We start from the raw sequence: 72,089 nt of genomic DNA, 5'->3' as shown, positions 1-72,089 counted from the left end.
TCTAGTTACTTTTAGGGATGTTTTTATTTGTTTTTATGTTAAATTCACATTTCTGGACTTTACTATGAGTTTGTGTGTTTTTCTGTGATTTCAGGTATTTTCTGGCTGAAATTGAGGGACTTGAGCAAAAATCAGATTAAGAGGTTGAAGAAGGACTGCTGATTCTGTTGGATTCTGACCTCCCTGCACTCAAAGTAGATTTTCTGGAGCTACAGAACTCCAAATGGCGCGGTCTCAACGGCGTTGAAAAGTAGACATCCAGGGCTTTCCCTAAATATATAATAGTGCATACTTTGCCCAAGTTTAGATGACGCAAAAGGGCATTGAACGCCAGTTCAACGCTGCAGTCTAGAGTTAAACGCTAGAAACACGTCACGAGCCAGAGTTGAACGCCAAAAATACGTTACAACTTGGCGTTCAACTCCAAAAGAAGCCTCTGCACGTGTAAACTTCAAGCTCAGCCCAAGCACACCCCAAGTGGGCCCCGGAAGTGGATTTATGCATCAATTACTTACTTCTATAAACCCTAGTAGCTAGTTTAGTATAAATAGGACTTTTTACTATTGTATTTACATTTATGATTTTTAGATCTTTGAATCATCTTTGAATCATCTTTGGATCATCTTTTGATCTATTGATCACGTTTGGGGGCTGGCCATTCGGCCATGCCTGGACCTTCATTACTTATGTATTTTCAACGGTAGAGTTTCTGCACTCCATAGATTAAGGTGTGGAGCTCTGCTGTTCCTCATGATTTAATGCAAAGTATTACTATTTTTCTATTCAATTCAACTTATTCCGCTTCTAAGATATCCATTCGCACCCAAGAACATGATGAATGTGATGATTATGTGACGCTCATCATTATTCTCACTTATGAACGCGTGCCTGACAAACACTTCCGTTCTACATGCAAATAAGCTAGAATGAATATCTCTTGGATATCTAATACAGGGGACCAAGTCCGAGTTATTAGTGTCTTCGTGGTATAAGTTAGAACCCGTGGATGGCCATTCCTGAGATCCGAAAAGTCTAAACCTTGTCTGTGGTATTCCGAGTAGGATCGGGGAAGGGATGGCTGTGATGAACTTCAAACTCGCGAGTGCTGGGCGTAGTGACAGACGCAAAAGGAGGGTGAACCCTGTTCTAGTATGATCGAGAACCTCCAGATGATTAGCCGTGCCGTGACAGAGCATTTGGACCTTTTTCACAGAGAGGATGGGATGTAGCCATTGACAACTGTGATGCCGTACATAAAGCTTGCCATGGAAAGGAGTAGGAAGGATTGGATGAAGACAGCAGGAAAGCAGAGGTTTAGAGGAACGAAAGCATCTCTAAACACTTATCTAAAATTCTCACCAATGAATTACATAAGTATTTCTATCTTTATTTTCTGTTTATTTATTATTATTATTATTTGAAATCTCCATAACCATTTGATATCCGCCTGACTGAGATTTACAAGATGACCATAGCTTGCTTCATACCAACAATCTCCGTGGGATCGACCCTTACTCACGTAAGGTTTTATTACTTAGACGACCTAGTGCACTTGCTGGTTAGTTGTATCGAAGTTGTGACAAATTATGAATTAAGATTAGAGCACCAAGTTTTTGGAGCCATTACCAGGGATCACAATTTCGTGCACCACACATGTTTGCCCATTCCTTGTGAGACGACCCGAGGTTTGAATACTTCGGTAATTTCTAATTGGGGTTGAACTTGTGACAACCAAATTCCTTTCTAAATTTGATCCTCAAGGATTGTTGTTGGTAGAGCTATACTTGCAACGCGACTTTATTGAGAAATTCTTTACCAATGGTACCTTGAGCCACCGACCAATGCGTAACCTAGAGACAATGTCTAGGTTAGCTATCAGATGTGTCAGGTTCTGGCAGTTTAAGCGACACGTGAGCTCACGGCCAGTAAGATAGGCATGCATCATTCTGTATTTGTTTGTTTTGTCTGGGTGTGCTTAAGTATTTTGGTTTGCCTATCTGATGATTTTTGTCTAATTGTTATTTGTTGTACTTGCTGTAATTGCTCTCTGATTGTGTTTGCCTTGCATTGTTTGTGCCAGTGATTGATTCTATTTTGGGATTGAGTTTTGATGGTGATTTGTTTTGATTTGGGCTAGAGGTTGAGTTGATTTAATTTGGGCCGGAGGCCGAGTTGATTTTATTTGGGCCAGAGGCCGTGATTGGTTGGATCAGTGGTAAGTTCTGGTTGAAATGGTTTCTTAGTAAGCGGTGAAATGTATGGAATGTTAATTTGCGCAAATTTTTTATAAGAAAAATATGAGTTTTAAATTTGGGTAATGAACTGACGATCCCTGCGTATGAAACTAGTTTTATTTAAAATATCTTCATATAACAATTCTTAAAAACCCTCTACTGAGAACCAGCGAGGAGGATGTTCTCACCCCTACAGACTTATCTTTTTTGAACGGATGAGGAAGCTTGTGGAATTTTTGTTAAGGTTTTAGGTATGATATTTCTGTTTGTATACATATGTTATAGATTTTCCTCGCCTTTATTATTATATTGATGTAAGAGGGATAGTAGTCGTGATTGTAATGATATGTATGTATATAATATTTGTACATTGCTTGGGTAAGAAGTTTTGTATATATGTATATGCTTGTTTATTTTCAAGAAAAAGTATTTTTGGTTTTTTTAAAGAAAACAATGATATGGTTTCGAGTCAAAGGCTCCTATTTTATTATTAAATATATGAAGTCATCGTAATACTTTTTGCTATCAGAGTGGCACAACCGAAAGTGTGACATTCTGATAGTAAGGGTATTACATTATGGTATCAGAGCAGTCTTTCCTAGAGAGCCTGAGGAATGGACTGATTATGCTTCAATTGCATACTCTGAACGTCTGTCATGTAGTCGATCTTATCCAGATGATGAGAGTTAGAGTTTTACGCACATGACTGCCTATTGATTAATGCCGTTAGTCTACCATTGTATATATCACGGTATTAAGTTTGGCTAGCTTAACATTGATAGTTTATGTATATGAGAGCACTAACGGGTTATCGTAGGTGAAATAGAACTAATAGGAAACGTATATCGTAGAGGTTTGGGAAGTTGAAGTTTGGGAAATTCAAGCTCTGAAGTTGGTACGAGATCAGTTGTGATGTTAAAGCATGTTGTTTTAACCCCAAATTTGCCATCTTGTTTTACCATCGCATGTTTGAACCATGTCATCTTTTGCGTCAAGCCTGCCTTGTAATTTCTGCTTTGCAATTGCACTTCTGCCCTTATATCTTTATGCTATTGAAAATCCAAGTATTTGAAATTGTATATGTATATATATAAGCCGAGACTTTTTGCTTTTTCCATAAGGTGTTTTAAAAGTGAAGTGTTGAAACTATGTAAATTTTGTGTATTATGTTAATTTTCGAGGATGAAAATTTCTATAAGTGGGGTAGGATGTAAGACCCAAAATTTTTGAAAATTAAATGATAAATTATTTAAGATTTATTCTATTTATTTGAGAATATATTTTTAGAGATTTTTATATTAATTAAGTACTTTCTTATTATTGATTTAAAGCTTTAGTGATTAAAAAAAATAAGGATTATATGTGCTTTAAATTTGAATAATTAGATTTTGATCTTTATTTTATAATTTTAAAGGAAATTAATTTGATTATCTCTAGTTATTGAAATAGAGTATTTATTTGAAAAATAAATTGTGAGTTAATAATTAAATAGTATTTTTGTAGATATTATTATTGGATTAAATTTGGTTTCAAATTATTACTCTATCCCTTAATTTTATTGAAATTAACAAATTACCCCAAACCCAACTACACAAAACCCTAACCTTAACATTCTTCCTAAACTTAGTCGCCACCTTTCCCTTTCTTTCTTATACACACACACGCCATGGAGAAACAAAAAAAGAGGGAAAAAGAGAGAACGGGGAGAGTAGGGGGAAGGAGGAAGAAGAGAGAAGAGTGGACCGCGCTGGCGCTGCTGGGACTGCCGCCGTCGTGTCGCATCACTGCCAATCCGTCCACGATCTGCCGTCAAGAAGACAGAACCGCGAAGGGAGAGAACCGCGCGAGGAGAGGGAGGCATCGCCATTCCGTGGAGCCCGTGTCGTCGTCGCCATCAAAATATTCATCGTCGCCGTCTTTGGAGGTTCGCGAACAGAGGGAAGACGCATGAGAGGGAACCATTGCAGAGCTGCTGTCATTGCTGCCGAGGCTCCGCCGTTGCTGCTACCGGAGAAGAAGCTACCCGTCGCCGCCAGATCCGACACTGCCGTCGAAAAGTATACTATGATTAACAAAGACTTTCGTTATCCCTTGAAGTCGAAACTTCAAGATTTCTTGAGAGGTAATGTAGATTTTTTTGCATGGGAACCTTCTGATATTCTTGGGATAGATCCGACATTCATGTCCCCCCAACTTACCATTGACCTCGCGTTTAAGCCGGTTGCACAGCTTCGTCGTAAGATGTCATCTGACCGAGCTGCTAATGTCAAGAAGCAGGTTCAAGGGTTATTACATGCCAGGTTCATTAGGGAGCTGAGTTACTCTACATGGTTGTCTAATGTCGTGATGGCCCAAAATCCAATGGAAAGTAGTGAATGTGTGTCGATTATACCAAATTGAATAAAGTCTGCCCAAAAGCTTCTTTTCCATTACCTAACATTGATAACATGATTGATTTAGCATCGGGATATCAGATACTGAGCTTTTTAAATGCTTATAGTGGGTGGTGCACGAATTGTGAATCACACTTTTCACAACGCGTACCACTAACCAGCAAGTGCACTGGGTCGTCCAAGTAATACCTCACGTGAGTAAGGGTCGAATCCCACGGAGATTGTTGGTTTGAAGAAATCTATGATTATCTTGTAAATCTTAGTCAGGAAGTCAATTATGTTTATCAGTTGAATTGTGAATAACCAAGAGAGCATAAATTAAAGGTTACTTGTTGTGCAGTAATGGGGAATATGTTGGAGTTTTGAAGATGCTTAGTCTTCTGAATCTCTGCTTTCCTCTGTCTTCTGATTCACGCACGCACGTCCTCCTATGGCAAGCTGTGTGTTGGTGGATCACCGTTGTCAATGGCTACCTTCCCTCCTTCCAGTGAAAACTACGCTCACGCACTCTGTCACAGCACGGCTAATCACCGGTTGGTTCTCGATCCGGTTGGAATAGGATTTACTATCCTTTTGCGCCTGTCACTAACGCCCAGCCTTCAGGAGTTTGAAGCTCGTCACAGTCATTCAATCCTTGAATCCTACTCGGAATACCACAGACAAGGTTTAGACTTTCTGGATTCTCATGAATGCCGCCATCAGTTCTAGCTTATACCACGGAGATTCTGATTAAAGAATCTAAGAGATACTCATTCAATCGGATATAGAACGGAGGTGGTTGTCAGGCACACGTTCATGGTTTGAGGAAGGTGATGAATGTCACTGATCATCACCTTCATCACAGTTAAGCGCGAATGAACATCTTAGATAGGAACAAGCGTGTTTGAATAGAAAACAGAAATACTTGCATTAATTCATCAAGACACAGCAGAGCTCCTCACCCCCAACAATGGGGTTTAGAGACTCATGCCGTCAGAAAATACAAAGTTTAGATCTGAAATGTCATGAGAGATACAAAATAAGTCTCTAAAAGTTGTTTAAATACTAAACTAGTAGCCTAGGTTTACAAAAATTGGATAAACTATGATGGATGATGCAGAGATCCACTTCTGGGGCCCACTTGGTGTGTGCTGGGGCCCACTTGGTGTGTGCTGGGGCTGAGACTTAAGCAATTCACGTGCAAAGGCCATTTGTGGAGTTGAACGCCAGTTTTTATGCCAGTTTGGGCGTTCAACTCCAGCTTTTGATCCTTTTCTGGCGCTGGACGCCAGAATTGGGCAGAGGACTGGCGTTGAACGCCAGTTTACGTCGTCTATCCTTGTGAAAAGTATGGACTATTATATATTTCTGGAAAGCCCTGGATGTCTACTTTCCAACGCAATTGGAAGCACGCCATTTTGAGTTCTGTAACTCCAGAAAATCCACTTTGAGTGCAGGGAGGTCAGAATCCAACGGCATCAGCAGTCCTTTTTTCAGCCTGAATCAGATTTTTGCTCAGCTCCTTCAATTTCAGCCAGAAAAATACCTGAAATTACAGAAAAATACACAACTCATAGTAAAGTCCAGAAATATGAATTTTTCCTAAAAACTAATAGAAATAGACTAAAAACTAACTAAAACATACTCAAAACTATATGAAATTATCCCCAAAAAGCGTATAAAATATCCGCTCATCACAACACCAAACTTAAACTGTTGCTTGTCCTCAAGCAACTAGACAAATAAAATAGAAGACTAATAGGTTGAGAAGTAATAATATCTCAGAGTTTTTGATTGAAGCTCAGATCCTAATTAGATGAGCGGGACTAGTAGCTTTTTGCTTCTGAACAGTTTTGGCATCTCACTTTATCCATTGAAGCTCAGAGTGATTGGCATCTATAGGAACTCAGAATTCAGATAGTGTTATTGATTCTCTTAGTTCAGTGTGATGATTCTTGAACACAGCTTCTTTATGAGTCTTGGCCGTGGCCCTAAGCACTTTGTTTTCCAGTATTACTGCCGGATACATAAATGCCACAGACACATAACTGGGTGAACCTTTTCAGATTGTGACTCAGCTTTGCTAAAGTCCCCAATTAGAGGTGTCCAGAGTTCTTAAGCACACTCTTCTTTTTGCTTTGGACCTTGATTTTAACCGCTCAATCTCAAGTTTTCACTTGACACCTGCACGCCACAAGCACATGGTTAGGGACAGCTTGGTTTAGCCGCTTAGACCAGGATTTTAGTCCTTTAGGCCCTCCTATCCACTGATGCTCAAAGCCTTGGGATCCTTTTTATTTGCCCTTGCCTTTTGGTTTTAAGAGCTTTTGGCTTTTTCTGCTTGCTCTTTTTTTTTTTTTTTGCAAGCTTTGTTCTTTGCTGCTTGTTCTTGCTTCAAGAATCATTTTTATGATTTTCAGATTATCAATAACATGTCTCATGTTCATCATTCTTTCAAGAGCCAACATATTTAACAGTCTTAAACAACAAATTCAAAAGACATATACACTGTTCAAGCATTCATTCAGAAGACAGAAAGCATTGCCACCACATGTTACTAATTAGAATTTTTCTTATTAAAAACTCGAAATTTTATTACCTCTTATTCAAAAGATCTACTATTTTATTCATGTTTGCTGATGATGAGAAAAATAGACTATAACTTAATTGGGGATAAAATCAAACTAGACGCTAATTACTACTAATGATCATGTAATGAAGACACAAACATAGATAAGCACTTAACATAGAGAAAACGAAAAACAGAGGAAGTAAGAACAAGGAACGAGTCCACCTTAGTGATGATGGCATTTCCTTCTTGAGGCACCAATGATGTTCTTGAGCTCTTTTATGTCTCTTCCTTGCCTTTGTGGCTTGATTCCTAGTGATTTTTGGTATTTCTATCCTCAGTTGCTTCCAATAATTATGTGGAGGGGAGTGCATCTCCTGAGGTATCTCTTGATTTGCAGCCACATGTTCTACCACTGAGCTATAGATCCTTCACATAATTGTGATGTCCACACCAAACTTAGAATGTTGCTCGCCCTCGAGCAAAAGAAGAGGGAATAGATGAAGAAGAAGATGTGGAAATAAAAAACTAGGATTATGAGGAGGGAGGGTGGGGATCCTGTGGGGTCCACAGATCTTGAAATGATCCTGTGAGGTCCACGGATCTTGAGGTGTCAAGGCATTTACATCTCTGCACCAATTTGGGCATGCAAAATGCCCTTGCACACAACTCTGGGCGTTTAGCGCCAGGTTGGTGCCCATTTTGGGCGTTCAACGCCCCTTTGCTGCCATTTCTGGTGTTGAACGCCAGAACTATGCTTGTTCTGGTCGTTCAGCGCCAGGATGCTCCCATTCTGGGCGTTCAGCGCCAGAACTATGCTCTGTTCTGGCGTTTGAACGCCAGACAGATGCTCCTCCAGGGTGTGATTTTTCTTCTGCTGTTTTTGATTCCGTTTTTGATTTTTTTTTTATTTTGTGACTCCACATGATCATGAACCTAAGAAAACATGAAAAACAATAAAAATAAGAATTAGATAAACATTGAGTTGCCTCCCAACAAGCGCTTCTTTAATGTTCTTAGCTGGACCTTGCTGAGCTTTTAATCTAGCTTCAGCCTTGAGCATTCTTGCTCAATGTTGCCTTCTAGATAATGCTTGATTCTCTGTCCATTGACAATGAACTTCTTATCAGAATCAATATCTTGAAGCTCCACGTAACCATATGGTGATACACTTTTAATCACGTATGGTCCCCTCCACCGGGATTTCAGTTTCCCGGGGAATAGCCTGAGTCTAGAGTTAAACAACAGAACCTTCTGTCCTGGTTCAAAGATTCTAGATGACAGCTTTCTGTCATGCCACTTTTTTGATTTTTCTTTATATAGCTTGGCATTTTCGAAAGCTGTGAATCTGAACTCCTCTAGCTCATTTAGCTGGAGCAATCTTTTTTCTCCTGCTAATTTGGCATCAAAGTTTAGGAATCTGGTTGCCCAGTAGGCCTTATGTTCCAGTTCCACGGGCAGGTGACATGCCTTACCATACACCAGTTGGTATGGAGAGGTCCCTATAGGGGTCTTGAATGCTGTTCTGTAAGCCCACAGAGCATCATCCAAGCTCCTTGCCCAATCCTTTCTGCGGGTATTTACTGTCCGTTCCAGGATTCTCTTTAATTCTCTGTTAGAGACTTCAGCCTGCCCATTGGTTTGTGGATGATATGGAGTGGCCACCTTGTGGCGAATTCCATACCGAACCATGGCAGAGTAAAGCTGTTTATTGCAGAAGTGAGTGCCCCCATCACTGATTAGTACTCTAGGGACACCAAACCTGCTAAAAATATGTTTCTGGAGGAACTTCAGCACTGTTTTAGTATCATTGGTGGGTGTGGCAATAGCCTCAACCCATTTTGATACATAGTCAACTGCCACCAGAATATAAGTGTTTGAGTATGATGATGGGAAAGGTCCCATGAAGTCAATTCCCCATACGACAAACAACTCAATTTCCAAGATTCCTTGTTGAGGCATGGCGTAACCATGAGGCAGATTACCAGCTCTTTGGCAACTGTCACAATTACGTACAAACTCTCGGGAATCTTTATAGAGTGTGGGCCAATAGAAGCCACATTGGAGGACCTTGGTGGCTGTTCGCTCACCTCCGAAATGGCCTCCATATTGAGATCCGTGGCAATGCCACAGGATCCTCTGTGCTTCTTCTCTAGGCACACACCTACGGATAATTCCGTCTGCACATCTCTTAAAGAGATAAGGTTCATCCCACAAGTAGTACTTTGCATCAGTAATTAATTTCTTCTTTTGTATCCTGTTGTACTCCTTGGGTATGAACCTTGCAGCTTTATAGTTTGCAATATCGGCAAACCATGGTGCTTCCTGAATGGCGAATAAATGCTCATCAGGAAACGTCTCAGAGATCTCTAGAGAAGGGGGGACGTCCCTTCCACTGGCTCTATCCGGGACAGATGATCAGCCACTTGGTTCTCTGTCCCTTTTCTATCTCTTATTTCTATATCAAACTCTTGCAGAAGCAATACCCATCTGATGAGCCTGGGTTTTGAATTCTGCTTTGTGAGTAGATATTTAAGAGCAGCATGGTCAGTATACACAATCACTTTTGATCCTACTAAGTATGATCTGAACTTGTCAATGGCGTAAACCACTGCAAGTAGTTCTTTTTCTGTGGTTGTGTAATTTTTCTGGGCATCATTTAGAACGCGACTGGCATAATAAATGACATGCAGAAGCTTGTCATGCCTCTGTCCCAATACTGCACCAATGGCATGATCACTGGCATCACACATTAACTCAAATGGCAATGTCCAGTCTGGTGCAGAAATGACTGGTGCTGTGACCAGCTTAGCTTTCAGCGTTTCAAACGCCTGCAGGCATGCTGTGTCAAACACAAATGGCGTGTCAGCAGCTAGCAGATTGCTTAGAGGTTTTGCGATTTTTGAAAAATCCTTTATAAACCTCCTATAGAATCCTGCATGCCCCAGAAAGCTTCTGATTGCCTTAACATTGGCAGGTGGTGGTAATTTTTCAATTACCTCTATTTTTGCTTGATCCACCTCTATTCCCTTGTTTGAGATTTTATGCCCAAGAACAATTCCTTCAGTCACCATGAAGTGACACTTTTCCCAGTTTAAAACTAGGTTGGTTTCTTGGCATCTTTTCAGAACAAGTTTCAGGTGATCAAGACAGGAGCTAAATGAGTCTCCATATACTGAGAAGTCATCCATGAAGAATTCCAGAAATTTTTCCACCATGTCAGAGAAAATAGAGAGCATGCATCTCTGGAAGGTTGCAGGCGCATTACATAGCCCAAATGGCATCCTTCTATAAGCAAACACTCCAGATGGGCATGTGAATGCTGTTTTCTCTTGATCCTGGGGATCCACTGCAATCTGGTTATAGCCTGAATAGCCATCCAAAAAGCAGTAATAATCATGACCTGCTAGTCTCTCTAGCATCTGGTCTATGAATGGTAAAGGAAAATGATCCTTTCTGGTGGCTGTATTGAGCCTTCTGTAGTCAATACACATGCGCCACCCTGTAACTGTTCTTGTGGGAACCAGTTCATTTTTTTCATTATGAATCACTGTCATGCCTCCCTTTTTTGGGACGACTTGAACAGGGCTCACCCAGGGGCTATCAGAAATAGGATAAATAATCCCAGCCTCTAGTAATTTGGTAACCTCTTTCTGCACCACTTCCTTCATGGCTGGATTTAGCCGCCTCTGTGGTTGAACCACTGGTTTGGCATTATCCTCCAATAGGATTTTGTGCATGCATCTAGCTGGGCTTATGCCCTTAAGGTCACCTATGGACCACCCAAGAGCTATCTTGTGTGTCCTTAGCACTTGAATAAGTGCTTCCTCTTCCTGTGAATTTAAAGCAGAGCTTATGATCACTGGAAAAGTGTCACCTTCTCCCAGAAATGCATATTTCAAGGATGGTGGTAGTGGCTTGAGCTCGGGTTTAGGGGGTTTTTCCTCTTTCAGAAGAAAGTTCAGAGGCTCTTTCATGTCCCCTGAATCCTCCAAATCAGGCTGAACATCTTTAAAGATGTCTTCCAACTCTGATTCGAGACTCTCAGCCATGTTGATCTCTTCTACCAAAGAGTCAATGAGATCAACTTTCATGCAGTCTGTTGATGTGTCTGGATGCTGCATGGCTTTGACAGCGTTCAACTTAAACTCATCATCATTGACTCTCAGGGTTATTTCCCACTGTTGGACGTCAATGAGGGATCGTCCAGTTACTAGGAAGGGTCTTCCTAGAATGAGAGTAGCACTCTTGTGCTCCTCAATTTCCAGCACAACAAAGTCAGTGGGAAAGGCGAATGGCCCAACTCTGACAATCATGTCTTCAATCACGCCTGATGGGTATTTAGTGGAACCATCAGCAAGTTGGAGACATATCCGGGTTGGTTTAACTTCTTCAGTTAAGCCAAGTTTCCTGATAGTAGATGCAGGTATCAGGTTGATGCTTGCCCCAAGATCGCACAAAGCTGTCTTGGTGCAATCACCTTCTAATATGCATGGTATCAGAAAACTCCCAGGGTCTTTAAGCTTTTCAGGAAAGCTTTTCAGAATGACTGCACTGCATTCTTCAGTGAGGGGAACTCTTTCTGTTTCTCTCCACTCCTTTTTATGACTCAAGATTTCTTTCATGAACTTGGCATAAAAAGGTATTTGCTCAAGTGCCTCTGCAAATGGAATCGTTATTTCAAGAGTCCTTAGATAATCTGCAAAGCGAGCAAATTGCTTATCCTGCTCCTCTTTCCGGAGTTTTTGAGGATAAGGTATCTTGGCTTTATATTCCTCAACCTTAGTGGTTAAAGAAGCCTTTTTAGAGGGGTTGTTGTCAGCACTTGTGTGTATCTGATCCCTCACTGGCAATTGAGTGCCAGAGTCAGAAGCTGGAGTGACGTTAGACGCCAGCTCACTGTCTGTTCCTGGCGCCTGAACGCCAGAAATGTGCCCCTTTTGGGCGTTCAACGCTGGATTCTGCCCCAATTGGGCGTTCAACGCCAGATTCTTGCCCATTTCTGGCGTTGAACGCCAATCCTGCCTTGTTTCTGGCGCTGAACGCCAGTTTTGGGCATGGTCTGGGTGTTCAGCGCCAGCCTTCCACCCATTTTCTGGCGTTTTAGTGCCAGAATTATTTTTCCCTGGGCTCTTACTGTCCTCAGGTGAATCTTTGGTGGGTCGCTCATTTCTTGAATTTTTGATGCCTTGAGGTGGGGTATTTAATTTTTTCCCACTTCTTAATTGAACTGCTTGGCATTCTTCTGCTATTTGCCTTGATAGCTGCTGCTTTGTTTGCTTAAACTGTTCGTCCATATGTATATTAGCTATCCTTGTCTCCTGCAGCCTGTCTTTGAATTCAGCTAGCTGCTTTGTTAGAAAATCCAATTGCTGATTGAATTCAGCAGCTTGTTTTACAGTAATGAATTCAGCAGTTACTGTTTTAACCTCTTCATTCATGGAAGGGTTGCTGCTTAGATACAGATGCTGATTCCTGGCAACTGTATCAATGAGCTCTTGAGCCTCTTCAATTGTCTTTCTCATATGGATAGATCTACCAGCTGAGTAATCTAGAGACATCTGAGCTCCTTCCGCAAGCCCGTAGTAGAAGATGTCTAACTGAACCCACTCTGAAAACATTTCAGAGGGGCATTTTCGTAGCATCTCTCTGTATCTCTCCCAGGCATCATAAAGAGATTCATTATCTCCTTGCTTGAAGCCTTGGATGTCCAGCCTTAGCTGTGTCATCCTTTTTGGAGGAAAATATTGATTCAGGAATTTTTCTGTCAGCTGTTTCCACGTCCTTATGCTAGCCTTAGGTTGGTTATTCAACCACCTCTTAGCTTGATCTTTTACAGCAAATGGAAACAGTAATAGTCTGTAGACATCCTGATCTATTTCTTTATCATGTACTGTGTCAGCAATTTGTAAAAACTGTGCCAGAAACTCTGTAGGTTCTTCCTGTGGAAGACCGGAATACTGGCAACTTTGCTGCACCATGATAATGAGCTGAGGATTCAACTCAAAGCTACTAACTCCAATGGAGGGTATGCATATGCTACTCCCATATGAAGCAGTAGAGGGGTTAGAATATGACCCCAGAGTCCTCCTGGACTGTTCATTTCCATTTATGTCCATGATGGATATATGGATATAACTTGGACTGATTTATCTTTTTATTTATTTTATTTTATAAGAAGTAAATACTTAAATAAAATAAAATAACTAAAAAGAATTTGAATTTTAAATTTTTTTTTATAAAAAAAAATAAAAATTAATTAGTTAATAAAAAAGAAATTTTTGAAAAAGAGGGAAGATAATTTCGAAAATTAGAGAGAGAGAGAGTTAGTTAGGTAGTTTTGAAAAAGTTAAGAAACAAACAAAAAGTTAGTTAGTTAGTTGAAACAAATTTTGAAAAGATAAGAAGTTAGGAAGTTAGAAGAGATATTTTGAAAAGATATTTTTGAATTTAGTGAGGAGAGAGAAAAACAATAAGATAGTACAAGATTTAAAATTTTTTAGATCTAATGCTCCTTGTTTTTGAAAATTTTGGAGGGAAAACACCAAGGAACACCAAACTTAAAAATTTTAAGATCAAGACACAAGGAAAACTCAAGAACACTTTGAAGACTCACAAGAACACAAGAACATGAAGAAAGAACACCAAACTTAAAATTTTTAGAAAACCACCAAAATTTTCGAAAACCAAAGGGAATTCAACAAGAAAACACCAAACTTAAAGTTTGGCACACAATTTAATAGAGAAAATATTATTTATGAAAAAGAAGGTTTTGAAAAGAGTATAAAAGATTCTAACCCAATTACCAAGAACACAGATTAACGCTCTAGCCAAATGAGTTATGGAATTTTCGAAAATTTTAAGAAAGATTATTTTTAAAAACACCAAACTTAAAGTTTGGCACAGGATTTAACAGAAAAATTATTTTTGAAAAAGGTTTTTAAAAAATTATGATAGCCAATTACCATGAACATAAACACCACGTTCTAACTAACTGAGTTATAAATTTAAAGTGTTTTAACAAGGGATAAATAATAAAAGACTCTAAACCAAAAAGAAAGATTTTTTTCCTAATCTAAGCAACAAAATAATCCGTCAGTTGTTCAAACACGAACAATCCCCGGCAACGGCGCCAAAAACTTGGTGCATGAATTGTGAATCACACTTTTCACAACGCGTACCACTAACCAGCAAGTGCACTGGGTCGTCCAAGTAATACCTCACATGAGTAAGGGTCGAATCCCACGGAGATTGTTAGTTTGAAGCAATCTATGATTATCTTGTAAATCTTAGTCAGGAAGTCAATTATGTTTATCAGTTGAATTGTGAATAACCAAGAGAGCATAAATTAAAGGTTACTTGTTGTGCAGTAATGGGGAATATGTTGGAGTTTTGGAGATGCTTAGTCTTCTGAATCTCTGCTTTCCTCTGTCTTCTGATTCACGCACGCACGTCCTCCTATGGCAAGCTGTGTGTTGGTGGATCACCGTTGTCAATGGCTACCTTCCCTCCTTCCAGTGAAAACTATGCTCACGCACTCTGTCACAGCACGGCTAATCACCGGTTGGCTCTCGATCCGGTTGGAATAGGATTTACTATCCTTTTGCGCCTGTCACTAACGCCCAGCCTTCAGGAGTTTGAAGCTCGTCACAGTCATTCAATCCTTGAATCCTACTCGGAATACCACAGACAAGGTTTAGACTTTCTGGATTCTCATGAATGCCGCCATCAGTTCTAGCTTATACCACGGAGATTCTGGTTAAAGAATCTAAGAGATACTCATTCAATCGGATATAGAACGGAGGTGGTTGTCAGGCACACGTTCATGGTTTGAGGAAGGTGATGAATGTCACTGATCATCACCTTCATCACAGTTAAGCGCGAATGAACATCTTAGATAGGAACAAGCGTGTTTGAATAGAAAACAGAAATACTTGCATTAATTCATCAAGACACAGCAGAGCTCCTCACCCCCAACAATGGGGTTTAGAGACTCATGCCGTCAGAAAATACAAAGTTTAGATCTGAAATGTCATGAGAGATACAAAATAAGTCTCTAAAAGTTGTTTAAATACTAAACTAGTAGCCTAGGTTTACAAAAATTGGATAAACTATGATGGATGATGCAGAGATCCACTTCTGGGGCCCACTTGGTGTGTGCTGGGGCCCACTTGGTGTGTGCTGGGGCCCACTTGGTGTGTGCTGGGGCTGAGACTTAAGCAATTCACGTGCAGAGGCCATTTGTGGAGTTGAACGCCAGTTTTTATTCCAGTTTGGGCGTTCAACTCCAGCTTTTGATCCTTTTCTGGCGCTGGACGCCAGAATTGGGCAGAGGACTGGCGTTGAACGCCAGTTTATGTCATCTATCCTTGTGCAAAATATGGACTATTATATATTGCTGGAAAGTCCTGGATGTCTACTTTCCAACGCAATTGGAAGCACGCCATTTCGAGTTCTGTAGCTCCAGAAAATCCACTTTGAGTGCAGGGAGGTCAGAATCCAACAGCATCAGCAGTCCTTTTTTCATCCTGAATCAGATTTTTGCTCAGCTCCTTCAATTTCAGCCAGAAAAATACCTGAAATTACAGAAAAACACACAACTCATAGTAAAGTCCAGAAATATGAATTTTTCCTAAAAACTAATAGAAATAGACTAAAAACTAACTAAAACATACTCAAAACTATATGAAATTATCCCCAAAAAGCGTATAAAATATCCGCTCATCAGTGGGTATAATAAAATACCCATGCATAAACCTGATGAAGATAAAATTGCTTTTATTACCCCAGAAGGGATCTATTGCTATATTGTAATGCCCTTTGGGTTGAAAAATGCAGGGGCCACTTATCAGGGATTAATGGTCAAGGTGTTCAAGTAACAAATTGAAAAAAAACATGGAAGTCTGTCTTGACGATACGTTAATAAAGACTAAAGAAGGCTCCAACTTGATTACTGATTTGAAAGAGATCTTTTCTTGCCTCCGACTTCACAAGATGAGGCTGAACCTAGCAAAATGTGCCTTAGGAATTTGGGGAGGTAATTTTTTAGGCTTTATGGTAACCCAAAGGGGAATTGAGGCTATTCCTAAAAAATGTCAGGCTATACTCGGCATGTTAAGTCCTCAGAATCTCAAAAAGGTTCAGGTTGGTTAGCCGCGTTATCCAGGTTTTTAAGAGTTTCTGCTAAAAAAGCGAAGCCATTCTTTAATATAATGGAAAAAGGTATGGATTTTGTCTGGACATAGGAGTGTGAAATGACTTTTCAGCATTTTAAAACTTTGCTATCTTCTTCTCCTGTTTTAGCAAAACCAGAACCTGAGAAGCCCTTTTATCTGTATTTGTCTGTAACCGAGGAAATTGTAGCCTCAACCTTAGTCCTAAGGATGAAAGTAAGCACCAACGATCTGTCTATTTCATTAGTAAGATTCTTCAAGGACCTGTATTAAGATATTCAAAATTAGAAAAAAATAGCTTTTCTTTGCTTATGTCGGTATGTCGGTTACGTCAGTATTTTCAAAGTTACTTAAATATAGTACAAATCAATCAGCCGATTAAAAAGGTTTTGCAAAAGCCAAATTTGGCAGGTCAGATGGTAAGTTGGTCCATTTTATCTCAATTTGATATACGATATGAACCACGCTCGTTGGTGGAAGAAACAGCTTTCCATTTCCTCTTTCTAGAGGATTCTTTGACTTTGGGTGCCATAAGTGTGAATGGGAAGCAAAAAGCAAGAATGGGTGGGAATTGGGTAGGAAAGTTTTGAATTTAAAGTGGGTGGGGTTGGTGGGATTTATGATGGTTTTTTGAGACGAGGTATGGATGTGATTGGTTGAGGGTTTGTGGGGAAGATTGTGTGGGGAAGAGTGAAAGTAAGAGAGAAAAGAAGTGGGGTAGGTGAAGAATCTGTGGGACCCATTGGTCCTGAGAGGCTAGGGAATCAAATTTCCTGCCCCCTTATAGGTGTTGAACGCCCAGCCTCTGAATGCCAGTTTCATGCTCCTCATAGGGCGTTGGACGCCCAAAGGGGACCTCCTTCCTGGCACTCAACGCCAGGTCTCTGCCTCCTTTGGGACGTTGAACGCCCAGCCTCTGCCCCCTGGCTGGCGTTTAACACTAGCAATGCTGCTCTTCTTGGGCGTTGAACGTCCATTAGGGGTACCCTATGTGGTATTCAACGCCAGCTTTCTTATCTCATTGGGGCGTTGAATGCCCTTCTTTCCTACTTGTCTTGCGTTCAACGCCAGTAAGGGACCTACTCCAGGGTGTTCTGTTTCCAGTTCTGACTGTCTCTGTTTCTGTTCTAACTACTGCACATGATCACAAACTTAAAGAAAAACAGAAATAACTAATTATGGTTGGATTGCTTTCCAACAAGCGCTTCTTTAACATTACTAGCTTGATGTTTAGCTCCTTACAGAGATGGATATGGGCTTAGAATTTCGCCACTTACGGTAAATTTCTTGTCTGTGCTCTCATGGATGAGTTCCACATGCTCTAGAGACAGGATCTTATTCATAATATGTAGAATGACTAGGTTGTCAGTGAAGACAACTCTCATGCTAGGTGAGAGGCCTTCAGTGGGGATCTTTTTGTCCCTCCAGCCTTTAGGTACCTTCTTCTTAGTACCAGTGTTCTCAGTGCTTGATGATGGCCACCCAACACCAAACTTAGAATTGGTGTCTGGGGGCTCTGTATAATTCTGCACTGAGAGAGAGGGTTGAAACACTAGGTGTTGCACAGTTATCTCTCTCTTGTTAGGAGGAGATTTGGGGTTAGGCATCTTGAACAAGATGTGATCCTCCCCTAGCTGTAGAATTAGCTCTCCCTTTGATACATCAACGATGGCATTGGCAATGGCTAGTAAGGGTCTTCCAAGGATGATGGATTCATCCTCTTCTTCCCCAGTATCCAGGATTATAAAGTCCGCAGAGATGTTAAGGTTTTCAACCTTTATTAGGACATTTTTCACTAGTCCATTGGTGCACAAAATTGTGATCTCCAGGCTCGAACAAATCCTGGTAATGGCTCCAAAGCTTGGTGCTCTGATCTTAATTCATAATTGTCACAACTTCGATACAACTAACCAGCAAGTGCACTGGGTCGTCCAAGTAATACCTTACGTGAGTAAGGGTCGAATCCCACGGAGATTGTTAGTATGAAGCAAGCTATGATCACCTTGTAAATCTCAGTCAGGCAGATATAAAATAGTGATATGGTTTTCGAATAATGAATAATAAAATAGGGATAGAGATACTTATGTAAATCATAGGAAGGAATTTCAGATAAGCGAATGGAGATGCTTTTCGTTCCTCTGAACCTCTGCTTTCCTGCTATCTTTATCCAATCAGTCTTACTCCTTTCCATGGCTGGCTTTATGTGATACATCACCACTGTCAATGGCTACTTTCGGTCATCTCTCGGGAAAATGATCCAATGCCCTGTCACGGCACGGCTAATCGTCTGGAGGCATCACCCTTGTCAATGGCTTCATCTTATCCTCTCAGTGAATAATATGCTCACACACTCTGTCACGGCACGGCTATTCATCTGTCGGTTCTCGATCATGCTGGAATAGGATTTACTATCCTTTTGCGTCTGTCACTAACGCCCTGCAATCGCGAGTTAGGAGCACGTCACAGTCATTCAATCATTGAATCCTACTCGGAATACCACAGACAAGGTTTAGACCTTCCGGATTCTCTTGAATGCCACCATCATTCTAGCTTACGCCACGAAGATTCTGGTTAGGAGATCTAAGAGATACTCATTCTAGCTTAATTCATGTAGAACGGAAGTGTTTGTCAGGCACGCATTCATAGGGGAGATGGTGATGAGCGTCACACATAATCATCACCTTCATCACGTTCTTGGGTGCGAATGGATATCTTAGAAGTGAAATAAGACGAATTGAATAGAAAATAGTAGTACTTTCATTAATCTTTGAGGAACAGCAGAGCTCCACACCTTAATCTATGGAGTGCAGAAACTCTACCGTATGAAAATACATAAGTGAAGGTCCAGGCATGGCCGGGATGGCCAGCCCCCTATTGTGATCTAAGATAGCATACAACTGATCAAAGATGCCTAATACAATAGTAAGAGGTCCTATTTATAATAAACTAGTCACTAGGGTTTACATGAGTAAGTAATTGATGCATAAATCCACTTCCGGGGCCCACTTGGTGTGTGTTTGGGCTGAGCTTAAGTGTTCCACGTGCAGAGGCCATTTGTGGAGTTGAACGCCAGTTTCTGTGCCAGTTTGGGCGTTCAACTCTGGTTTTGGATCCTTTTCTGGCGCTGGACGCCAGATTTGGGCAGAAGGCTGGCGTTGAACGCCAGTTTACGTCGTCAATTCTTGGCCAAAGTATGGACTAGTATATATTGTTGGAAAGCCCTGGATGTCTACTTTCCAACGCAATTGGAAGCGTGCTATTTCGAGTTCTGTAGCTCCAGAAAATCCACTTTGAGTGCAGGGAGGTCAGAATCCAACAGCATCAGCAGTCCTTTTTCAACCTCTGAATCTGATTTCTGCTCAAGTCCCTCAATTTCAGCCAGAAAATACCTAAAATCACAGAAAAACACACAAACTCATAGTAAAGTCCAGAAATGTGAATTTAACATAAAAACTAATGAAAACATCCCTAAAAGTAACTAGATCCTACTAAAAACATACTAAAAACAGTGTCAAAAAGCGTATAAATTATCCGCTCATCATCCATATACCTTTTTCATTGACTTGTCTGTCATCTCTAGTGAGATTCTTGGAGCTTGTACCTCAAAGATTCCCAATCTCTTCATTGTAGAGAGCGGCATGAGGTTTATGCTTGACCCTAGGTCACATAAAGCCTTCTCAAAGGTAATTATGTCTATGGTGCAAGGAATTAGGAAGCGTCCGGGATCCGACAGCTTTTGAGGTAGTTTCTTCTGAACCAAGGCATTGAGTTTCTTGGTGAGCACTGGAGGTTCTTCTTCCAATGTCTCTATTCCAAATAACTTGATATTTAGCTTCATTAGGATTCCTAGGTAATGAGCAACTTGCTCCTCCCTAGTTTGCTTTTCCTCATCAGAGGAGGAGTAGTCTTCATAGTCCATAATTTGTAACAAGGCATTCAATGGAACTTCTATAGTCTCCTCATGAGCCTTAGTTGCCTTCAGTTCTTCAATAGGAAAGTTTTTAGTGGGTGTTGAACGCCCAACTGCCCCATTACTGGCTTTCAATGCCAGCTTTTGTGCCACTTTGGGCATTGAACGCCCAGTATGGACTTCTTTACTAGCATTCAACGCTAGTGATGGCTCTTCTTTGGGTGTTAAACGCCCAGTAGGGACTTCCTTATTGGCATTCAATGCCAGAGCATCCCCTTCAGATTTGGCCTCAACTTCTATAGTGATGACCTTGCACTCTTCTCTTGGATTTACTTCAGTATTACTAGGAAGAGTGTTAGGAGGGGTCTCAGGGATCTTCTTACTCAGCTGACCAACTTGTACCTCTAGGTTTCTGATGGAGGTTCTAGTTTTTGTTATGAAACTGTGAGTGGTCTTAGAGAGTTCAGAGACTATGGTTGCTAAGTTAGAGAGGCTATGCTTAGAAGTCTCCATATGTTGCTGAGAAGGTGGGAATGGTTTATTACTGTTAAATCTATTCTGGTTTCTTCTACCTTGATTATTGTTGAAGCCCTGCTGAGGCTTTTGTTGGTCCTTCCATGAATAGTTAGGATGATTTCTCCTTGAGGAGTTGTAGGTATTTCCATAGGGTTCTCCCATGTAATTCACCTCTTCCATCATGGGTTGATCTGGATCATAAGCATTTCCATCATAGGAGGTGTCTTGAGTGATGCCAGTTGCAACTTGTATTTCAGTCAAATGTTGAGAGATCATATTGACCTATTGGGTCAAGATCTTGTTCTGAGCTAATATGGCATTCAGAGTGTCAACCTCTAGGACTCCTTTCTTCTAAGCTACCCCATTGTTCACAGGATTTCTCTTAGAAGTGTACATGAATTGGTTGTTTGTAACCATTTCAATGAGTTCTTGTACCTCTTCAGGCATTTTCTTCAAGTGGATTGATCCACCAAAAGAATGGTGCAAGGACATCTTGGACATCTCAGATAGACCATCATAGAAGATACCTAGGATAGTCCATTCTGAGAGCATGTCAGGAGGACATCTCCTGATCAGTTGCTTGTATCTTTTCCAAGCTTCGTAGAGGGATTCACCCTCTTTTTGTCTGAAGGTTTGAACTTCCACCCTGAGCTTGGTCATCTTCTGAGGTGGAAGGAACTTGGCCAAGAAAGCATTGACCAACTTTTCCTAAGAGTCTAGGCTTTCCTTAGGTTGAGAATCCAACCATATCCTAGCCCTGTCTCTAACAGCAAAAGGAAAAAGCATAAGCCTGTAGACCTCAGGATCCACTCTATTGTTCTTAACAGTATCACAAATTTGTAGGAATTCAGATAGGAATTGATGTGGATCTTCCAGTGGAAGTCCATGGAATTTGCAATTATGTTGCATTAGAGAGACTAATTAAGGCTTCAGCTCAAAGTTATATGCTCGAATGGCAGGTATAGAGATGCTTCTTCCATAGAAGTCAGAAGTGGGTGCAGTGAAGTAACCAAGAACCTTCCTTGCATCTCCTCCATCATTCGGATTGGCTGCCATGTTTGTACTTTCAGCTACTTGTTCGAAGAGTTTTTTGAGGTTTTATCTAAATTGTTGTGCTTTAACTTGTTGTAAACGCTTCTTTAGACTCCTCTCAGGTTCAGGATCAGGATCAAAGAGAGGTTCTTTATCCCTATTCCTGCTCATAAACAAGAAAAAAAATAAGAAAGAAAGAGGATGGGAGTTTCTATGTCAGAGTATAGAGAACTCCCAGTGAGATATGAAGAAGAAAGAAGAATGAAGATAGAGGAATGAGAAGAAGAATTCGAATAGGGGGGTAGAAGAATTTGAATTTTAAGAGATAAAAAGGGGAATTAGAAAGATATTTTTGTTTTTATTTTATTTTAATTATTAATTGAATTCGAAAAGAAGAAGGAAATTAAAAACTAAAACAACTAATTAACTAAAAAGATTTGAAAATTAGAAGGTGATTTTCGAAAAAGAAGAAAGAAAGAATTAAAATTGAAAAAGTTTTAAATTTTAAGAAGAAAGTAAGTTAGGTAAGTTTTAAAATTAAAAGAGAAAGATAAGATAAAGATTTAAAAAGAAATTAAGAGAGATAAGATTTAAATTAAAAAGATTTAAAAAGGTAGTAAATATTTAAAAAGATTTGAAATTAAAATTTAAAAGAAAGATAAGATAAGAAAGAATCAAACTAAAAGAAAGTTATGATAAAAAAAATTTAAAAAGATAAGATTTGAAATTTGAAATTTGACTTCACTAACAAGAAAACACCAAAGTTTAAAATTTTTAAATCATGATAAGAAAGGAAACAAGATTTTCGAAAATTTGAATAAAGATAGAAAAGATATTTTTTTATTTTTCGAATTAATGAAGAAGGAGAAAAACAACAAAAAGACACCAAACTTAAAATTTTTAGATCAAAGACACTAGCTTTTTCGAAATTTTAAAGAAAAACAACTAAAAGATACCAAACTTAAAAATTTTAAGATCAAAATAAGAAAAGAAACAAGAACAACTTGAATACCAAGAAGAACACTCAAGAGCAAATTCGAAAATTTAAGGAAAACAAATAGCACACAAAGGACACCAAACTTAAAAATTGACACTAGACTCAAACAAAAGACACAATTTTTGAAAATTTTTGGAAAAAGAAACCAAGAAAGTTCGAAACTTTCAAGAAACAAGAACAAAAGACTCAAACAAAAGACAAAGACTAATAAAGAAAAGAATAGGTTTTGAAAAATTTTGAAAAGAAAACAAAAGACACAAACAAAAAAGCAACAAAACCTTAAAAAGTACCTAATCTAAGCAACAAGATAGTCCGGTAGTTTGTCAAACTCGAACAATCCTCGGCAACGGCGTCAAAAACTTGGTGCATGAAGTTGACTCTGCAATATTCGCACAGATAGACCGGCAAGTGCACCAGGTCGTCCAAGTAATGCCTCAGGTGAGTGAGGGTCGACCCCATAGAGATTGTTGGATTGAACAAGCAATGACTATCTTGTAGATCTTAGTCAAACGGATAGAAAATATAATTGTTGTATAAAATGCATAAAAACAGAATAAATAAAGTGTTACTGGATAGGTGTGGAATCAATGATAAGAGAACGGTTGAGCCTTCAGAGATGCTTCCTCCTTCTGGATCAACTTTTCTCACTATCTACTTCAACTTCTGATGATGCATTCCATGGCAGGCTGTAAGTGATTAACGCCATGTCAGTGGTCATTAATCTCCTTTGCTTCAGAACAAACACCAGGTCAGTGATCATCCAATCTGAATGGGGGTGAAGCTCCTGTAGTCCATTCCCTTGGTGATCCTACTCAAAATGCCACAGACAAGGTTGGATCTTCCGGATCAGAGAACGCTGCTTCATGATGAGAACACTACTTCATGATTCTAGACTATACCACAAAGGCCCTAATCGCCCCGTACCTCGGCTAAACTAATATCTCCAAGTCCCCAACGAAGTCGTGGATTAGTCGTCTAAGAGATGTATAATCAAGCTTGTGGTTCAATACTATCCTGTCAAGGACTCGCAAGAACCCATGTAGAATAGGGATGATGGTCAAGTTACACTCCCAATTCATTAGGATGAAGAACGAAGATGCATCTTAGAATGGAATCAAGCATAGATTGAAATAGAATAGTGATATTATTAATCCATAAGAATTAGCAGAGCTCCTAACCTTAACCTAGGAGGTTAGTTTCTCATACTGTATAGAGAAACAATGTAATTCAAAAATATGGCATAAGGTTCTCCCTGAACAAGGGTGATCCTTGTTCTATATATACTAATCTAATAACTAAGAAGTACAAAAATAAGATAAACTAGTCTTGTGGTGCGAAAATCCACTTTTCGGGCTCACTCGGTGAGTGTTTAGGCTGAGCTTGGGGTGAAGCCACGAGTTGGTACTCCCTCTGGGGCGTTGGACGCCAGCTTTGGACTCCTTTTTGGGCATTGGGTGCCAGTTGCTCCCTTTTGGGCGTCCAACACCAGGAATGGGGTTGGTAGCTGGCGCTAAATGCCAGTTTTGGGCCTTTATTTCTAGAGCAAACTATAGACTATTATATATTACTGGAAAGCCCTGGGTGTTAGGTTTCCATATCCGTTGAGAGCGTGCCATTTGGACCTCTGTAACTCCAGAAATGCTCCTTCGAGTGCACGGAAGTCAGAATTTGAAAGCATCTGCAGTCCTTTCTCTGTCTCTGAATCAGACTTTTCCAAAGCTCCTCAATTTCAGCCAAATTTACCTGAAATCATCATAAAACACATAAACTTAAAGTAGAATCTAAAAATATGAAATTTCCACTAAAACCTATGAAAATATAATAAAACTTAAACAAAACATAACAAAAACTATATGAAAATGATGCCAAAAAGTGTATAAAATATCCACTCATCATTTACCAACAAATTGCGGATAAGGGCATCCTGTCGAAACCCCGACAACTGAAGGATAAGACAAGCGGGAATAAGAACTTATACTATGATTATCACAAAGGCTTCAGCCACAAAACCCAGGATTGCTTTTACTTGAAAGATGCCTTAGAGCAAGCTATTCGCGAAGGCAAGCTGACCGAGTTCTCCTAGTTTATAAGGGAGCCCAGGAGGAGGGAGCGCAAACATTCTGAGGAGGATCGGACCCAAGTTGTGAAGCCAAGGGAAGGACCCACTGAGAATGCTGACAACGCCCCCACGGTGGTCATCAACATCGTGGTCGGGCGGGATGTGCCCGCAAGTCGAGATCGGCAGCAAAAAAGGACGCCAAAGTCTTGGCCGTGTCATCAGAAAGCCATAAGACTCAATCCAAAGAACCCCTGAATCTATCCTTTGGTCCAGAAGATCAATGGTGCCATGATCTCTCAAGAACCCCACCCATGGTGATCACGACAAGGATCGGGAAGGGTTTAGTTAAACGCATCCTTGTCGACACTGGCACGGACTCCAATATCATGTTCAGAAATGTGTTTGATGTCTTGGGGATCAAAGAAGCCGACCCCAAGGCCCACCAGCACAGGGTCGTAAGTTTGGGCGATAACTACATAAAACCTGACGGGATAATCACCCTTCTGATCTGTGTGGGGGACGGAGAGAGCAAAAGATCAATAATGGTGGAGTTCGTTGTCCTGAGAGACTCCACAGCCTAAAATATTATCTTTGGCAGGAGAACCATCAATGAGTTTTCAGCTGTTATATACACCAAGTTCTTGACAATGAAGTTTGTTGCTGATGATGAAACTGTTGGTTCCATCAGTGGAGATTTAGAAAAGGCAGTCGTGTGCGACAATGCCAGTCTCTCGCTGAGAAAGAAGTCAAAAGAAGCATCGGCGGTGTTTCTAGCTGATCTGGACGCGAGAGTAGATGATAAACCGAGACCAGAACCGCAAGGGGACATGGAGAAATTTTGAGTCAGGGATATGGAGGAGAAGTTCACCTTTGTGAACAGAAACCTCCCCCACAACCTGAAAGAACCCCTCATCGAAGTTGTCAGGGAAAACGGTGACCTCTTCGTATGGACCCTAGCCGACATGCCAGGAGTAGATCCCGAGTTTATGCCTCACCGGCTAGCTGTGAAGCTAGATGCTAGGCCTGTTTCCCAGCGACGAAGAAAAATATTGCAGGAAAGGGCTGACGAGGTAGCGAGGCAGACGGCTAGCCTACTGGAAGCTGGATTCATCAGGGAACTGGACTACTCGACGTGGTTGTTGAACGTAGTCCTCGTTAAAAAAGCCAATAGGAAATGGATGATGTGTGTCGATTACTCGGACCTCAACAAAGCATGCCCAAAAGACTCCTTTCTCCTTCCAAACATTGACACCCTGGTAGACGCAGCGGTGGGATATCAGTTCCTAAGCTTTATAGACGCATACTCTCGTTACAACTAAATACCAATGCATCGACCTGACGAGGAGAAGACGGCATTTATAACGCAAGCCGGTACCTACTGCTAAAGAGTGATGCCGTTCGAACTGAAAAATGCCGAGGCCACTTACCAAAGGCTAATGAACAAGGTTTTTAGCAAACTTATCGAGAAGTCAGTCGAGGTATATGTTGACGATATTTTGATAAAAACTACTGATCTGAGTGACTTGGTCAGCGATTTAGAAACCGTCTTCAAGTCTCTCTGAAAGCACAACATGTGACTCAACCCCTTCAAGTGTGCTTTCACCGAAGCCGAGAAGTTCCATGGCTTCATGCTAACATAGAGGGGAGTGAAGGCCAACCCAGACAAGTGCGAAGCCATTTGGTGCGTACGAATCCCCACACTTCCGTACTGCAATACCCGCAAGTGCACTGGGTCGTCCAAGTAATACCTGAGCGATTCAAGGTCGATCCCACGAGGATGTGGCTTGAAGCAAGCTATGGTTATCTTGCAGGTCTTAGTCAGGCAGATCAGGAGGTTGTTGATTTTATGTCATATATGGAGTTGTAAGAGTAATGTGTGGAAGGAATACTGAATTGGAATCTATGATAGGAATAGAGTTAAGGATTAGAGTTGCGTTATTTTTCTGAATTAACTCTGGTATTACTACACTCCTTGCTTGTGAGTGATTTCTTCAATGGCAGGCTGTATGTGATTGACACTGGTTTGAGCAGCTGCCAATACTCCTCTAGATATGAACCCCAGGTTTAGTGCGGCTCCATTCTGATTGAGGGTGAAGCTCGTACAGTTCATTCTCCTTAATGATCCTACTCAAAACGCCACAGACAAGGTAAGATCTTTCGTATCAGAGAATGCTGCACCTTGGGTTCTAGCCTCTACCACAGAAACCCTAATCTCTCAAGAAATCGGCTGAACTGATGTCTCGAGAAGTCCCCAATGAAGTCATGGATTAGCCGTCTGAGAGATGTATAAACATAGCTGTTGGTTTGTCCTTGTCCGATGAAAGACGCATTCTGAACACAAGTAGATGCGGGTGTTTGTCAGGCACGTTTGTCTTAATGTGATTAACAGAGCTAATTTGTCAGATCATCCTATTCACCATTATGAAGATTGGATATACATCTTAGAATTAATTAAACACGGATCGAAGAGAAAACAATAATACTTTTATTAATTCATAGGATTCAGCAGGGTTCCTCCCCTCAACCTAGGAGGTTTAGAAACTCACACTGAAGTAAAATACAAAGATAAACATGAATATGGTGTATGATATGCGTGATGTCCCTAATGATTATGCAAAATACACTTTAAATACTAAACAGATGACTAGTAAGGGTAAAACAGTCTATTTAGTGCTAAAATCCACTTCTAGGGCCCACTTGGTGAGTGTTTGGGCTGAGCTTTGATGAGATCCATGTGCTATGAGGTCTCTGGGGTCATGGAACGCCAGCTAGGGGGGTCCTCTTTGGGCGTTTGGAAGCTGGTCTCTGCTCTGTGGGCGCTGGACACCTGGAAGGGGGCAGGAAGCTGGTGTTGGACATCCGTTTTGGGCCTTCTAATCCGAAGTAAAGTATGGACTATTATATATTGCTAAAAAGCTCTGGAAGTAAGCTTTCCATAGTCGTTAAGATCGCACAATTTGGACTTTTGAAGCTCCGGAAAAGCTCTTTCAAATGCAAGGAGATCAGATCCGGATAGCATCTGCAGTACTTTCTCTGTCTCTAAATCAGACTTCTGCTCCAGCTCCTCAATTTCAGCCAGAAAAAATATGAAATTTAAAAAAAACACAAAAACTCATAGTAAAATCCAAAAATGTAAATTTAACACTAAACCCTATAAAAACTTAATAAAAACTAAATGAAACATACTAAAAACTATATGAAAATGATGCCAAAAAGTGTATAAAATATCCGCTCATCACAACACCAAACTTAAACCGTTGCTTGTCCCCAAGAAACTAAAAACACAGTAGGATAGGAAAGAAAATTAAGATACAATAAATCTCTAAGTTTCAAATGAAGCTTAGTTATAATTAGATGAGTGGGACTTAATAGCTTTTTGCTTCTGAATAGTTTTGGCATCTCACTATCCATTGAAACTCAGAATGGTTGCCATCTTTAGGAACTTAGAATCCAGATGATATTATTGACTCTCCTAGTTTAGTTATTTTTTATTCTTGAACACAACTTTCAGTATTTTGGCCGTGACCCTAAACACCTTGTTTTCCAGTATTTCCACCGGATACAATAATACCACAGACACTTTAACTGGGTGAACCTTTTCAGATTGTGACTCAGCTTTGCTAAAGTCCCCAGATAGAGGTGTCCAGAGTTCTTAAGCACACTCTTTTTGCTTTGGACCATAACTTTAACTTCTCAGTCTCAAACTTTTCACTTGACACCTTTACGCCACAAGCACATGGTTAGGGACAGCTTGGTTTAGCCACTTAGGCCAGGATTTTATTCCTTTGGGCCCTCCTATCCATTAATGCTCAAAGCCTTGGGTCCTTTTACCCTTGCCTTTTGGTTTAAAGGGTTACTGGCTTTTTCAATCTGCCTTCCTTTTTCTGCATTATTGGGCAGTAATGGATTTTTCTGCTTTTTATTTATTTTTTTCTTTTCGCCAATTTTTTTCTTTTTTCGCATGCATTCATATTTTTTTTCCTTTTGCAACATGCTTTTTCTTTTTTTTTTGCTGCTTTTTCTTTCTTCAAGAATCAATTTTTAGATTTTTCAGATTATCAATAATATTTTTCCTTTTTCCTTATTCTTTCAAGAGCCAACATTCTAAAATTTCAACTTCAAATATGCACTGTTTAATCATAAATTTAGGAAACAAAAGCAAATGATACCACATCAAACTAATTGAACTATTCTTATTTTAAACTTGAAATTCATGTATCTCTCAATTCTTTTCAATAAAAATTTTCTTTTAAGCAAGGTGAGAGATATATGAGACATTTTACAACTTTAAGACATCAATGCACATGATCATGCAACAAGAACAAGAGAACAGATAAAACATAACAGATAATAGAAAAATAATAAAAGGAAATGAGATAAAAGAGAACGAATCCACCTGAATAATGGTAGCTAGTGCTCCTCCTTAAGGATCCAATGTAGTGCTTGATCTCTTCAATGTCACTCCTTTGTCTTTGTTGAGGCGGCTGCACAGGCTCATGTGCATGCTTTCTAGTTTGCTCCATCCTCTTCTTCCATACTTAGGAGTGGTAGAAGTCAAAAAGTAAAGTTTTTGCAACACCAAACTTAAGAGTTTTGCTCGTCCTTGAGCAAATAGGGAAAAGTAGGGTAGAAGAAGGTGGGGTAGGTGGACCTTCTATGGGACCTACAAGTCCTGAGAGGTTGGAAATTCCAGATTCCCTGCTCTCTTACACTAGCGTTTGAACGCCCAAGGGCTGCTCCCTGGCTGGCGTTCAACTTCAACACTCCATCCAGAGTGTTCTGTTTTCACTGCTGTGAAAATTTATCTCTGTTCTGAATGCTGCATATGATCATGACTCTAACAACTAAAAGAAAAAAATAAAATAAAAGGAAATGAATAGTTAATTAAGGTTGGGTTGCCTCCCAACAAGTGCTCTTTTATCGTCATTAGCTTGACGGTTAGCTCCTTAAGGAGGTGAGTAAGGGCTCAGATTTTCGTCCCTTACAGTGAACTTTCTTTCTATCCTCTCATGAATGAGCTCCACATGCTCTAGAGACAGGATACAACTCACTGTATGTGGTAAGGCTGGCTTCTTAGTGAATACAACTCTCATGCCAGGTGAGAGGTCTTCAGTTAGGACTTTCTTGTCCCTCTAGCCTTTAGGTTCTTTCTTTTTAGTACCTTTGTGCTTAGAGCTTGTTGATGGCTGCCCAACACCAAACTTAGAATTGATGTCTGGAGGCTCTGCCTTGCTTTGCGCAGAAAGAGAGGGTTGGAACACTAGGTGTTGCATAGTTGTCTCTTTCTTATCAGAGGGAAGATTGGGATTGTTCATCTTGAATAAGATATAGTCCTCTCCTAATTGGAAAACCATTTCTCCCCTAGCTATATTAATCATGGCTTTTACAGTAGCTAAGAAGGGTCTTCCAAGGATGTCACAGTCATTCTCATCCTCTCCAATATCCAAGACAATGAAGTTTGCAGGGATGTAGTAGTTTTTAACCTTTACTAGGACATCCTCTACTAAGCCATATGGCTTCTTCATTGTCATGTCTGTCATCTCTAGTGAGATTTTGCAGATTTCACCTCAATAATGCCCAGTTTCTCCATTACAGAGAGTGGCATGAGGTTAATACTTGACCCTAGGTCACACAGAGCATTTTTAAAGGTCATGGCGCCTATGGTGCAAGGAATCAGAAAGCGTCCAGGATCTGGAAGCTTCTGAGGTAGCTCTTGCTGAACCAAAGCATAGAGTTCTTTGGTAAGCAGTGGAGGTTCTTCCTCCAGAAGCTTTGTACCAAATAACTTGGCATTCAGCTTCATAAGTGCATGCAAAGGAACCTCAATAGTCTTTATGGTTTCTTTTGGTTCTGGGCTAGAGGTTTCTTGAGTGGGATTTAGGTACTCATGGGGTTTATTTTGATTGGCGTTCAATGCCAGCTCTGTGAGCTCTTTGGACGTTAATAGCCCTTGCTGTCCACCCTGACTGGCGTTAAACGCCAGTCTCTCTAGCATTCTGGGCGTTGAACGCCCAGCAGGGATGTCCTTGCTGGCGTTCAACGCCAGCTCCCCTGGGTTAGTGGGTGTTGAACGCCTAGTGAGGGGTTCCTCATTGGTGTTCACACCAGAATGGCTGCATGGTGGCACGTTGAACGCCCAGTGAGGGGTTTCTCACTGGTGTTCAACGCTAGGAAGCCTGGGTGTTTGGGCGTTGAATACCCAGCCAGTGCTCCCTAGCTGGCGTTCAAGGCCAGCTCTATGGCAAGGATGGGCGTTGAATGGCCGGTGAGGGGTTCCTCACTGACGTTCAGCGCCAGGCTTGCTGCCAGTTTGGGCATTGAATGCCCAGTGAAAGCTTCTTCACTGGCGTTCAACACCTTCACATTCTACTCTGATTCGGCCTCTACCTCCATGGTTATGGCCTTGCACTCTTCTCTGGGATTAACCTCAGTATTACTGGGAAGAGTTTCAGGAGGAACTTCAGGGTTCCTCTTGCTCAGTTGACTAACTTGCACCTCCAAGTTTCTAATGGAGGACTTTGTTTCATTAATGAAACTATGAGTGGTCTTAGAGAGGCTAGAAACCAGAGTAATTAAGTCAGAAAGGCTCTGCTTAGAGGCTTCCATATTCCCTTGAGAAGATGGGAATGGCAGTCTGTTGTTGAACCTATTCTAGTTCCTACCACCTTGATAGTTATTGAAACCTTGCTGAGGTTTCTGTTGATCCTTCCATGAAAGGTTAGAATGGTTCCTCCATGAAGGATTGTAGGTGTTTCTATAGGATTCTCCCATGTATTTCACCTCCTTCATGGTGTGTTGCTTAGGATCATAAGCATCTTCTTCAAGAGAAGCTTCCTAATTACTGCAAGCTGCAGTTTGCATCCCAGTTAGATGCTGAAAAATCATGTTGACCTGTTGGGTCAAGATCTTATTCTGAACCAATATGGCATTCAGAGTCTCAACTTCATGAACTCCTTTCTTCTGAGAGATTTCATGGTTTACAGGATTTCTTTCAGAAGTGTACATGAACTGGTTGTTGGCAACTATTTCAATGAGTTCTCTGGCTTCTGCAGGTGTTTTCTTCAAGTGGAGGGATCTACCTGCAGAGCTATCCAAGGAAATCTTGGATATCTCAGACAAGCCATCATAGAACACGCCTATGATGGACCATTCTGAGAGCATGTCAGGAGGACATCTCCTGATCAGTTGCTTGTATCTTTTCCAAGCTTCATAGAGGGATTCACCTTCTCTTTGTCTGAAGGTTTGAACTTCCACTCTAATCTTGCTCATCCTTTAAGGAGGAAATAATTTAGCAAGAAAAGTATTAACCAGCTTTTTCCAGGAGTCAAGATTCTCTCTAGGTTGGGCATCCATCCATAGCATAACTCTGTCTCTTACAATAAAGGGAAAGAGCATCAGCTTGTAGACTTCATGATTAACTCCATTAGTCTTTACAGTATCACAGATCTATAAAAATTCAGCTAAGAACTGATGTGGATCTTCTAGTGGAAGTTCATGGAATTTATAGTTCTGCTGCAGAAGAGAGACTAACTAAGGCTTAAGCTCAAAATTGTTACAGAGGTAGGTATGGTGAAGTCATCAAGAACCTTTCTGGGCTCCTCTTGAGGTTCGGCCATGTCCTCTGTTTCTTGTTCAAAACTTTCTGAAAGGTCTCTTCTGGAGTGCTGTGCTTTAGCTTGCTGTAAATGTCTCCTCAGAGTCTTCTCAGGTTCAGGATCAGGAGTCAAGAGGGATTCTTTATTCCTGTTCCTGGTCATAAACAAGAATAAAAGAAAAAAGAAGAAAAGAAGAAAGCTTTTTATGCCAATAGGTAAGAAGCTCCTCTTTAAAATGAGATGTGAAGAAAGAAGAAGAAGACAGAGAAGAAATAAAAGAAGTAGAAGAAGGATACTTTGAAAATAGGGGATATAAGTAATTAAGAGATAGAAGATGAGAAGGAAGAAGACAGAGGGGGAAGAAGAAGAATGATATGAGTAGAGACGAGAAGAGAAGAAGTATAAATAGAAAAAGTAAATAAGAATTAAAATAATTTTTTGTTTTTATTTATTTAATTAATTATTTTCAAAAATTATGGTTAATAATTGAAAAAGGACTTAAAATTTTAATTGTTAAATTTTAAAAAATAGAAGAGAGATAAGAAGGAGAAGTTTTCAAAAATTAAGAGAGATGAGAGTTAGGTAGTTTTGAAAAAGAAGAGAGAGAAGAAGAGAGATGATTTTCGAAAATTAAGGAAGAGAGATGTTAGTTAGGAAGTTTTGAAAAAGAAGAGAAAGAAGATAAGATATTAATTAAGAAAATATTTAAATTTTAATATAAGATAGAAGATAAGATAAGAGAAGATTTGAAATTAAAATTTGAAATTAGAAAAAAATAAGATTTTAAAATTTCATTTTGAAAAAGATAAGATTTTTAAAATTTGAAATTTGAAAAAGATAAGATAAGATTTTTAAATTTTGAAAAAGATGAGAAAAAGATAAGATTTTTGAAAAAGATGAGATTTTTAATTTTGAAAAGATTTGATTTTTGAAAACTTGACAACTAAGATATGATAAGATAAAAAATTTAAAATCAAAATTTTTATGGTTAATTTCGAACAATTATGGTTAAAATTAAGTTAGAAAAGATTTTTTTTTTATTTTTTGAATTTAATGATGAAAGAGAAAAACACACAAAAGATACAAGACTTAAAATTTTTAGATCTATCACCCTTGATTTTCGAACATTTTTAGAGGAAAACACAAAGGGACACCAAACTTAAAAATTTTGAGATCAAAACACAAAAAAGACTCAAGAACACTTTGAAGACTTGCAAGAACACAAAGAACAAAATTCAAAGACTCAAAGAAAACAAGAACATAAAAAGAACACCAAACTTAAAATTTTGACAGAAGATTTAAACAAAGAAAATATTTTTGAAAATTTTTAGAAAGAAAGACTTGAAGAAAATGAAAAACTCACAAGAACGAGAATACAAGACTTAAACAAAGAACAAAGGTTAAACAAAGAAAATAAAAATAATTTTGAAAAGGGTTTTGAATTTTTCGAAAATTGAAGAAGAGGAAAATAAAAATAAAAGACTCAAAGACTGAAACCAAGAACACAAACACAGACTCAAACAAAGAAAAGACAAATATTTCTTGAAAAAGGTTTAGGAAGAAGTTTTAAAATTTTTTGGAATTGAAAAACAAAAAACAAGAACATGCAAGACTCAATACCAAGAATAAAAATTGAACAAAGAAAAGAAAAAATCTTTTGAAAAAGATTTTTAATTTTTCGAAAAATAGAGAAGAAGAAAAAAAATTAAAAGACTCAAACAAAATAAAAATTACCTGATCTAAGGAGCAAGACAATCTGTCAGTTTGTCCAAACTCAATAATCCCAGGAAACGGCGCCAAAAATATGGTACGTACGAATCCGCACACTTTCGTACAGTAGTACCAGCAAGTACACTGGGTCGTCCAAGTAATACCTGAGCGAGTCAGGGTCGATCCCACAAGGATTGTGGCTTGAAGCAAGCTATGGTTATCTTGCAGGTCTTAGTCAGGCAGATCAGGAGGTTGTTGATTTTATGTCATATATGGAGTTGTAAGAGTAATGTGTGGAAGGAATACTGAATTGGAATCTATGATAGGAATAGAGTTGAGGATTAGAGTTGCTTTGTCTTTGACGTGGCGGAAATTGGCAGATTAAAAAATTTATATGAGAAAAACGTTGCAAGTACAGTTCTTAACCGACAAAAATCCGCTTATCAATTTAGAAGGGTTGTCACAAAATTAGAATTAAAATACTGGGAGTATGAATCCCAGGTCGTCTCCCAACGAGTTGCAGAAAGGTGTGCTATTCTATTAATCAGAGGTTTTCCAAAATGGTTTTGAGTTTGATAAACAGGAAATTAAACCAGAGAGTTTATGTAATTTAAATAAAAATCTTGACCGGGAGTAGATTAATCGGAAGTTCTACCCTTGTTGGAGTTCTCCCAAGATCAATTGATAATTGAAGGTTGTTCTACTTAGTTATCCTTTACTAGGTAGAGGAAAGTCAAGTAAGTTGGAAGTCTACTTCTATTCACAAGTTCTAATCCTCTCCCTTGGGAAGGATTAGTGTCAGTGACTAGAGAGCCATCCAACAATAAACCCAATTACAATTTTACTCTTGAGCATTCTAACTCAAGGTTCTCCTTTCAATCAACTCCCAATCAAGTTAGAGAACTACTCGCTCATCATGAATGTAAACTTCACAAAATAAGAAAGGAAAATAAAGGAAGACATGATAAACAATAATAAAAAAGACCAATTAAAAATAAAAATAGTTCTTGTATTAATAAGTTCTAAAAATAATCCAATGGTAACTCTGAACAAATTAAGGATATGAAAGAGTAAGTAAAAAGTAGAGAAAACAAACTAGAGAGATGAAGTCTTGCGGAGGTAACAACTCTTCTCTATATCCCAATTTAAAAAGCAATAAAAACGAAATCCTAAGAACTATGAATGTGTAGTTAGAAAAACCTAGAGGAGGAGTAAAATCATATCTAAAAACTAAAAGTTATGTCGAATGAATGTCCCCCTTGGTCTCTGCATGTTCCCTGGCTCTAATCTGTGTTTCTGGGCCGAAAATTGGGTTGAAATGCGGCCCAGAATCCACGCCAGCAATTTCTGCAAATTCTGCAGATCGCGCACGTCACGCGATCGCGTCATCCAGCGTTTTTCCTTGCCACGCATGCGCGTCGTCCATGCATTCGCGTCACTCGTGCGGCTTCCAATCCACGCGTTCGCGTCAGGCACGCGAGCGCATCACTGTGATTCCTCCATTTCACGCGGTTGCGTGAGCTATGCGTCCGCGTTGCTTCTCGCTGGTCGTCTCCTCAATTTCTTGTGTTCCTTCCATTTTTTGTCAGCTTCCTCTCCATTCTCTAAGCCATTCCTGCCCTATGAAGCTTGAAACACTTAACATACAGATCACGGCATCGAATGGTATAAAGGAGAATAAAAATATACAATTAAAAGATCTTTAGGAAGCAAGTTTTCAACCATGGAACAATTTTGGGAAGGACTTGTAATATCATGTTAATCATATGAATAAGTGGGTGAAGACTTGATAAAACCACAATTAAAAACAAGATAAATCATAAAATAATGGTTTATCAACCTCCTCACACTTAGACATTAGCATGTCCTCATGCTCAGTTGAAGGAGATAAATATGAATGAATAGGGACATGTAAGACTCATGCAATGCAGTGCAACCTATATATATGTGAATACAACTATATGGTTTTGTCTATCTGATTAAAAATAAATAAGTTCTCTAAGACAAAACATAGAGCAGACTCCACTAATTCCAATCATACAGTAAAAGCAAGTAAATTTGTAAGAAGATAGCTCATGAAAGCAGGGGACATAGAATCAAGCATTGAACCCTCACTAATGGTGTGTGTGCCCTCTAATCTCTCTAGTGTATAGGGTAATCACTCTATCCTTTTCTAATCATGCTTTCTAATTTTTGTTCTGCACCTAACCAATCAACAACATTTAATGTACCAATGCAAACATCATGAGGTCTTTTCAGGGTTGTAATGGGGCCAAGGTAAGGGTAAGGGTAAGGGTATATATGGCTAAGTGAGCTTATAAATTGAATCTTTAATTAACCCAAGCTTTCACCTAATCATATATATATATTCTATATAACTTCAAATTCCATACCTAGCTACCCAGAATTTCCTTTTCACATTCCATACTCATGCATCAACCTTTGTTTTAATTTTATCACATGTGCATTGATTGTTTAATTTAGAATTGGGGTAATTTTGTCCCCTTATTTAGATTTATTTATTCTATTATTTTTTTTAAACATAGCTTATCAATGCACATAGATTTTTAATTTTCTTTTATGGGTTCACATGAGTAGGTACCCAAATTTCAATCATGACACATTCCTTTATTAACCCTTGTTCCCACAATCTTCCCATACTCAATTAACACACAATTTCTATCTTAAGCTAACCAAAGATTCAGTTGGGATATTTAATTGTTTTTCTGCTTAAGGTTAGTAACGTGGTAAAATGTAGAACAAATGGGATTAAAACGGCTCAAAGTGGCTAACAACGGTAATTTCAAGGGTAGGCTTATTTGGGATAAGTGAGCTAAACAAATAATGGCCTCAATCATGTGCATGCATATAACACATTAACATTGGACATATAGGATAAAACAAAATTCAAATTACAATCATAGAGAAGTAAACAGACAAGAATAAAATAGTTATGGTTAAATAATGTAACCATGTATTTGGGCTCAAAGTCTCACAGGTTGAGTGTTTCTTAGCTTGAAAACCATATTCCAATTACAACTTCAAACAAATTTAACATAAATATTTTGATTTAAATTAGTGAAAAATTTCAGGTCTCAGGAGAAACTTATTATCTTTTCAATCAAGTTGAACATGCATGCAATTATCCTATTACTATGCAATCTATCCTATTCTAAAAAAAAAAAACTAACTAAATATTCTATTTTATTGGTGTTAAGGAAGAGAAATTACCTTCGGAAGTCAGGTACTGACCGACCTCCCCACACTTAAGGCTTTGCACCGTCCTCGGTGCCATCTGTCAGGAACAAAGGTGGGCTGGTAGCAGTATCTCCATAGTCGGGACCATCATGGCTCCCTGTGCTGGTAAAGGAATTGGAGTCCGAAGTGTCTGGGTCTTTATCAGGTCTGTGGTTGCCTGTGAGTAGCTCCTTGAGGTATTGGAATCGGCGCTGGTTGCGGCGCTCTCGTAGCTTCGCTTTCTGGTCTTGCCGGTCCAACCTCTCCAGTATTTGATGGAGCAGCTGACTTGTTGAAGGTGCTTGTGGTGTGGAAGGGGGAATGTCTGCAGCTTGTTCTGCGGACTGGCTGGTAGTAGCTGTTGGTGGCCGAAGATATTTCCCGTTAGGGACGTACTGATCATCCCGTGGAAGCATGACTTTGGTGTCCCCAGCTCTATAGGAGACTCTGGCTGCTGAGACAAGATCTGAGACCAAGGCGGGAAAAGATAAGTTGCCCGCAATTTGTACGTGTCCCATGGCATTCCGGATGTGTCTTGGTAAGTTGAGAGGCTGGTCTGTAAGGATGCACCATAGTAGAACGACCATGTCTGCAGTGAAGGAGGCCTCATGAGTGCTCGGAAAGACGTAATGGGACATAATCTGTGCCCATATGCGAGCCTCCAAGGTAAGTGCGGAAGCCGATATTCCCTTAGGTCGGGAATGATGGTATCCATAAATCCATTTGCTGCCAGGTTGGGGTTCATCTGCTCACAGTAGCGGTTGGAAAATTATGCAGTGTCCTTTGCTGGGAAGGCTTTCTCTTTTTCATCGACCTTTATAATCCTCTTAATTCGTTTTGTTGAGGGCTTAACTGCAGTGAAAGATGGCTCTACCACTAATGCTCTTTTTGTTCCTCTCCTTGCTGGTGGTTTGGGAGTAGCTTTCTCTTTTTCTTTCTTGGTGGCCATCCTGAAAGGGAAAGAATAAGGATGTTAAGACTTCAAGGGTTAGAGCAAGGAAGAGAACGGGAAAGGTGATAATCAATGCACATTAACGACGAATGATGTTAACACATGGTCATGACTACATGTGAAAAATCATCAATGAAAATATAGCAAGTGCATATGATGACAGTTAAATGCAAGGTGTTTATTGGCATGCCGGCAAAGGCATGAGTAGCATAGATCAAGCATTCAATGTCCAAGTTAGATTACCAAGTCTGTCAAACTAACAATATGTTTGTAATAACAATTATATTTAATTAATAAAATATAAAAAGGGTTTTGTGAAAAGCAAGCATTTAGAGTAGTAGATTAAAAAAAATCTAAAAATAGTGCACAATGCCATACGGGCGTTTTCACAAACACATAGCATGCATGGTAAATAAGCTATTGAAAGTATTAAATTGAACATGCAAGCAACCCTATAAAATGAATATATAATTGTCAAACAATTCCTTAACAATCCACAAGCAAAATATAAGAAGTAATGACTCAAATAAATTTTCAACACCAATAAAAAGAAAAAGAAAGAAGAAAAGAAAAAAAAAGAAAAACATGGATAGTGAAAGTAGAAAGAAAAAGGAAGAAGAGAACATAAAATAAGAGGAAGGATAGAAAAGGAAGGAGGGAAGAAGAAAAGAAAAACCTTGATAATGGTGGTGAGAGAGAGAAAGTAGAAAGTGAGAAGGAAGGAAGAAGGAAGAAAAAAGGGGGGGGGAATAAGAAGGGAAAAGAAAAAAATAGGATTTGGGGAAGAAAAAGATAAGATATTTTGGCAGATTTGGATAAGTTGTGCGGCGCAAGCGACGCGGACGCGTGGGTTATGCGTTCGCGCGAATGGCACTTATATGAACCGACGCAGACGCGTCGGTCACACGGACGCGTGACATGATCTATGCTAGTGGCACAAGGGCAGCCTCGCGCTCGCACAACTCTCTGTTCGAAACTTATTGTTGCCCAATTTTAGGGTGACGCGTTCGCGTGGTGGACGCGATCGCGTGAATGGCCAGGATTGGAAAACGACACGGAGGCGTGGGGCACGTGTTCGCGTGGTAGGGCTTGTGCGTCTAGCACCATTCCAGCCCCGGTCCAGCGTAACATTCTGCCATACAATCTTTCTTACGTCGATTTTCAGGGCACGCATGTGCGTGCTTGACGCGGACGCGTGGGAGACATTTTTCCCACATGACGTAGACGCGTCGGGGACGCGGTCGCATGGATCAAGTTGTGCCAAAGGCACGCCTCCAGCCGGGCTTTCGCGTGACTCTCTGTAAAATTTTCTTTTCTTCCTAGGGCCCATACGACGCGGACGCGTCGGTGACGCTGTTGCATCGCATGCCTCTTTCCTCCTCTCTTCTCTTTTTTTTTTTTGCAATATGCAAGTGCAAACTATATGCACTAGTACGGAGAAGAGTTATTGAAAAAGAAAACTAAGAAGAGAGAAAGGAACGATCATACCATGGTGGGTTGTCTTCCACCCAGAACTTTGCTTTAATGTCCTTAAGTTGGACGTTCCACTAGCTCAGTCTTCTGCTGTGGGTGGATCTTCCAAGAGGAAGATCTCTAGCTCCTTCTTATTCTTTATCTTTTCACCATGATAAAGCCTTAAGCGATGTCCATTGACTTTGATGAATTCAGAGCTTGAAGGATGACTCAGGTGAAAAAATCTGTATGGCTCAGCCTTCTCTACTCTATACGGGCCGTCCCATCTTGATCTCAACTTGCCTAGCATGAGCCTCAATCTGGAGTTGTAAAGGAGGACTAAGTCCCCCGGTTGGAACTCTCTCCTCTTGATGTGCTTATCATGCACAGCCTTCATTTTTTCCTTGTAAAGCCTGGAGTTTTCATAAGCTTCTAGGAGAAGGCTTTCTAATTCCTGCAGTTGCAACTTCCTTTCAGCTCCGGCCTTCTCAAATCCCATGTTGCACTCCTTCACTGCCCAAAAGGCTTTGTGCTCTACCTCAACTATGAGGTGATAGGCTTTTCCATAAACTAAGCGGAAGGGACTCATCCCAATGGGTGTCTTGTATGCCGTTCTGTATGCCCAGAGTGCATCTTGTAGTCTGGTGCTCTAGTCTCTTCTATGAGGTTTGACTATCTTCTATAATATACGCTTTATCTCTCTGTTAGATACCTCGGCTTGCCCATTAGTCTGGGGATGGTAGGCTGTTGCCACTTTATGAATTATCCCATGCTTCTTCAGTAATCCTGTTAGTCTTCTGTTACAAAAATGGGTGCCTTGATCGCTCACGATTGCTCGTGGTGATCCAAAGCGACAGATGATATGGTTTCTAACAAAAGAAACAACAGTGTTAGCATTATCAGTGCGGGTAGGAATGGCTTCCACCCATTTAGAAACGTAATCCACGGCTAACAATATATAGAAGTAACCATTAGAATTTGGAAATGGACCCATGAAGTCAATGGCCCAAACATCAAAAATTTCACAGAAAAGCATAATCTGTTGAGGCATCTCATCCCTTTTGGATATATTACCAAACCTTTAGCATGGGAAACAAGATTTACAAAATTTAGCAGCGTCTTTAAAAAGAGTAGGCCACCAGAATCCACAGTCTAAAATTTTTCTAGCTGTTCTTTGAGGACCAAAATGTCCTCCACTCTCAGATGAGTGGCAGGCCTCTAAAATGGACTGGAATTCTGATTGAGGCACACATCGTCTAATCACCTGGTCAGCACCACACCTCCATAAATATGGGTCATCCCATATATAACATTTGGACTCACTTTTCAGCTTGTCTCTTTGATGCTTAGTAAAGTCTGGAGGAAAAGTGCGGCTGACTAGATAATTAGCTACAGGCACATACCAAGGGACTACTTCAGATACTGCTTGTAAGTTGTCGAATGGGAAATTATCATTTATAGGAGTGGAGGCATCCTTAATGTGCTCAAGGCGACTCAAGTGGTCTGCCAGTAGATTCTGGTTACCACTCCTATCCTTAATTTCTAAATCAAATTCTTGTAGTAGCAGTATCCAACGTATAAGCCTTGGTTTGGACTCCTTTTTAGCTAATAAATACTTTAGAGCTTCGTGGTCTGAGCACACTACTACTTTAGTACCAAGTAAATAGGCTTGGAATTTATCCAGAGTGAACACAATAGCTAATAGCTCTTTTTCAGTAGTAGTGTAATTAGACTGAGCAGCGTCTAAAGTTTTAGACGCATAAGCAATGACGAAAGGGTCCTTACCTTCGCGCTGAGCCAGCGCTGCTCCTACTGCATGATTGGAAGCATCGGACATGATTTCAAATGGTTGGCTCCAGTCTGGTCCTCTCACAATTGGAGCTTGAGTCAGGACGGTCTTCAGCTTATCAAAAGCTTGCTCATAATCTTCACTGAACTCGAACTCGATATCTTTCTGCAGCAATTTGGATAAAGGTAATGCTACCTTACTGAAGTCCTTAATGAATCTCCTATAAAAACCTGCATGGCCAAGGAATGAACAGACTTCCCTCACGGAAAAGGGGTAAGGTAAACTAGAAATAACATCCATCTTTGTTGGGTCTATAGAGATACCAGTATTAGAAACAACATGTCCTAGAACAATTCCTTGTTTCACCATAAAATGACACTTTTCAAAATTAAAAACAAGGTTTGAACTAACACACCTATCCAATACTCTAGATAAACTATCCAAGCAAAGGCTAAATGAATCACCATATACACTAAAGTCATCCATAAAGACTTCCATACAAGTCTCAATAAGGTCAGAGAAAAGACTCATCATCCACCTTTGGAAAGTAGCTGGTGCATTGCATAAACCAAAGGGCATTCTCTTATAAGCATAAGTTCCAAAAGGACATGTAAATGTAGTCTTTTCCTGATCTTCAAGGGCTATATGAATTTGAAAGTAGCCTGTATAACCATCTAAAAATTAGTAATGGGATTTACCTGACAGGCGATCAAGCATCTGATCAATGAATGGCAAGGGATAATGATCCTTGCGAGTGGCTTGGTTGAGATGCCTATAGTCAATGCAAACTCTCCATGAATTCTACACTCTAGTTGTCAGAAGCTCTCCTTGCTCATTTCTTACTGTTGTGACTCCAGACTTCTTGGGCACCACTTGTACTGGGCTGACCCATTCGCTATCTGAGATGGGATAAATGATATCTGCTTCAAGTAGCCTGGTCACTTCCTTCTTGATAACTTCTAAGATGGTGGGATTCAATCTCCTTTGAAGTTGACGGATAGGTTTTGCTCCCTTTTCTAAGAATATTCTGTGCTCACAAACTTGAGGATTGATACCTACTATATTCGCCAAGCTCCATCCAATCGCTTTCTTATGTTTTCTCAGTACACTGAGTAGCTGTTCTTCTTGTTGGGAAGTGAGCTCCCTCGCAATGATAACTGGAAACTTCTGCTTGTCCTCAAGGTAAGAATACTTGAGGTGTGGAGGAAAGGGTTTTAATTCTAATTTCTGCTCATGGCCAGGTCTGGATTATCCGGAGCTGGTGATAATGGTAAAGTGCTCTTATTGTCCTTTGAAAATGTCCCCACACTTGGACCTTGCCCTATTTACTTCTCTTCTAATTCTTCCTGGTGAACTTCAGCTACGGTTTCATCAATGATGTCACACTGGGAGATAGAATGATCTTCCGGAGGGTGCTTCATAGCTTCATTTAAACTGAATTTCACTATTTTGCCATCTATTTCGAAAGAATAAGTTCCTGAAAATGCATCCAGCTTGAACTTTGAAGTCTTCAGGAATGGTCTTCCAAGCAGGGTTGATGATGGCCTCCCAGAGTCATTAGGGGCATTTCCAGGATATAGAAATCAATGGGAAACATGAGCTCCTTGATGCTCAGTAATACATCTTTAGCAACTCCAATCACTGTAATAATGCTTTTATCTGCCAATACAAAATGAGCTACCGACCTTTTTAAGGGAGGGAGCCTTAAAGCATTATATATAGACAAAGGCATTATACTAACACACGCTCCTAAATCACACATACAGTCAGAAAATATCACACCTCCAATAGTACAGTTAACCATACATGGACCTGGATCACTACATTTTTCAGGTATACCTCCCATTAAATCAGAGATAGAACTACCTAAAGGAATGGTTTCTAATTTATTAATTTATCCTTATGTATACATAAATCCTTTAGAAACTTTGCATATTTAGGTACCTGTTGAATAACATAAAAAAGGGGAACGATTACCTCAACCTTTTTGAATATTTTTACCATTTTGGGATCGAGTTCCATCTGCTTCCTGGGCTTCCTTGTGAGTTGTGAAAAGGGGACATGACGGGTGTTATCAGCAGTTTTATTATCCTTTGGTGCTTCACCCTGTGGTTGAGTTTCCTCTTCTTCAACTATATCCTGTATGTCCTCTTCCTCTTCAGCATCTTCCATTTCTACTGCATTTTCAGCTGGGGTGTGTTCTGGTGGACTTGGCTCCTCTTGGTTCCTCTTCTGTAATGTGGTTCCGGATCTCAGAGTGATAGTATTGATGCCACCCTTGGGATTAGGTAAGGGTTGAGAAGGAAGTCCACTATAGCTCGAAGGTTGGTTGGTGGAGTTATTTAGTGATCCAATCTGTGAGACAAGAGCTTGCAAGGTAGAGTTCAGACCATTTAGAGTTGATGTAAGGTTGTTTTCCATGGCCTGCTGTATCCGATCAATAGAGTGTAATAACTCATCATTAGAAGATGAAGGGGGATAAGTGATCTGAGGGGTCTGTTGAGATGCTTGAGGCTGCCTTAGATGAGGTGCTCTTAGGCCTGATTCTGATTCTGCTATCTGATGTTATTATTGTTATTCCACCTCTGATTTCTATTGTTATCTCTGCCTCCTCTGTTATGATTGTCCCTCCAACCCTGGTTAGAATTATCTCTCCAACCTTGGTTGGAATTATCCTGTCATCCATGGTTGTAGCTGCCACCTTGATTGTATCCTTGATTAGGGCAGTCATAGAAGTTATGAGTGGCTGCCACAGTGTTGTCTTCCTGCTGGAGCTGCGGACATTCATCAGTATAATGACTATAATCAGCACAGATCTCGCATACTCTTTGTGGAACCAACTGTTGGCTTTGCTGTGGTGGAGAGGGCTGAGCTTGCTGAGCTTGTTGTTGACTCAACTGCATCTGCTTCAGTAAGTTAGTCATTTCACATATACTCTGAGTTAGAGCAGTAGTCTCTTTGCTAGAGGATACCTCTGCAACAGCTTTTGACCGGCTTTGTTTCTGCCTGTGATTCCGAGTAGATTCAGCTAAGTCGCTGATCAATTGCCATGTCTCATCAGTGGTGTTGTACTTTTTCATAGACCCATTGCTAGCACCTTCCAATGTGGTCTTATCTTGAGGCTTCATGCCCTGTGTGAAGTAGTCGAGCAACACTATCTTGTCAATCATATGGTGGGGACATGCTTTCAGAAGATTGTTGAAGCGCTCCCAGTTTTCGTAGAGAGTCTCGAATTCGTCCTGAACAATCATGGAAATCTTTACTTAGTTTATCGGTAACTTCAGCTGGAAAGAATTTTTCCAAAAATTCTCTTCTAAGCGTATCCCAGTTAGAAACAGTTGCTCCAGGTTGAGTGTAGTACCACTCTCTTGCCTTTCCCTCAAGAGAGAATGGGAAGGCTTTTAACAGAATAGAAGTTTCATCAGCACCATCACGCTTAACAGTAGAACAAGCTGTCTGAAAATCCCTAAGGTGCTTGATAGGCTCTTGAGCAGGTAAGCCATGAAACTTGGGCATCAAGTTGAGTAGTGCAGTCTTTATTTCAAAATCTACAGCCACCGCTGCGTGATGCGCTTGATACGGCTGCAGTGTGAAATCTGGGGCTCTAGCTTCTTGGATAGTAACTCTCCTAGGTGCTGCCATGCTATCTGCACGTGAATCAACTGAATCAGTGGTAGAGAAGGTTGTTTCTTCCTTAAATGGCGGTTCAGATTCGCCCTCGGATGAGACTGGTGAATTGACGTTAATCACTTCACCACCCTCAGAGGCTAGCCGATGTTGAGCTCGCCTAATACATGAAATAGTTCTTTCAATTTCGGGGTCAAAAGAGGCTAAGCTCGAATCAGGCAGTGAACGAGTCATTCAATGGAAGAGACATATAGCTCATGATAACAAAAACAAAATAAAATAAAATACAAATAAATAAATTCCAATCAACAAATTAGCACTCTTTTGCAACTCCCCGGCAACGGCGCCAAAAATTGACGTGGCGTAAATTGGCAGATTAAGAAATTAATATGAGAGATACGTTGCAAGTACAGTTCTTAACCGACAAAAATCTGCTTATCAATTTAGAAGGGTTGTTACAAAATTAGAATTAAAATACTGGGAGTATGAATCCCAGGTCGTCTCCCAACGAGTTACAGAAAGGTGTGCTATTCTATTAATCAGAGGTTTTCCAAAATGGTTGAGTTTGATAAACAGGAAATTAAACCAGAGAGTTTATGTAATTTAAATAAAAATCTTGACCGGGAGTAGATTAATCGGAAGTTCTATCCTTGTTGGAGTTCTCCCAAGATCAATTGATAATTGAAGGTTGTTCTACTTAGTTATCCTTTACTAGGTAGAGGAAAGTCAAGTAAGTTGGAAGTCTATTTCTATTCACAAGTTCTAATCCTCTTCCTTGGGAAGGATTAGTGTCAGTGACTAGAGAGCCATCCAACAATAAACCCAATTACAATTTTACTCTTGAGCATTCTAACTCAAGGTTCTCCTTTCAATCAACTCCCAATCAAGTTAGAGAACTACTTGCTCATCATGAATGTAAACTTCACAAAATAAGAAAGGGAAATAAAGGAAGACATGATAAACAATAATAAAAAAGACCAGTTAAAAATAAAAATAGTTCTTGTATTAATAAGTTCTAAAAATAATCCAATGGTAACTCTGAACAAATTAAGGATATGAAAGAGTAAGTAAAAAGTAGAAAAAACAAACTAGAGAGATGAAGTCTTGCGGAGGTAACAACTCCTCTCTATATCCCAATTTAAAAAGCAATAAAAACGAAATCCTAAGAACTATGAATGTGTAGATAGAAAAACCTAGAGGAGGAGTAAAATCAGATCTAAAAACTAAAAGTTATGTCAAATGAATGTCCCCCTTGGTCTTTGCATATTCCCTGGCTCTAATCTGCGTTTCTGGGCCGAAAACTGGGTTGAAATGCGGCCTAGAATCCACGCTAGCAATTTTTGCAAATTTTGGAGATCGTGCACGTCACGAGATCGCGTCATCCAGCGTTTTTTCTCGCCACGCGTGCGCGTCATCCATGCATTCGCGTCACTCGTGCGGCTTCCAATCCACGCGTTCGCGTCAGGTACGCGAGCGTGTCACTGCGATTCCTCCATTTCGCGCTGGTCATCTCCTCAATTTCTTGTGTTTCTTCCATTTTTTGTCAGCTTCCTCTCCATTCTCTAAGCCATTCCTGCCCTATGAAGCCTGAAACACTTAACATACAGATCACGGCATCGAATGGTATAAAGGAGAATAAAAATATACAATTAAAAGATCTTTAGGAAGCAAGTTTTCAACCATGGAACAATTTTGGGAAGGACTTGTAATATCATGCTAATCATATGAATAAGTGGGTGAAGACTTGATAAAACCACACAATTAAACACAAGATAAATCATAAAATAATGGTTTATCAGTCTTTCTGAATTAACTCTGGTATTACTGCTCTCCTTGCTTGTGAGTGATTTATTCAATGGCAGGCTGTATGTGATTGGCACTGTTTGAGCAGCTGCCAATACTACTCCAGATCTGAACACCAGGTTTAGTGCGGATCCATTCTGATTGAGGGTGAAGCTCGTACAGTTCATTCTCCTTAATTATCCTACTCAAAACACCACAGACAAGGTCAGATCTTCCGGATCAGAGAATGCTGTACCTTGGGTTCTAGCCTCTACCACAGAGACCTTAATCTCCCCTAAAATTGGCTGAACTGATGTCTCAAAAAGTCCCCAACAAAATCGTAGATTAGCCGTCTGAGAGATGTAGAAACATAGCTGTTGGTTCGTCCATGTCCGATGAAAGACGCATTCTGAACCCAAGTAGACGCGGGTGTTCGTCAGGCACGTTCATCTTAATGTGATGAACAGAGCTAATTTGTCAGATCATCCTATTCACCATGATGAAGATCGGATATACATCTTAGAATTAATCAAACACGGATCGAAGAAAAAATAGTAATACTTTTATTAATTCATAGGACTCAGCAAGGCTCCTCCCCTCAACCTAGGAGGTTTAGAAACTCATACTGAAGTAAAATACAAAGATAAACATGAATATGGTGTATGATATGTGTGATGTCCCTAATGATTATGCAAAATACACTTTAAATACTAAACAGATGACTAGTAGGGATAAAACAGTTTATTTAGTGCTAAAATCTACTTCTGGGGCCTACTTGGTGAGTGTTTGGGCTAAGTTTTGATGAGACCTACGTGCTATGAGGTCTCTGAGGGCATGGAACGCCAGCTAGCAGGTCCTCTTTGGGTGTTTAGAAGCTGATCTCTGCTCTGTGGGTGCTGGACACCTGGAAGGGGGCAAGAAGCTGGCGTTAAACGCCAGTTTTGGGCCTTCTAATCCGAAGTACAGTATGAAATATTATATATTGCTGGAAAGCTCTGGAAGTCAAATTTTCATAGCCATTGAGAGCGCGCCATTTGGACTTCTGTAGCTCCAGAAAAGCTCTTCCGAATGAAAGGAGGTCAAATCCAGACAACATCTGCAGTGCTTTCTCTGTCTCTGAATCAGACTTCTGCTCCAGCTCCTCAATTTCAGCCAGAAAATACTTGAAATTGTAAAAAAACACAAAAACTCATAGTAGAATCCAAAAATGTGAATTTAGCTCTAAACCCTATAAAAACTTAATAAAAACTAAATAAAACATACTAAAAACTATATGAAAATGATGCTAAAAAGCATATAAAATATCCGCTCATCACAACACCAAACTTAAACCGTTGCTTGTCCCCAAGCAACTAAAAACACAGTAGGATAGAAAATAAAATTAAGATACAATAAATCTCTATGTTTCAAATGAAGCTTAGTTACAATTAGATTAGTGGAACTTAGTAGCTTTTTGCTTCTGAATAGTTTTGGCATCTCACTATCCATTGAAACTCAGAATGATTGGTATATTTAGGAACCTAGAATCCAGATGATATTATTGACTCTCCTAGTTCAGTTATTTTTTATTCTTGAACACGGCTTTCAGAGTCTTGGCCGTGACCCTAAGCACGTTGTTTTTCAGTATTACCACCGGATACAATAAGGCCACAAAAACTTTAACTGGGTGAACCTTTTCAGATTGTGACATCCCCTGTCCTCGGCAAGCCAAAAGAAGGTGAGGTTTTGTTTCTGTATTTAGCGGTAACGGACCAAGCTATGGCGGCTGTCCTCATCCGGGAAGAAGACAAGATTCAACAGCTGATCTACTTCGTCAGCAAGGTCCTCCAAGGAGCAGAGCTAAGATACACCAAGCTGGAGAAGCTGGCTTATACTCTGCTAATCTCGTCCCAGAGGCTGAGACAATACTTCCAAGGGCACCCGATCACAGTGAGAACCGACCAAGCCATTCGTCAGGTTTTACAAAAGCCCGACCTAGCAGGTCGCATGATGACATGGGTGATTGAGCTGTCTCAATACGACTTACAGTATGAACCCAGGCACGCGATCAAGTCCCAGGCAATGGTAGATTTAATGGTTGAGGTAATTGGTGATTCCCCCGGGAACCCAATCACACGGTGGAAGCTCCACGTTGGCGTGGCCTCCAATCAAGCGTTCAGAGGGGCTGGAGTAATCCTTGAAAGCTCGTCTAAGATGATTTACGAGCAATCAATCAAGTTTGACTTTCCTGTGTCTAACAACCAGGCGGAGTACGAAGCCTTGATAGGAGGCCTGCTTCTAGCCAAAGAGGTCGAGGCTTCGCGAATTGAGGTCAATAGCGATTCTCAAATTGTGACTTCCAAGTCAACGTGACCTACCAAGCTAGAGACTCCCTACTCCAGAAGTACCTGAAAATGGTGAAAATGTTGTGTAAAGATTTTGAAGAAGTCACGATTCGGCATGTGCCAAGGGAGAGGAATGGCAGCGCCGACCTCTTGTCAAAATTAGCGAGTACGAAGCCAGGTGCGGGGAACCGATCTTTGATTCAGGGATTAGTAAAGGAGCCATCGGTAATCCTGTGTGCTGTGTGTGACACAAGAAATGAACCCCCCCTCTCATGGATAGACCCCAATTCTCCATTTCTTGGAAGGCGGCCAACTCCCCAGGAACGAGAAGGGAGCAACGACGATAAAAAGGGAGGCGGCCAAGTATGTAGTAATATGCGGCCAGCTGTATAAGCGAGGGCTCAATCAGCCTTTGCAGAAGTTCCTACGCCTCGACCAGGCGGACTACGTCTTGAGCGAAGTTCATGAAGGGTGCTGCGGCCACCATATTGAGGGGAAAGCACTGGCCAGGAAGCTTGTTAGAGCTGGATATTATTGGTCCTCAATGATGTCGGATGCACAAGAATTCGTAAAAAGATGCAGAAAATGCCAGCCGAATGCTAACTTCCACAAGTCCCCAGCAGTGGGGAATTGACCTCCTAGGTCTGTTCCCAGTCGGTCCCAACTAAGTTAAGTATTTAATTGTAGCCATCGATTACTACACCAAATGGGTTGAGGCAGAAAGATTGGCTAGTATATTGTCGGCAAATTGCTGAAAGTTCATGTGAAAGCAAGTGGTTTCCAGGTTGGGAATCTTGGAAGTTGTGGTCTCGGACAATGGGACGCAGTTCGCGGACAAGAAGTTTGGCGAGTTCCTTTCAGGGCTAGGAGTTAAACAAAGGTTCTCCTCGGTCGAGCACCCGCAGAGCAACGGTCAGGTAGAAGCCACAAACAAAATCATCCCCAAAGGCTTGAAAAAGTGACTAGATCAGAAGAAGGGTTCTTGGGAAGACGAGCTTGCCTTGTTCTTGTGGTCCTACAGGACGACACCACAATCCTCTATAGGAGAAACACCTTTTCGGCTCACCTATGGAGTTGACGTGGTAATTCCTGTGGAGATTGGGGAGCCCATTGACAAACCCCATTTGTAGGGTTTATCTTGTATTGATTTTTGGGGATTTTATCACCTTTTACCCATATTTATTCAAGAAATAGCATGGTTTTGTATATTCTCCTTTAATTGTGCTTGAATGTGAAAACATGCTTTTTAGGACTCAAAATAGCTAAATTTAATTCACCTTGATTCTATTAGATGCCTTGATATGTTTGTTAAGTGATTTAAGGTTTAGGAAGCAAAGATTGGATCAAGGGAATGAAGAAAGAAAGCATGAAAAGTTGGAGAACTCATGAAGAAATGGAAGAACCGGAAAGCTGTCAAGCCGACCTCTTCGCACTTAATCGACCATAACTTGAGCTACAGAGGTCCAAATGATGCGGTTCCAGTTGGGTTGGAAAGCTAACATCCGGGGCTTCGAAACGATATAAGATTTGCTATGGTTGAACCGCGCATGGTGACGCGTACGCGCATAGTACGCGCACGTGCCGTTGCTGCCACCTGGTTCACTTAAAGCAAAACGTGGCCAGCGATTTTAGAAGCCTTGTGGGCCCAATCCAACTCATTTCTAATGCTATTTAAGCCAAGGATTGAAGGGGAATCAACATACTTTACATACTTTAATCATTAGTCATAGTTTAGTTTTAGAAGTAGTTAGAGTTAGAGAGAGAAGCTCTCTCTTCTCTCTAGAATTAGGATTAGGAATTAGGGTTTGATTAGGATCTCATAGTTCTAGGTTTAATTCAAGTCTCCTTCTACTTCTACCTTCAATTGATGATTGCTACACTTTGGTTCTTCTCTCTATCCCTATTCTCTTGTTGTAATTTCTCTTATTTTGTTTCTAGGTTTTGTAATTGAGATACTCTTGTCCTCTTTATTTTCTTTCAATAAATGCAATTTGAGGTAATTCATGATAATTGTGATTTCCTTGATTGTTGTTGTTAATTCTTTACATTCAATTGTAGTTAGAATTCATTCTTGTTGTGATTGACTATACTTTTCTTTTGTGCCTTCCAAGTGTTTGATTAAATGCTTGGAAGAATGTTAGACTAGAATTTTATGTTCTTGGCTTGAGAAGGTAACTTAGGATTTCTTGAGTCACTAGTGTCCAATTGATTGATAGTTGATAGCCATTAACTCTAGCCTTCATTAATCCAATTAGTGGAAAGCTAGGACTTATGGACTAGGATTGATATAACTCACTTGACTTTCCTTTGTTAATCGATTTAAGGATGACTAAGTGGGATTAATCCTTGCAACTACCATACTTGTGGCTAGTGATAATGATGAAGACCCTTGACAACCAAACCTTGCCAAGACCATTTTGTGAATAAAGTTTTCCTACCATTTACTATTCACATTCCTCATCCAAAACCCCAAAATAAACAAGTCCATAACCAATAACAAGAACACTACCCTGCAAGTCCTTTGAGAGACGACCCGAGGTTTAAATACTTCGGTTTATAGATTTTAGGGGTTTGTACTTGTGACAAACAAATTTTTGCATGAAAGGATTATTGTTGGTTTAGAAACTATACTTCAACGAGATTTCATTTGTGAAATTCTAAACCGTCAAAATCCATTCGTCACCCATTCCAAGATTACTCCTCGGTGGTGTCGTGGAAGCAATGGAGAAAGACTTGATTGATGAGACAAGAGAAGAAGCCCACTTGTCAGAAGTTGCTTTGAAGCAGATAATAGCTCTGAGGTACAACGGCAGGGTGCGGAACAGAAGTTTTGAACAAGGTGACTTGGTGCTGCGGCGCAACAACATCGGATTGCCAACAGCTGGGGAAGGCAAGCTGGCAGCAAATTAAGAAGGTGCATATAGGGTAAGGGAAGCCCTTGGTAAGGGAGCTTATAAGCTGGAACGGCTCATCGGGTGCGAGATACCGAGAACCTGGAATGCAGCAAATTTGAGAAGGTTCTACTCCTAGGAGGTGACGCCGTGGCTTGTTGGATTTTTCCCTTGTCCTACTTACCTTTATTTTATGATATTTGCATACGTTGTTTATTCTTTGTTTTTCTAGATATTATGTTCTCATGAATTCCGTGAACATTTATATGTCACTACACTATTTCGCAATTGTTAACAAGTTATGCTTCAAGTTGTTCCGTATACAGCTTTTTGCCTTGGTGGTTTCCTAGGATTGATCACCCCGGAGACCTGATCAAATCCAACTAACAGATACAAAATAATCCACAATTTTTGGCCTGACCGACCGAGCGACCAAGCAATAAATATTTTTCAAAGGCACCACATCGGCCTATTAAGTATTCGTTCACGACAAAATAAACAGTTCAAAGTCAAACGACGAATGACTCACAAAAGAAGGCGCCTCGGCAGCCCAGTCAACAAAAATATACAATAAATTACAAGTTACTTCTTTGAAATATTGACTATCTTGCCGTCTTGGATAGTCTTGAAAGCCCCAATAGCAGAGGTGTCAAAGTCGGGAGACAGCGGCCTGACCTGCATCTTGATCGCCACCTCGGTGCCCAAAATCACCTCACGAGCATTCTTAACAGTCTCTTATTCTTCTTCTTCAAGCTGGCAACCTCCCCTTTCAAGCCTGCAACTTCAGGCTTGTCAGTACCTGCTGATGCGACTGCCTTGGCCAGCTTTTTCTCTAAGTCAGCAACATTGGCCTCCGCCGTAGCCGCTCGACCTAATGTGGCGCCAAGCTGGCTCTCTAGGGTCAACTCCCGGTTGGCAAGGCGGGCCACTGTACCGTCAAAAACCTTCAGCTTCTCTTCTGTGTCCACCAACTTGACCTTGGTAGTCTTCATTTCAGCTTTCAGTCTGCCGATCTCCCATAGAGACGAGCGTACTTGCCATCTAGCATCCCAGCCTGGGCTAGAACGGGTTTTGCCTTCCTCGCGATGGTCACAGTGAAGAGCATGCAGCGGTAAACCCATCTAGCCTGAGAGGGCAAATCCCTGCCATGGAAGAAGTCGTCGGTACCTAGGAAAAGCTAGGAGTCAATAAACCCCCAATCATCGAAATTCTTCTCCATTACGGTGAGCGCTCCCTCTGGGCTAGACGTCGTCATCCTCTTTTTAGGGTTCTCAACAATGGTTAGGTCGGGATCCACTTCGTCCTTGGGTACCTCCTCGCAAGGGAGGATCACACCGGTGCTGGGAATCGCACCTGCGCTGGTACCGGTGGTTTCCTGAGGAGGAGGACCCAATTGAACCTCGGGAGTGGGGGAAGGTGGAGCCTCGGCCGAGTGGGTTTCGAAGCTGTCGTTGCTGTTCCCTGGAAGGAACTGGGCCATCAAGTTACTAAGTCCGACCTTCTTAGCAGCCATGGACACTGAAACAATAAAGGAAAACACTACGTTATACCAAGCAAATACACAAGCCCAAAAATATTAAAAACTTGGTGGACAACCCGATGACTCACCCACATAACTTCTACCCATTTCACAATCACCCATCAGTAGATGGGCGGTTGAGGTTATTCTTGCCAAAAATAGCCAACAAGATGTCGGTGATATCTCGGTTTTGCTGGCTCAAACCCTTGTAAGTACTCTTTGTTAACCAATTTGACCCAGCACTAAAACTCCAGTAGGTCGGGATACACCGTTCCCCCTCCAGGGTTAGCCAGAAGGGATGACAACCCTCAGCGGCCCATACCTTCAAATACTTTTTTTTGAAGCCGTGAAAGGAATCTTCGAATAACCCGAAGATCCGTTGACCCTGCACAGCTCAAAACGACATGTATCCCTTTTTATATTTCCCTTCTTTGGAAGGATTGGTCAATAGGAAGAAATATAGGAAGACTTCCACCGATATCGGCAGCTCCAAGTAATCACATACCATCTTGAAGCAGCGAATGGAGGCCCAACTGTTTGGATGTAACTGGGATGGTGTCACGTCACATCGGTTCAAGAGGGAAACAACAAAGGGGGAGAAGGGAAGCCGAACGCCCAAGTTAGTGAACATGGGTTTGTATACCCACATTCAGTCAACAACCTGGGGAGTGTTCATGTTAATGTGGCAGATGCGTTCCTGATCCCCAGGAATAAACGTGTTGTAATGCTCCTCTTCAGGACCACCCCCACAAAGTAGATCGAAGTTCCGGAACTCCTGCAGCTCCGCAACGGTTATCTTAAAAGTTGTATCTTTAACATCGGAGGTAACTGATGAGTCCATATTTGATGGTATATTTTGACTCAATTTGGATGGATTCTAGCACATGAGCTCACAGTTAAGCACCAAAATAGCATACTTTTGTGTTTGATCCCTAATTTGATTATAAATGTGAAAACATGTGTTTTAATGCTTAGATTAGTGATTTTTAATTCCACTTTTATGTCATTCGATGCCGTGATATGGTTTGTGAGTGATTTCAGGCCTTAGAGGCAAGAATGGATGGCTAAAAGTGGGAGAAAGCATGTACAAGGGAGAAAACATGAAGAAAACAAGGAAAAGCACACACAGCGAAGTGTGCGTGTGCACAGCCCCGCGTGCGCACGCACAAGCGAGAATTTCCATCTGTGCGTGCACACAAGCACCTGTGCGTACGCACAGGTCAATTTTCAGCCGAGTGTGCAGATGCACGCGTCTGTGCGTTCGCACAGGTCCCTGCACGTGATTTCATTAATGAGACATGTGCTGCGCAAATTTGGAGGCCTTTTGGCCTATTTTGGAAGGCTGGAATGCTGTTTTAGAGTGCTGTATGAAGGAGAATTCATCACTTATGAATGGGGGACACATTAGCTTACATTAGGTTTTAGTTTAGTTTTTCTTAGTATTAGGAAGCTTCCATAGGAGTAAGAGTAGGAGTAGTGTAGCATTGCTCTCTTAGGGTTTATGCAATTTCAATTGTAGCATTTTATGGCAAGTTTGACTTTGAATTTTGCTTCTTCAATTGTATGTACTCTCAATTTCCTCTTTAATTAAAGCACTTTTACTTTCATTTCCTTTTGGTTCAAGTTACTTGTTCATATTTGCAATTTTGTGTTTCTTGAAGTTTTGATCAATGAATTTTATGTTTCATGCTTCTTTCATGTTTTATTGCTTGTTTATGTTTGGTTTTGTTGATAGTTGGTTATAGTTTTCCATTTTACTTCACAATTTTCCATGTTTTACTTTTATGCACACAAGGTGTTTGTAAAAATGCCAACCTTAAGTTTTGAGTAGATTTTCCCACCTTGGCTTGTGGTTTGAGTTCCTAGGATACTAGATTCATAATGTCCGACATTTAGTTGTAATTCTTGGGTAGTTAGTTGACTTTTGTTTCCATTGACGCTAGCTTTTTATCAACTATTTGGTAAGTTGGTTAGGACTTATGGATTAAGGCAATTATGCTTGCTTGACTTACTCCTTGATGGTTGGGGTTGACTAGGCGAGATTGACTCATCATAATTACCATAGTTGTGGTTATGGAGATGATAGGATTCCTTGGATCCTCGTTCCCAAGTCCAGGCTCTTTATTGTATTTATAGCATTTTCACTAAGTTTTGATCTTGTCTTCTTCTTACTTGCATTAATTCTAATTTTGGTCATTTCCTAGTTCTATTATTGCTTAGTTCTTTTAATATTTTATTCTTTGATTACAAAACCCCTTTTGTTCTCTTAACAACTGAAAGCGTAACATTTCATTTGCATTCCAAGGAAGAATGACCCGAGGTTTCATTACTCTTGGTTTAGATTAGAAATTTTAAACTTTGATCGAGCATAACTTGTTGGTTGAGAACTATACTTGCAGCGAGGTCATTTCTCCTTTACCGAGAAGGAATTCTTTACCGATGAATTTGCTCGCATTAGTAACCCAGATATAGCAATCTATGGGAACCCTCGGGATAAGTCGCTGTGCCATACCTACAGTGGGGTACTACTTAAAGTTAAGCTCGGGAGGTCGATATACCGGGGAACAAGAAACTACCTACTGTACACTAACCTACTATACACTAATATCGGACTAATTAAAGGCCAAATCCAATGGTAACCCCCTGTAAACTACCTAACAACGATGCAGTAAACGCATGCAAGAAACAGGAGAAAAGAACGCAATCATGGCAAAAGCAAAACCAGAGCCATAGCCATTCATAAAGGTACAAGCAACAAATGCTTACTAGGAAATTATGGAGAAAAGAAGGACGAATTCCAAGAAGAGTGCAGCAAAAATTGCAGTAATCAAAATTGAGAGGAAGGAGAAATGATGGTTTAGGCAGCGATCGAAGGTAGTATGGAGGAATAAGGAACTAAAGAGAGAATACAAGAGAATAACTAACACAGGAAAGCGCAAAAGTCAGGGACAAAATGGGTTTTTTACCCAGGTTTCAAATCGGCCATAATGAGCATTAAATGCTCAGAGCGGGAATCGAGGGGACGTTTTTGATAACGAGCGAAGGCCACGCGCCTTGGGGGCACAGACTCCATCACGGATTCCCGTCCCTGCGAGAATTCAACCAGAAGAGGTGAGTAGTTTAAACGTGCCGGCTGATACGTGAAAATTAGAATTCACGTATAACCGGCAAGTATACCAGATCGTATCAAGTAGTAAAACTCACCGGAGTGAGGTCGATCCTACGGAGATTGGTGGATTAAGCAACTTTAGTTAAATGGTATTCTAATTAAGCAGACATTGTTTTGATTCATGAGATTTGAACACTTGAAAGAAATTGCAAAGAATTAAATGACAGGAAATTTAAAGAGCTAAAGTCATGAAGGAAAATTAAATGACTAAAAGTAAATGACGGAAACTTAGATTGCAAGAAACTTGAATGACATTTAAGATAAATTACAAGGAAGTAGAGTGCGGGAATATAAAGTGCAGAAATTTAATTGCGAATAAATTTAGAGCAGAATGTAAATAGCAGAATGATAAATTGCAAGAATGTAGAAGGGAATTGGGTAGTGGGTATTCGAAATGATTAAAGAGCAAAAGAAATGAGAATTAATGATGGAAAGATCATTAGGAATCAGAGATGTGAATTCTCATGAATTGATGTTACTCAATCCCTTCTCAATCATGGGTATAGATCCATGGCGGATTGTGAATAATTCCAATCTCTTGGTAACTCAATTTCTCATCAACACAATCAATTGCCACTCTCGTGATCTAATTGTTCACGAGAAGAGATGAAGCTCATTAACTAATCCTTCAAGCCACACAATTCCCAGAATCTCAACCAAGGGTGGTTACATCTCACATACCAACCCAAAGTGTATTAATCAAGGAAATTATGAAAGGATGAACTCTAAACTGAATTAGGTGACTCCTTTCTCAAGTTCATCACACAATTCATATAGATTCAACCCCTCTCTCGATGGTGATTGAATCTTTGAAGAGCAAGAGTTTCCTCTTAGATGAACCACTTGAATTGAGAAGGAAGAGAAGAGTTATCAACTCATTCAAATACACAGAGCTCCTACCCCTAATGAAAATGGGGTTAGTGAATCATAGCTCTAAATTCCACAACAAATGCAAAAATAGACATTAAATTGAGAGTAGTGAAGTATCAAGAAGAAGAAAAAATATTCCTTTAAAACTGAAATTCAAAGTTGCAAGAAAAATAAAATAGAAGACGGGTGAGATGCAATAAAAATAAAATTGCTAGTGTAATCGTAAAAATATCTAAGTGTAAAAAAAAAGTCCTTTTAAAGTACAAACTCCTTCTCTATTTATACTAGTCCTAAGATCTATTTAGAGATTCATCAATTGGGTTAGCAATTTGGGCTTTGTCCTTGTTGATTTGGCTGGCTCATTAGAGGAATTGTTGGCCTTTGAAGAGAGCAGAGAAAAGCAGAGCTCATTCACCTCAATTCTGGCCCAGTGGGCGTTACTGGCAAACACGCCAGTTCAGAGCACGTTGGCAACGTGCCAATGCATTTCCTGGGCTGGGGGCTTCGTGCTTGGGCGTTGTTGCCCAAGTAGTTGCCAAACACTTGGCTCATTCTTCCTTCTTAGACTCAACTTTTGATGCTTAAAGTTGCCTATGGTTTGAGCTTCAATCTTCTGCTTTAATATAGACTATTATACATGGTTGGAAAGCTATGAATATCAGCTTTCCAACGCAACTAAAAGCACCTCAATTGAATTTCTGTAGCTCAAGTTATGCTCCATTGAAGAGGGTAAGGTCTACTTGCCAAAATCACAGCCGTTTTTGGTGAACACGCCCTTGTTTCCAGCGTTGCCAACGTGCTTAGATTCTGAAGCTCTAAATGAAGCCAGCTTTTGAAGCTTTAAATGAATGCCAACCCCATACTATGATATATGGTTGGAAAGCTCTTGATGTCTACTTTCCAATGCCACTGGAATTACCTCCTTTTGAGCTTTGTAGCTTAAGTTATGCATCCTTGAAGGAGGCAAGGTCAGGCTTCCATGGTTGGGGCTCTTCACTTTTCATGCTTGATGTTGCCTAAACTTTGAGCTTCAGTCCTTTGCTTTAATATAGACTATTATATATCATTGTAAATCTCAGAATGTCTTCTTTCCAATGCACTTAGGATCATCTCAATTGGATCTTCCTAGCTCAAGTTATGCTCCATTGAAGAGGGTAAGGTCAAGCTGCTAACTTTGCTGGAGTTGTTGGTGAACACGCACCCGTTCTTCCAAGTTGGCAATGCCCAATATCACTTTCCAGGGTCTCCAGGGCTGCCTTGTATTGTTGAGCATTGTTTCTGGTGTTGTTGATGCACACGCCAGTTCATCCTCAAGGCAACAACGTCCTCGAGCTCTCCCTTGGCCCAAAATCTTGATTGCCTGCGTTGTTGTGGGCGTTGCTAAGGAACACGCCCTTGTTACCAATGGTGGATAACGTGCTCGAGCTCTTGGTTGGCCCAAAATCTTTCTCCTGGCGTTGTTGCTGGCGTTGCCTTCAAACACGCTCTTGTTACCAAAGGTGGACAACGTGCTCGAGTCTAGAGGTTGCCTCCAAGGTTGCTTGCTGCGTTGTTGTGGGTGTTGCTAAGGAACACGCCCTTGTTACCAAAGGTGGACAACGTGCTCGAGCTCTCCTTAGCTTAGCGTTGTTGTGGGCGTTGCTAAGGAACACACCCTTGTTACCAAAGGTGGACAATGTGCTCGAGCTCTCCTTGGCCTAGCGTTGGATTGTTGGCGTTCCCCTCAAATACGCCATTGTAAATTCAAGTTGGCAACTTGCTTGAGGCTTCAAATTCACCTTCCAGGGCTACTTGGCGTTATTTCCAAACACTCAAGTGATAATGTACGTTAGCAATGCCCAAGTCTCTTTCTCCTTGCCAAGCTTGCTATGTCCCCAATCTTTCTTGCTCCATTGCCTTCTTGCTTCATTACCTATCATTAACCCAAGAAATTGTCTCAAAGTATTGCCATTCTATGCAATCAATTTCAAGAGATTCATTCATACTCATTCATTTGTAAACTTCATGAATTTGCATGAATTATGCCAAATTTCAGCTAGTTCTTGGTATATGAATGTATGGAGATATAACCCATCAAAATGCTTGTTTATTTCAAAGATAATGAATGAAACTAAGCTAAAACTAACTAAACTAACTAACTAATATAGCAAATATGCGAATGCATTACAACACCAAACTTAAAATGTTGCTTGTCCTCAAGCAAGAGATAAAAGAATTCGACAAAAGAATTTAAGATGCAAGAATTTAATGTCTTAATAGAGAAAAATTTCTTTCATGGAGTGTGTCATCCTTGTTTGTGCAGTCATTTGTTTAGTGCAACTGATCAAGGCTAATCCAATTTCTATAGTTAAAATGCTTGCTTGAATACTAGGTTGGTTAATTTCACTAGACTCTTTTTCTATACCTTAGCACATAATCCTTAAATTATTATTTTCTCTGCTTCTCTTTTCTCCCCTCTTTTTTTCAAATTTCCTTTGTTTCAATTGAGCTAAAAATCTTGTCTTAAGGCAGCTCTTTAGCATAAGCTTTCAATCAACAATCCCAAACCAGTTGGTTTAAGTTGTTAAGTGTTGAAGCACTCTTAAAGATTTACTAACTCAAGCCTCTCTCCTTAACACATTCAATCACAGGCATATAACATTGGAATTTTATTTGGACAGTGGTGTCCAGCACCTCTTTGGGTTGCTAAATGTTCTGTTATAGAGCTACTCTTGAATGTGAGTTTTCAATCGATAATCCCGAGTTAGTTAACTGAAGTTACCGGGTGATGAAGCACCCCTCGGATTTACTAGCCCAAGTATGTCTCCTAACATCAATCACCACAGACACATATCCAAATTTTGTCATTGATACCTAGCTTTTCATTCTTTGTTCTTTGTTTTCTTCATTTCTCTTTTTCTGTTCTTCATTCATTTTTTTCCATTGTCAAGCATTTTTGTGCTTCTAGCTTCTTGAGTCTTGTAACCCTTAACCAACTAGTCTTGTATAAGCAAGCATCTTAACTCCTTTTAATTTCTTGAGCGCTAATTCATTCACAATGAAAGCATATATACTAGCACTTTTTTTTACAGGACAACATTATTCTTTCTAAGCTAGATTTCTCTCTGTTCTTGTCCAAACTACATCTTTTATTCCATTGGCAAGTAAAAGAACTTAAGGCAAGCAAACATTCCAAGCATATGAGTGATACATGGAATAAGCAACATAAATGAAAATGCATAAAAGAAGACAACATAAAAGGTATATCATGTTTCAGACATACATCTTCTTTATTTATTAAAGCACTAAAAGGAACTTCACCACCTTTAGGCTTTATGTCCCTTTCCTTTGCTTGAATCTCCTTGCTTTCCTTTGCCCTTTGGATCTTCTTTCTTCTTCTTTCTTACTTCTCCTTGTTGTTTTGTTGTTGAGTCCTCCTCTTCTTTCTTCCATATCTCTGAGCTTATCATCCTCTCCTTTAGCCTTTAAGCGTTAAATTTCACCCTTGCAATTTCCTGCTCTTCTAACACCTTGTGCGCTTCATTGGATTTTTGGATTTGTGGGTTGAGCACTGGGAGTGTTCTACAAATGTAGCGGAATTTTTCTTGGGTGCATATATCATAATCAATTCTGTCTCTATGTCTGGCCTCCTTGAACATTCTGCTCTCATTGAATTCTCTGTGAAATATGTCTTGTCTACCATCCATCCTTTGGAGAAGCTCCCTTTGCTGAGCTTGCTCTTTCCTCAGCTGAGCTTGTTCTTGTATTACCTTTTCCATGGATCTTTCATGTTCAGCAGCTGAGTTGTTGATGACTTCATACATCTTGGCATATTGCTCTTATTGTAGTTCCATCGTGTGCGTCTAATATTCCCTTTGTTGATCCATCCATTGAGTTTGAACTCCTCTTTGTTGATCCATCAATTGCCAAAGACCCCTTTGTTGTTGAGCTTGTTCCTCTTGGCTTCTTTGAATTTGTTAATATTGCCCAGAGATTCTTTCCAAAGCAGCTTGGAGTTGATTCATGTTCAAGGCACTTGGTTCTTCCATTTCTTCGCGCTCTTCCTCTTGTCTCGCTCCTTTCCTTTTCTTTCTTTTCGCTAGAGGCTGCCTCTCCAATTGAACTGTGGTGACGTACTCCAGTCTTTCCTTAGTGATAGGTTTCCCAATGGACACCAAGTCTGTCTCTTCGAACTCTTCAAGAGGTACCCTAGCTTCTTCATATAGGCATAAGATAGTGCTAGGATATCCTAGCCAACTATCTTGTTTGACATTTTCAGCTATGTCAATGATGTTCTTGGCTATGATTTCTCCCACATTGATCTTCCCTCCTTTCATTATGCAGTGGATCATTATTGCTCTATTTACTATCACCTCTGAGTTGTTTGAGGTACGGATTAATGATCTTCTCACTATGTCATGCCATCCTTTTGCTTGAGGTATGAGATCACCTCTTCTAAGTTTAAGTGGTTGTCTTTGTGAATCCAACACCCAGTCCATGCCCACTTTGCATAGATCACTCAGCACATCCACACATCTTGGGTCATATTTAACTCTCTCCTCATAGCTAGGTTGCTTAAACCATTTTGGCTTGATCATTAGCACTCTATTGATGGTGTCTGGGCTAAAGTGGACCACTGCCCCTCTTACATAGCTCGAATATGGCTCTTCATTATCATCTTTCTTTATGACATTGGCATAGAACTCATGGATGAGAGGCATACTTACAATTTGAGGTTGATTACAGAGAAGCTCCCATCCTCTTTTTCTAATCACTTTTTGTATCTCAGGGTATTCTTCCTTTCTTAACTTGAAAGGCACCTCCGGAATAATGTCTTTGCTTATCATCCAATTGAAGATGCACTCATGATGTTTGAATTTGAACATTCTCTCATCAACTGTGGTTTGCTCTTGTATGTGTTGCTTGTCTTTCTTAGCTCCTGATGATGAGGCCATTGAATTTCAATTGTGATGGCCGAACCCAACACCAAACTTGGATGAATGCTTGTCCCCAAGCATGCAAGAGACGTTGGAGTGGGGCTTAGGGGGATAGGCTCACAAGTAAAGAGAAACAATCTCGAGGAGGGTTGTGAAGCAGATCGATTAAGTGTGATGATTTGGGTGAGTGTATTGGTGAAATATGGTGATGGTGAGTGGTCTGTATATAGATGTGAAGGTAAGGCGAAGTTTGATTGTTATTGTTAGGGGGAATTCATGTCACTTAAAATGGTGGAGGAATTGCATTAAAGGTTTGGTCAAGCAATGGGAAGCATGAATCTTTTAGCTAGTGCATGTTGAGTTGCTCTTCCCAATGCACAAAACCCAAGGCACATGTGACTTCCTTTTCCTTGTGTGCGTCCGTGAACTCCTCTCCCAAGATTCTCCATCACTTCTTTCTTTCACTTCCCTGCAGCAAGAATATAAAGACTTTAGAATTCTTTGTGATGTTTGGACTAGTGCTACAATTTTCAAAGGATTTATGATGCAAAACGAGACAAAATTGAAATCTAATGGTTGCTTTCATATGTCTGAGGGAAATGACTACATGTTTGCTCCATGATCTAACATTTTGTGTATATGGAGACACCAAACTTAGTCTGTGACTAAGTGCTGTAAAAATGATTTTCGTATTTGCTTCAAGATTGGCTACACCAAGCTTAGTATCTTGTATACACTATATGCTAGTTCAATCTGTATTCTCTTAGATGTATATGATTCAACCTCTTATTACTAAAGCATGAAAATAAAAGATTCCTGTGCATGGGTTGCCTTCCATGAAGCGCTTGTTTATTTTCCTTAGCTTGACATTGCAGTTCCCTTGCTTATGTTAACAAGTGCACACTTTCTTCCTTGCTCCAGGGGTCACCAAGATAGAGCTTCACCCTATAACCATTGACTGTGAATGTCTCCTTTGAGGCTTCATCAAGTAATTTCACATAACCATGAGGGGATACTCTTGTGATGATGTATGGACCAGTCCATTTAGATTTAAGTTTTTCAGGAAAAATTTTTAGCCTAGAGTTGAAAAGCAACACTTTTTGGCCTGGTTCAAATGTCCTTGGAGAGATCTTCTTGTCATGCCACCTCTTTGTTCTTTCTTTGTATATTCTGGCATTCTCATATGCTTCAAGTCTGAACTCCTCTAACTTATTGAGTTGCAACAGTCTCTTCTCTCATGCTGCTTGGGCGTCAAGATTTAGAAGTTTTGTGGCCCAAAAAGCTTTGTGTTCAAGCTCTACAGGCAAATGGCATGCTTTCCCATACACCAGCTGAAATGGAGATCTTCCTATGGAGGTTTTGAATGCTGTCCTATATGCCCAAAGTGCATCATCCAGCTTCCTTGCCCAATCCTTTCTTGTTGCTCCCACAGTTTTCTCCAAAATTCTCTTTAGCTCTCTGTTTGCAAGTTCAGCTTTTCCATTTGTCTGTGGGTGATAAGGTGTTGCTACCTTGTGGGTTATTCCATATCTATGGAGGAGAGAGTTCAATTGTTTATTGTAGAAGTGGCTTCCCCCATCGCTTATAAGTCCCTTCGGTACTCCAAACCTAGTGAAGATGTTTCTCCTTAGAAATTGCAATACCACATTAGCATCACATGTGGTTGTGGCTATTGCCTCTAACCATTTTGAAATATACTCCACTGCCACTAAGATGTATTTGAATGTGTAGGATGGAGGAAAAGATCCCATGAAATCTATTCCCCACAAATCAAAGAGTTCCACTTCCAAAATGAACTTCTGAGGCATCTCATTCTTCTTTGTCAAGCCTCCTGTTCTTTGGCATTCATTGTAATAACTCACAAATTCTCTAGCATCCTTGAAGATAGAAGGCCAATAGAACCCACTTTGGAGGACCTTTGCAGCAGTCCTTTCATCTCCAAAATGACCACCATAGCTTGAATTGTGACAATGCCATAGTATGTCCTTCATTTCAACCTCTGGTACACATCTTCTAATTATTCTATCTGGGCATCTTTTGAATAGGAATGGCTCATCCCACAAGAATAATTTAGCCTCATGTAGCAGCTTCTTAACTTGTTGCCTTGTGTACTCTTGTGGAATACTCCTTCCTGCTTTGTAGTTGGCCATGTCTGCAAACCAAGGAGTTTGTTGAATTTGCAAGAGGTGCTCATCTGAAAAATTTTCATTCACTGGTTGAGAGGTGTCTTGACTCGTCCCTTGTGGTAACCTTGATAGATGGTCAGCAACTTGATTCTCACTACCCTTTCTGTCTTTGATCTCAATGTCAAACTCTTGTAGAGGCAATATCCATCTAATTAGCCTTGGTTTGGCATCCTGTTTTGACATTAGATACTTGAGAGTAGCATGATCAGTGTAAACTAAGATTTTAGATCCAATCAAATATTGCCTAAATTTATCAAAAGCATACACCACGGCTAGTAGCTCTTTCTCTGTTGTGGTATAATTTCTTTAAGCTTCATTCAATACTTTGCTTGCATAGTAGATGACATGGTGCTTCTTGTCTTTCCTCTACCCCAGCACAGCACCAATTGCAAGGTCACTTGCATCACACATAAGTTCAAAAGGCAATCCCCAACTTGGGAGTGTGATAATTGGTGCTGTGGTGAGTTTGGCTTTTAGAGTCTGAAAGGCTTGTTTACATTCATCATCAAAGGAGAAAGGATTGCTCACCACCAGCAAATTGCTTAGTGGTTTTGCTATTTTAGAAAAATCTTTGATGAATCGTCTATAGAAACCAGCATGGCCCAAGAAACTTCTAACAGCTTTTACATTTGTTGGCAGTAGGAGTTTTTCTATAATCTCTACTTTTCTCTTATCCACCTCTATACCTTTTTTTGAAATTTTGTGACCAAGAACAATTCCTTCGGGTACCATAAAATGGTATTTCTCCCAGTTCAAAACCAAATTGGTTTCTTGGCACCTTTTCAAGACTAGGGTGAGATGGTGCAAGCAAGCATTGAAAGAATCACCAAAAACGGAGAAGTCATCCATAAAGACTTTAATAAATTTTTCTACCATGTCTGAGAAGATTGATAGCATGCATCTCTGAAAGGTAGCTGAGGCATTACACAATCCGAATGGCATTCTCCTGTAAGCAAAAACTCTAAAGGGGCAGGTGAAGGAGGTCTTCTCTTGATCCATGGGGTCAACTACTATTTGATTATAGCCTGAATATCCATCAAGGAAGCAGTAGTACGCATGGCCAGCCAGCCTTTCAAGCATTTGGTCAATGAAAGGGAGGGGAAAATGATCCTTTCATGTAGCATCATTCAGCTTTCTATAATCGATGCACATTCTCCACCCGGTCACTGTTCTTGTGGGAATGAGTTCATTCTTCTCATTGACAATAACTGTCATGCCACCTTTCTTGGGTACCACTTGAACTGGGCTCACCCATGGGCTATCAGAGATGGGGTAAATGATCCCAACTTTACACAGCTTCATTACTTCCTTTTGAACAACCTCCTTCATTGTGGGATTCAATCTTCTCTGAGGTTATACCACTGGTTTAGAATTTTCCTCCAAGAGAATTTTGTGCATACATATGGCAGGGCTTATACCCTTCAAGTCATCAATGGTCCATCCCAGTGCATCTTTGTAAGCTCTTAGTACAGCAAGAAGCTTCTCTTCTTCTTCTTCTTCTTCACTCAAGGTGGAGTTGATGATTACTGGGAAGTTATCCTTTTCACCAAGGAATGCATATTTAAGATGAGGAGGTAAAGGTTTCAGCTCTTGTGGTGCACCTTCTTTCTTAACTTCAGTTGGTTCCTCTGATGTTTGTACCTCTTCTACTTCTTGCTCTTGTATGTCTTGGGTTTCCTCTTGATTCACTTCATGGCTTGCTTCAAATATTTCCTCAACTAAAGAATCCACCACTTCAATCCTCATGTAACTCTCTTTCTTAGCTGGATATTGCATTTCCTTGAAGACATTTATGGTCATTTACTCATCATGTACTCTGAAGATCATCTCCCCCTTCTCCACATCAATGATTGTTCTAGCAGTGGCCAAAAAAGGTCTACCAAGAATGACCGAGTTACTCCCCTCTTCATCCATGTCCAACACTACAAAGTCGGCTGGGAATATAAAATTTTCCACTTTTACCAAGAGATTCTCCACTACTCCATTTGGTATTTTGAGGGATCTGTCAACAAGTTGTAGTGATATCCTTGTAGGTTTAACCTCTTCTATCATCAGCTTCTTCATCATGGCAAGAGGCATTAAGTTAATGCTTGCTCCCAAGTCACAAAGTGATTTATCAATGGCCATGTTCCCAATTGTGCATGGTATGAGGAAGCTGCCTGGATTCTTGAGTTTCGGTGGCAGTCCCTTTTGAATGATGGCACTATACTCTTGGGTAAGGAGTACGGTTTTTTTCTCCTGCCAGCTTCTCTTCTTGGTGATCAATTCTTTAAGAAACTTTGTATACAATGGCATTTGCTCCGAAGTTTCGGCCAATGGAATGTTGATCTCAAGTTTCTTGAAGATTTCCAAGAATTTTGGGAATTGTTGGTCTCTTATTCTTTTGTGTAACCTTGTTGGGTAAGGGAGCTTGGGTGCATAAGATTTCACCCCTTCATTTCTTTCCTCTTGCTGTGGCTTCACAATTTTCTTGTTGTTGGCATTGTTGTTTTGGGTTGGCAACTTGCTTAGTGGCTCCACAACTTCTTTGCTCTTTTTGGATGTTGATGCCTTTTCATCCTCCTTCTTGTTTATTGTATCTTCCACTTCATGTCCTATTGCTTCTTTGTTGACTTCTCTTCCAACTACCTTGCCACTTCTCAACTGCACAGCTTTACATTCTTCCCTTGGGTTGGGGATTGTATCACTTGGGAGCACATTAGTTGGTCGTTCAGCTTGTTTGGATAATTGTTCCACTTGTCGCTCAAGGTTCCTCATGGTGGCTTCATATCTCTCTTGTCCTTTGAGCAAAGTTTGAGTGGTCTGAGCAATTGATTGTGTGCTTTGGGAAAGGTTTTGTAGGGCTACTTCAAGACTTGAGATCCTAGTTTCATGATGGTCAATTGGTGGTATGATAAGGTGTGATTGTTGTTGCTGGAAGTTACTTGGGAAGATGGGGTGATAGCTTTATGAGTTGGATGTTGGTGCGGGGAAGGTATTTTGGTGAGTTTGTGGGTTATTGTGAGGTGGTTGGTATGTATTTTGTGGTTTCTTGTATTGGTTAGTGTTGTTAGAAGAGTGATTTTGGTTGTTTTCATTGCGGGCATGGTTGGAGTTGTTGTTCTTTTGCCAATGATTTTGATTCTCGCTCCACTTCAGGTTGGGGTGATTCTTCCAAGATGAGTTGTATGTGTCACCATGGAATTCATTCTGAGAAGAATTTGAAGGATTCTGCATGTATTGAACTTGTTCCTATTGTTGTTCAGCATTGCCTACTTCACCTTGGCCCCACTCAACTGAAGGTTGACTTGTTGTGCTCACTGAGGCTAGTTGGAGACCATCTATTCTCTTAGCCATCATTTCTATTTGCTGTTGAATTTGTTGGTGCATCAGTTTATTCTGTGCCAATACAGTATCAACACCTTCAAGCTCCATCACACCTTTCTTTGGGGTTGAGTTATGATGCCTCTCTGATGAGTAGTAGTATTGATTGTTTGCAACAATCTCAATGAGTCTTGAGCCCTTCAGTAGTCTTTATCATGTTGAGTGATCCCCCTGATTAGTAGTCTAATCCCTTCCTTGCTTCTAAAGTCAAGCCTTCATAGAAGTTTTGAAGTTTGACTCAGTCACTAAACATGTATGGTGGACATCTTCTCATTAATGCCTTGTATCTTTCCCAGGCTTCATACAATGACTCTCCTTCCATTTGCCTGAAAGTCTGAACCTCTGTTTTCAACTTGATGATTCTCTGAGGTGGATAAAATTTGGCTAAAAACTTGCTCACAAGATCATTCCAATTGTTGATGCTTTCTTTAGGAAATGTCTCTAACCACTGAGTTACTTTATCCCTCAAAGAGAATGGAAATAACAACAACTTGTAGATGTCTGGATGCACTCCATTTGTCTTAACCGTATCACATATCCTCAGAAAAATAGACAAGTGTTGATTAGGATCTTCAAGAGGCCCTCTTCCATAGGAGCAATTATTTTGTACCAATGTGATGAGTTGGGGTTTCAACTCAAAGTTGTTGGCATGAACATTTGGGGTGACTACACTGCTTCCATAATGCCTTGGATCAGGGATGGTGTATGAGGCCAGCACCCTTCTAGGTGGTCCATTGTTGTTAGCAATTCCCTCAGGAGGGTTATGCAAATTACCCTCCATGACTTGATCTTCTCCTTCTGAATCCTCTTCACCAATTACCCCTTTTTCTCTTGTTTCTCTTCTTAACCTTCGGAGGGTTCTCTCATCCTCAGGATCAAAAGAAGTAGATACTCCTCTCTTTGCCTCTGACATACAACACACACAAACCAACAACACAAGTAAGGCACTCTTTTGCTAGAGTGAAGTTAAAGTTAGTGAAATAAAATATCAAACAGTTAGTGGGCCTTAACAAAGAAAAAAATGCTTAATCTAAACTACCATTTACTTAATCATTGTTAAACTTTTCCAATCTCCGGCAACGGTGCCAAAAACTTGATACGCGAAAATTAGAATTCACGTATAACCGGCAAGTATACCGGATCGTATCAAGTAGTAAAACTCACCGGAGTGAGGTCGATCCCACGGAGATTGGTGGATTAAGCAACTTTAGTTAAATGGTATTCTAGTTAAGCGGATATTGTTTTGATTCATGAGATTTGAACACTTGAAAGAAATTGCAAAGAATTAAATGACAGAAAATTTAACGAGCTAAAGTCATGAAGGAAAATTAAATGACTAAAAGTAAATGACAGAAACTTAGATTGCAATAAACTTGAATGACATTTAAGATAAATTGCAAGGAAGTAGAGTGCATGAATATAAAGTGTAGAAATTTAATTGCGAATAAATTTAGAGCAGAATGTAAATGGCAGAATGATAAATTGCAAGAATGTAGAAGGGAATTGGGTAGTGGGTATTCGAAATGACTAAAGAGCAAAGGAAATGAGAATTAATGATGGAAAGATCATTAGGAATCAGATATGTGAATTCTCATGAATTGATGTTACTCAATCCCTTCTCAATCATGGATATAGATCCATGGCGGATTGTGAATAATTGAATTCCAATCTCTTGGTAACTCAATTTCTCATCAACACAATCAATTGCCACTCTCGTGATCTAATTGTTCATGAGAAGAGATGAAGCTCATTAACTAATCCTTCAAGCCACACAATTCCCAGGATCTCAACCAAGGGTGGTTACATCTCACATACCAACCCAAAGTGTATTAATCAAGGAAATTATGAAAAGATAAACTCTAAACTGAATTAGGTGACTCATTTCTCAAGTTCATCACACAATTCGTATAGATTCAACCCCTCTCTCGATGCTGATTGAATCTTTGAAGAACAAGAGTTTCCTCTTGGATGAACCACTTGAATTGAGAAGGAAGAGAAGAGTTATCAACTCATTCAAATACACAGAGCTCCTCCCCCTAATGAAAATGGGGTTAGTGAATCATAGCTCTAAATTCCACAACAAATGCAAAAATAGACATTAAATTGAGAGTAGTGAAGTATCAAGAAGAAGAAGAAATATTCCTTTAAAACTGAAATTCAAAGTTGTAAGAAAAACAAAATAGAAGACGGGTGAGATGTAGTAAAAATAAAATTGCTAGTGTAATCGTAAAAATATCTAAGTGTAAAAAAAAAGTCCTTTTAAAGTACAAACTCCTTCTCTATTTATACTAGTCCTAAGAGCTATTTAGAGATTCATCAATTGGGTTAGCAATTTGGACTTTGTCCTTGTTGATTTGGCTGGCTCATTAGAGGAATTGTTGGCCTTTGAAGAAAGCAGAGAAAAGCAGAGCTCATTCACCTCAATTCTGGCCCAGTGGGTGTTACTGGCAAACACGCTAGTTCAGAGCACGTTGGCAACGTGCCAATGCATTTCCTGGGCTGGGGGCTTGGTGCTTGGGCGTTGTTGCCCAAGTTGTTGCCAAACACTTGGCTCATTCTTCCTTCTTAGACTCAACTTTTGATGCTTAAAGTTGCCTATGGTTTGAGCTTTAATCTTCTGCTTTAATATAGACTATTATACATGGTTGGAAAGCTATGAATGTCAGCTTTCCAACGCAACTGGAAGCACCTCAATTGAATTTTTGTAGCTCAAGTTATGCTCTATTGAAGAGGGTAAGGTCAGCCTGCCAAAATCGTAGGCGTTTTTGGTGAACACGCCCTTGTTTCCAGCGTTGCCAACGTTCTCAGATTCTGAAGCTCTAAATGAAGCCAGCTTTTGAAGCTTCAAATGAATACCAATCTCATACTATGATATATGGTTAGAAAGTTCTTGATGTCTACTTTTTAATGCCACTAGAATCACCTCCTTTTGAGCTTTGTAGCTTAAGTTATGCATCTTTGAAGGAGGCAAGGTCAGGCTGCCATGGTTAGGGCTCTTCACTTTTCTTGCTTGATGGTTCTTGAACTTTGAGCTTCAGTCCTTTGCTTCAATATGGACTATTATATATCATTGGAAAGCTCAGAATGTCTTCTTTCCAATGCACTTGGGATCATCTCAATTGGATCTTCCTAGCTCAAGTTATGCTCCATTGAAGAGGGTAAGGTTAAGCTGCCAACTTTGCTGGAGTTGTTGGTGAACATGCACCCTTTCTTCCAAGTTGGCAACGCCCAAGATCACTTTCCAGGGTCTCCAGGGCTGCCTTGTATTGTTGAGCGTTGTTGCTGGCATTGTTGATGCACACGCCAGTTCATCCTCAAGGCAACAACGTCCTCGAGCTCTCCCTTGGCCCAAAATCTTGATTGCCTGCGTTGTTGTGGGCGTTGCTAAGAAACACGCCCTTGTTACCAAAGGTGGATAACGTGCTCGAGCTCTTGGTTGGCCCAAAATCTTTCTCCTGGCGTTGTTGCTGGCGTTGCCTTCAAACACGCCCTTGTTACCAAAGGTGGACAACGTGCTCGAGGCTAGAGGTTGCCCTCCAAGGTTGCTTGCTGCGTTGTTGTGGGCGTTGCTAAGGAACACGCCCCTGTTACTAAAGATGGACAACGTGCTCGAGCTCTCCTTGGCTTAGCATTGTTGTGGGCGTTGCTAAGGAACACACCCTTGTTACCAAATGTGGACAACGTGCTCGAGATCTCCTTGGCCTAGCGTTGGATTGTTGGCGTTCCCCTCAAACACGCCATTGTAAATTCAAGTTGGCAACTTGCTTGAGGATTCAAATTCACCTTCCAGAGCTACTTGGCGTTATTGCCAAACACTCAAGTGATAATGTACGTTGGCAACGCCC

General features: G+C 40.3%; 2 protein-coding genes and 1 pseudogene across 2 annotated transcripts; 2 read left to right on the top strand and 1 right to left on the bottom strand.

Moving 5' to 3' along the window:
- Positions 1 to 48,764: 48,764 nt before the first annotated feature.
- Positions 48,765 to 49,358, top strand: LOC148567124 (uncharacterized). The gene has a single exon (XM_088484525.1). It carries the CDS (start codon positions 48,765 to 48,767, stop codon positions 49,356 to 49,358), a length of 594 nt encoding a protein of 197 aa, XP_088340651.1.
- A 41-nt stretch (positions 49,359 to 49,399) lies between these two features.
- On the top strand, positions 49,400 to 50,204 carry LOC148567123 (uncharacterized). Its single transcript, XM_088484524.1, has 3 exons — positions 49,400 to 49,693; positions 49,749 to 49,898; positions 50,115 to 50,204. Exons 1-3 carry the CDS (start codon positions 49,400 to 49,402, stop codon positions 50,202 to 50,204), a joined length of 534 nt encoding a protein of 177 aa, XP_088340650.1.
- A 13,726-nt stretch (positions 50,205 to 63,930) lies between these two features.
- On the bottom strand, positions 63,931 to 67,638 carry LOC107636255 (uncharacterized; annotated as a pseudogene).
- Between the last annotated feature and the right edge of the window lie 4,451 nt (positions 67,639 to 72,089).

The sequence above is a fragment of the Arachis ipaensis genome, chromosome B4, assembly GCF_059453495.1.
Source record: "Arachis ipaensis isolate K30076 ecotype BB chromosome B4, ASM5945349v1, whole genome shotgun sequence".
In the NCBI taxonomy this organism is placed as follows: Eukaryota; Viridiplantae; Streptophyta; class Magnoliopsida; order Fabales; family Fabaceae; genus Arachis; species Arachis ipaensis.
Note: the sequence above shows the minus strand (reverse complement) of the source record. Positions and strands in the feature narration are given on the sequence as shown.

Bases quoted from the DNA above. Each gene is read 5' to 3' on its own strand.
- LOC148567124 (XM_088484525.1), top strand. From the start codon at position 48,765: ATGGCGGCTGTCCTCATCCGGGAAGAAGACAAGATTCAACAGCTGATC.
- LOC148567123 (XM_088484524.1), top strand. From the start codon at position 49,400: ATGGTGAAAATGTTGTGTAAAGATTTTGAAGAAGTCACGATTCGGCAT. The intron at 49,694-49,748 runs GTATGTAGTAAT...CAGCCTTTGCAG, and splicing joins ATAAAAAGGGAGGCGGCCAA to AAGTTCCTACGCCTCGACCA. The intron at 49,899-50,114 runs GTAAAAAGATGC...AGTGGTTTCCAG, and splicing joins TGTCGGATGCACAAGAATTC to GTTGGGAATCTTGGAAGTTG.